Raw genomic sequence first — 72,089 nt, 5'->3', positions numbered from 1 at the left:
TAAATATTTCACCATCAGTATCAAGGGCAAAGATGTAAATGTTTCCATTCATAGACTCAAACCTGCTTATATACTAGCGGATGAAGAAACAGAACGAGATACAGTGAGGAATCCTAACCTACCTCCTATAACACCCCCTGTTTCCGAAAAATACTGTACTATGCCAACCAGAAACAGGAAAATACCTTCCAGAACAGTCAACGAGTCAAGACTACACGTAGTGGCAGAGTGATAAGATTTCCTACCATATATCGGGACAGAATTCAGTTGATGACTTCTTAGGTTAGGTTAGCTCAGATTAGACTTTATCATGTACAGTTCATAAAAGTCTTCATCTTCTGTTAACGTAACTTAGTTACTGGCAGGAGAGTGATGTAGCAGATTTTAGAAGGCAGTGAAAGACAAGAGACAAAAGAAATAACAGGAAAAAAAAAGAAAGGAGAAACCCGATATCGCGAATTCATTATGATGTGTTTTTGCTTGTAAAGTCTTATTGTTGTACATACAACAGAGTAAATAAATGCATTAAATACTGATTAGTGACCAAGAGTTATAAGCAGTAACACGCTCATCCCACCGACGCACCATGTTGAAGATCCCCGTGTCCTGCTGCACATCCTCATCCGTGATAATCGCATGGGGGAGAGATCAGGACTACAGCTCTGGTGCTCGAGTGTCTCCCACTTGTTGTTGTCCGTAATGGATGAGGCTGGACTCCAAGATCGACCGACGTCTTGTGTCGAAACGCGACCCGCACGGAACTAGGTGCACCATTCCACAGCAGTGGTTTTCGACAGACATGCTGCCCCATACACAGTCTTCATTCTTCGATTGATGCCCGCCAGTGTTTGTCCTTCGGCAGCCAAGAACAGAATAACAGCACGTTGGTCCTGTTTGGACGCATTCGGTAATAACGTCACCCTACTCCACGTGGCCGCATTTAACGCACGCACCTTGGCAAGACACAACTGCCACACTAATCCCTTTGTCTACATGTCCGTGCTTATATACCCGCATAGGGGTCGCGCGACGTTGCTTGTCCGCTGCAGCAACGCTCTCAAACGGGAAATTTTTGATCACGCCTTATAATATAATATTGCAAAATTGAAGTACAGAAAATTATAAAGCGCCGTCGACAGCCCTGAAATTGTCTGGGCATGTTCGATCACTGCCAATCACTTGTATCTTTTCACTATAAGATAAGTGATGAAAAACTTGTGTTTAATAATTGTTTTACTAAGCTTCCACTACCCATTTCAAAACTTGTATACACCTCTGACTTGATTGCATAAGCAATAATACACTCGAGCGGAACTCGAGAACAAAAATCAACACAAAGCGTTGGAAACTGAAACAACGCCTTGGTCAGGTTTAGCGAGCACGAGAAAAGAGGACTGAGAGCGCATGCGCAATTCCAGGGAGTGATGCTGCCAAGTCGTTGGTGGCGTGGCAGACGGTTCTGGTCGGCGTTGACGCACCCCGAGAAAACGCCACCAGTGCAAAAAGACAGTGGTTCGATTTTCGCGATAGGCACAAACTGCATTATGGCGCGAGAAGAAGCCTCCGAAGAGGTCTGGTGCAGGTCTTTCGAGTATAGGCGTCCTGCGCGTCTATGAGGATGGGGCCCTAACTATGAGTTCGATTGGAATTAACCAATGAAGGTTAAATTACCCGACCCGGCCGGGAATCGAACCCGGGACCCTCTGGACGAAAGGCCAGCACGCTAACCATTTAGCCATGCAGCCGGACAGTAAACCAGTGGTAATGGTTACCATCGAGAACAAGATTTAATAGCAGGACCCCGTGGTCTCCAGGGAGCCGTATTTTTTTTTGCTAGGGGCTTTACGTCGCACCGACACAGATAGGTATTATGGCGACGATGGGATAGGAAAGGCCTAGGAATTGGAAGTAAGCGGCCGTGGCCTTAATTAAGGCACAGCCCCAGCATTTGCCTGGTGTGAAAATGGGAAACCACGGAAAACCATCTTCAGGGCTGCCGATAGTGGGATTCGAACCTACTATCTCCCGGATGCAAGCTCACAGCCCCGCGCCTCTACGCGCACGGCCAACTCGCCTGGTGGAGCCGTATTTGATCAGAGTCAGTGAATGTTTCTTTATCTCACAAGCGAGCATCATTTGCCTCTCAGGCGTAGAAATATCAGTTTTACAGCCGGTCGAGTTAATTATACAATCAATGCGCGCGCAGTTTTATTGCCTGTATCTACTGCTCTTAACGTTCCAAAGGATGATTTCAATGATATTATGAAAGGATTCAGCTCCTCCGCGTTTTATAGCACAGAGATTATTAAATGCTTCTTTTACAATATCAATAAAAATGTGAAGACGGTATAATCGTTCTCCACGGTTTGATTATCAGACACCATTGCCGAGAAAAGACAGAAGTATATGGCAGCACACTTCACATTCTATCTGTTCCACAGTGCATCTGAGGTTTATTTGTTGGTGCGTTCAACAACAAAATTTTATAGTCTCTTGAAACTAATAATAATAATAATAATAATAATAATAATAATAATAATAATAATAATAATAATAATAATGACTTTGCCATACTTTCAGAAAGCCTTACAGATGCAGCAATGCAAGTCAATCTCCTTGAAAAGACAGCCAACATGACAGGCTTGAGAATCTCTGCCGAGAAAACAAAATTTTTGACGAATATAAAAAGAGCCCCAAAGTTTTTAGTAACGGATATTGGTCAAATAGAAAAGGTAAAGAAATTCAAATATTTGGGTGAGACAATTCAAGAAAATAGTTTAGAAAAATCTGCTATACAGGAGAGGATACAAAAGATGGAAATAGCGTACGGTATAACTAAGAATACTTAAAACAAAAAGTGCTTATCAAGAAAACTTAAAATAAACCACTACAACACAGTAGTGAAACCAGAATGCCTTTATGCTAGCGAATGTCTGGCACTGAACTACAAGCTTGATAAATTAGAAATATTAGAAAGAAGAATTATAAGGAAAATATTAGGTCCTCTAAGAATTGCAGAGTTTTGGAAATTAAGAAGTAACAATGAAATTTACCAGAACGTAGAAAACATATCAGAAACAATAAGAAAAACGAGACTGCTGTTTCTTGGACACATTTACAGAATGGATGACAATAGACTCACTAAACGAATCTTCAAGTACCTTTGGGAAAAGAAATCAACCACCACCTGGATTCAAGAAGTCAAGAAAGAGGTGGAAAGGAACAACATACGAGAAGAAGAATTATTGGAAAGAAAGATTTTTAGAAAGAAAGTCTTACATACAAATGGAAGGATTCCAAGGGAGGAAGGAAAAGAAAACAGGCACAAAGTGGACTGAAGACAGGAAAAAGAAACACAGTGAAACAATGAAAGAATACTGGAAGAAAAGGAAAGAACAACTAAGGAGGAACAATTGAAATTGTAACGTGGTCCTTAGAAGGGCGGAACGCAAGAATAATAATAATAATAATAATAATAAAGTAATAATAATAATAGTAATAATTCACCAACTAAGGGTGGGTATACTCCAAGGATATAGGCCCTACCACAATAAAATAAACTGAATCAAGGTTGAGCAAAGCTAATGCAGTGAACTCGTAGTTGTGATCAACAATATTCTGTAAATAAGAAAGTGAGTTTCCTGTATAGAAAGACGTTAAGCAAGTTGCAAGAAAATATTATTGAATTGTTATTTTAGTACCGAGTTAGTTGGTCGTGCGGTTAGGGGCGCGCAGCTGTGAGTTTGAATTCGGGAGATAATAAGTTCGAACTCCACTCTCGGCAGACGTGAATATGGTTTTCCGTGGTTTCCCATTTTCACACCAGGACATGCTGGTGCTGTACTTTAATTAAGGCCACGGCCGCTTCCTTCCCATTCCCAAGCCCTTCGTATCCCATCGTCACTATAAGACCTACGTGTGTCGGTGAGACGTAAAGCCAACTGTAATAAAACTGCTGTGCAAAACTTAAGGACGAGATTCAGTAGATAAAGCAACATATCAACTATGTTGCCAGAGGTCTCCCACACGAGCATAGAAACCTGGCGTGAAGTCAGCGCGACTGTAGCGCCAGATGGGTCTGGGGTCACGAAACGAAATGACGTATGGCTTTTAGTGCCGTGAGTGTCCGAGGACGTGTTCGGCTCGCCAGGTGCAGAGCTCTTGGTTTGACGCCCGTAGGCGACGTACGGGTCGTGATGACGATGAAATGATGAAGAGGACAACAAGTACATCCAGCCCCAGTCCCAGCGAAATTAACCAATGATGGTTAAGATTCCCGACCCTGTCGGGAATCGATCCCGGGACCCCTGCCACCAAAGACCAACCATGGTGGTCCAAGTGTTATGGTGTGGGGAGGCATAATGTTGCATGGGCGTACCGACCTCCAAATCTTTGAACGGGGTACACTCACCGGTCAACGTTATTGTAACAGTGTACTCCTTCCCTATGTGCGTCTTTTCAGGGATGCAAACCCTACCACAAGAATTTCTTACCAATTTTGTGATCGGCAAGGGAACACGTTGCAGAGCATGCATCGCTGTCCGTCGTGATCACACACCCTTTTAAGAACCATGCCCCTTCTTTTGTAACGTCCAGGGGACGATCATGAGTCGTAGTGACTTACGTGTAATGTATTGTCTCTTTGTGAAAGTGTCATAGCACATACCATACTGTAGCACTTCTTCGTGTGTATGGTTCACGTTTCATCGAGCTATGTTACTTGGTAGTGATACAACATGCGAAAGTTACTTTCGTCCTTAAGTTTTGCACAGCAGTGTATATAGGTGTATATTTGAATTTGGCCAGCAAAGTTCCTTAGGTTGTGTACCAAAAATCTGCTGCTTGATGATGATGATGATGATGATGCTTGTTGTTTTAAGGGGCCTAACAGCAAAGGTCATCGCCCCCTAATGGTACGAAATGAAAGAACAAAAACTGCAAAGGCATCCACTGACCAAAATAAAAATAAAATATGGCATGAAGAATGAATGGATGGACAGGAACTCAACAAAACACAAAACAAACAAACAAAAACCAGTGGATCGGACTCAATACAGATCGAAAATAACATTATTACCGACCAAGGAACCACTTATAAAGCACAATGATGCTTGGTGTCTAAAGGGGGTGCAAAATCCACGTCTAAGGCCCCACAGAATGGTACATGTCGCGAGTAAAATAGAACCATGGTATGTGTCATGTTGGGGTATTAATAAGAAGTAGCGAAGACTCGCGGTGTTCCACAAAAGATGGCACTACTCACAAGTATTGCAATACGTACAAGTAACGCAGACCTATGGTGTGTCTCACACAATGGCCCAACTCAGAGTCAACGCAAACAGAGAAGATTCCCCACCTAGCTGTACTAATCACAGGCAACGCGGACCCACGGTGCTGCTCATGTAGTGGTACAACTCACAGGCTACACCCAGACCCGCGGTGTTGCACACATGGGTACGACGCACAGGTACTGGAATCCACCAGGCCAGGCTTTTACTGCTACTAATCACAAACCTATTTCGTACCGAATTTAGTTGTACTACTCGCAAGTACAGGCAACCTATGGTGTTCCCAGCGTGATGGTACGATTCAAAATTAGTTTCATGGTTCTAATTCAGTCAGCCCTTGGTCGCTCCTTTTAGTCGCCTCTTATGACAGGCAGGGGATACCGCGGGTGTATTCTACATGTGCGTCCCCCACCCGCAGGGGGTCCAAAAATCTGCATTCAGTCTCAAATCTCCATGGAGTGTTCATATGGAGTGATGGTGATTCGTCTGTCGAAAGGGAACATTAAGCCTGGTGCAGGCTATTTGGGTGTTATTGGACAAAAATAGGCTATGTGCTACCTCATTACCATCATCATAATCATCTCAACGTAGACGCAGCACCGGCGAGCCGAACATTTCCTCTTCGTGACGGCCATCCTCTACTTCTTTTGCTCTTAGTCGCTTATTCTTCAGGATAACCTATCCTCTTTCATGTGCCTGCCACCGAAACTGGTTCCTTTCCATATAAATATCATATTAACTTAAGCTTTATCTCCTCATTCCGAGTACCCTCCTGCCATTGCTCCCAGCAATCAATCTCGCTGCATTCATGACTGTTCTCTCTAAAAAGGTCCACTCAGTTGTCACTTCCGTACAGCAAGGCCATCTGAATTTCAGTACCTTTATGAAAAAATAAAGATTCTGCAGTTATTACGAAAAAACAGAATGTGGGCGAAATTAAAATTCCTCCTATCATTCGCATTTAAATTAAAAGTCTTCGTCTAGATAATAATTTGAAATTGTATCCAGAGTAACATTCTTGTCACTTGTTCGCGAACGACAGAACACAATGGACAAAAGAGCTGGACTCTTTATTCTCCTCATCTCTATGCAAATGGAGCCTCGATGGCCAACGACTGAATTAGCTTATCCACAGCCTGCTAAACCTTACCTATGAGAAGATGACAGGTCAGTGTGCTTATGTGAGTTCACTCTTCAATCGTCGTCAGTTAGCTGTCAAAGAAGGTAATGATAATAATAAGAAGAAGTAGGAGAAGAAGAAAATTCTCCGTAAAATTTATGGTCCCACGAGAGAAAATGGAATGTGGATTAAAAGGAGAACAGCGGACCTATTGTCACGCAAGACACGCCTGAAATTCTATGGCCATATCTATAGAATGGACAGCGACAGACTGACCAAAAGATTATTTAAAGTAATCAACTCAAAGAAGATTTAAATAAAATGGCTAGAAGAAACTAAGGCGACATCATAGAAGATCGTGGAGCATTTAGCACAATAGTAGCCAAGCACAAATTCGTGGAGAAAACTCAAAAAAAAAAAAAACTGGTAGGAAATGGTCCGCAAAACGCAACACAGAGCATTCATGAAAGGATTTTGGGAAGATAAGAAGGGGAAACCCATCAGGCCAACGAACAAATTCAAACACGCTTTTTGAATGGGCATAGCAAAGACATAAATAATAATAATAATAATAATAATAATAATAATAATAATAATAATAATAATAATAATAATAATAATAATCCGCCTCTGTGGTGTAGTGGTTAGTGTGAGTAGCTGCCACCCCCGGAGGCCCGGGTTCGATTCCCGGCTTGCCACGAAATTTAAAAAGTGCTACGAGGGCTGGAACGGGGTCCACTCAGCCTCGGGAGGTCAACTGAGTAGAGGTGGGTTCAGTTCCCACCTCAGCCACCCTGGAAGTGGTTTTCCGTGGTTTCCCACTTCTCCTCCAGGCAAATGCCGGAATGGTACCTAACTTAAGGCCACGGCCGTTTCCTTTCCTCGTCCTTGTCTATCCCTTCCAATCTTCCCATCCCCCCACAAAGCCCCTGTTCAGCACAGCAGGTGAGGCCGTCTGGGCGAGGTACTGGTCATCCTTCCCAGTTGTATCCCCTGCCCAGAGTCTGAAGCTCCAGGATACTGCCCTTGAGGCGGTAGAGGTGGGATCCCTCGCTGAGTCCGAGGGAAAAACCAACCCTGGAGGGTGAACAGATTAATAATAATAATAATAATAATAATAATAATAATAATAATAATAATTCTAAAATTTTGTTTCTATAGCCTCTGGTGGCTAACTAATTGGCTGCGCGGTTTGGGTCATGTAGCTGTGTGGTTGCATTCGGGAGATAGTGGGTTCGAACCGTACTGTCGGCAGCCCTGAAGATGGTTTTCCGTGACTTTATATATTTTAATTAAGGCCTTAATTAAGGCCTCGGTCGCTTCCTTCCCACTCCTAGCCGTTTCCTATTCCATTGTCGCCGTAAGACCTATCTGTGTCGGTGCGACCTAAAGCACATTGTAAAAAGAACAGAATGTTCTTATAATTCAGGTTTTTAAAAAGAAAAATGTGACTATAAATGTTGTTCCTAGCTCTCTAACCGTTTTCGAAGAAAAAAAAATACTTCTGTCCTTTTAACACATTCATCCAATACGGGGAAAAATAGCGAGTAAATAGCTTTTACGGCTGCATTGGACCACTGTAGTGAATTTCGGTCCGGTCTTCTATGATGTTTTATGGGTTTTTATTTCTGTTCTTCCAGTATTTCTTCATTCTATCTGATGTTCGTTGTCGTTCTTCTTCTGAAAATACCCCTTTACTTGTTTCTCTTTTATCAACTAATGGTAGGAATCTAATTTTATTATTCTTCAATTTATTTACTTTGATGTATTCTTTAAATCCTCCAGTGTTATGTCTAATTCTTGTATGTCTTATTTTATTTCTTTTATCCAGACAGGTTGTTCTTTTTGTTTACAAAGCTTCTCCAAAATTCTGCGCATTAACCTGTCTTGAAGTGTTCTCAACAGAAGACCAAAGAATGATATTCTCTTCTTTCTTATGAAATCCGTTATAGCTTCTATTTCCTGATATACTGCTGCATTTGGGATGATACGCCATTCTTTTCTGGTACTTCTCATTAATGCATTACTGTATGAATATTGTTGTATATTTTTTTGAATATTACATACTTAATGACGCATTCCACCGATATTTACTACATGTTTATGTACGGTTTTCGCACTTTACATAAATATCTGGGAAGTAATTATCACCTCCTTAATCCATGTCGGTGGTCCATGTACTTCCGTAAGAACGTATTCTCGGATGACAGGCAGGTTGCATACATCAAAGTAATAGGGGCGACTGGTTCACCCTGTGTGGCAGGTTGCATACATCAAAGTAATGGGGACGACTGGTTCACCCTGTGTGGCAGGTTGCATACATCAAAGTAATGGGGGCGACTGGTTCACCCTGTGTGGCAGGTTGCATACATCGAAGTAATGGGGACGACTGGTTCACCCTGTGTGGCAGGTTGCATACATCAAAGTAATGGGGACGACTGGTTCACTCTTCTTTCTTATGAAACATGCATGCAATATTTAAAATTGAATTTGCTATAACAATGTTCATATGCACTTTCTTCGTATCTGCAACCTTTTTCGCTTTTATGTGTTAAAGGAACACGTGTCGAGCATGGTACAGCTGAGTGCATAGGGTAATAATATTTGCGTGTGACCTCCGGAGAGGTCTGGTGAAGGTCTTTCGAGTTGACGTCGTATAGGCGACTTGCGTGTCTGCGAGGATGAGCCCTATCTAAGATGAAGTCTAACGCTGATGATGTCACAAACACCCAGCCCCAGAGGCATAAGAATTAACTAATGAAGGTTTAAATCCCCGGCCCGACTGGGAATCTAACTCGGGACTTTTTAGACCATAGTCCAGCACGCTAACCATTTTGCCATGGAGCCGACAGTGCATTAGGGTGAAAATTCTCATTTGTGGTCCAAGTTTAGCAATCGTTAAACATTTTCACTCTTTTTCTTTTGAGGTGAAAGGTGATGGAGATTATTGTTTTAAGAGAAAGAACAACTGGGCAACCATTCTCTATTAGCACTGATCAAAGGGACAAAATAGAAGCAGTTTGACACTGTGAAAAATGAAAGGTATCGGCTAGAGAAATACAAGGGTTACGAATGGCGTGATAATGAAAGACTGCCTTGGCCTCGATACATGATACAGTCGGGGTCGGAAAAGAACAAAAGTTAACCAAGGGAGGTCGGATAGGGAAAATGAAAGTGAGGTGCCTTGCATAAGTAACTGGAAGCACTCAGCTAAGTGCCCCGTGATGCTGGAAGAATATAGCCTACAAATGGAACACTGTACAAATAATATTGACTAACTGACGTGGAGGCTGATCAACTTTGTTACTTCAATCCGAGTGGACTGGAGTCGACTGGCAGTTGACAAATAAAGTGGGAAGGGCGGGCTGTAATCCATGTTATAGAGGTCGTCATACTCTCCTTTATGAGCACTACCTGCCTTCTTACAGTCAGAAACAGACATCTGTCTCACGTCTCGAGGAAACAGCGAAAGACAATCTCATGTTGAGTGCTTCTGATTCTTAAAGGGAAACGATAGCCGCATTGATTCGCTATAAGGAGTGTGTAAGGACGTCTGGAGTTCTTCGTACACATTAAGAGCTTGCAGCTGAATAGACTCTCGTGTTTAAATAAATGCGGTTAACATCCAGTGACTTGACAGGCCACTACAAAGAATGGTAATTATTATCACATTTCTTAGACTACAGCGCAGTGAACAGTCTTGTTACGATACACAAGCTTCGTTCTCAAGGACCCGTCTGTGAAGAAAATATGATATTGACATAAACAGTGATGGGATCTAATAAAAATATCAGGAGAAATATTGACTTGTGTATCACACGAGGGGATTCTAGAAGCAAAGTTACTACATTCTTACGTCAAAATACAGAAGAGCAACTAAACCTTCTGTTTAAGGTAACCCATGAGTGAATTTTCCTGAAAATCGATGAAAAAATTGAAATTTTGATTTTGACGTTATAAGATACCCGAGGCCTTCTTCTATCGAAATATTGCATCGCCGAACCGCAACCGCCATTTTTAAAGTCCCTGCAGCGATTTAAATGTCTCGCGGAGCCCACTTCTTCACTCCATGCATCACTTAGTTTTCATTTACATTTTCGTTGCATTGTATTTGAATGCAAGAAGCGAGGTTCTACCAGTGGAAAGGACCAGAGAAAGAAGAAGAAGATTGCTAAAGCATCAGGAGAGCAGGAGAAAAAGAAATTTGAGGGCCCCACATATGTACCAGGAGGATTTTAGGGTGAGTAGTGCATGCAGATCTTTAATTGCTGTTTTCTCATACTTCAAATTTTCAGTACCTTCCTGCATATAAAATGTTCCTTGCGTTACAGTTTTTGAGATAGGCAGTTCAAACTTGCTACATTAGTTCAAAGATGAATTAAAATTGCGGACAGTTTTCTTCTGGGAAAAAATTACTATTATTCTTTTTCAAATTACTATTTTTTGGCTGATATTTAAGAACAAATTTATGAATGCTAAATTTAAAAAAAATTCTAGTGGATTATCTATCATTAGCACATTAAAACCAAAAGCAATTTTAAAAAGTGCATGTTTGATGAACATGTTGACAAAATATGGAGTTGAAAAAATCAAATTTGCAATACGAGGAACTTTTTCTATGGCATCCCATAAAAATGAAGTAATTTGACCATATCTTCTGAACCATTAAAGCTACAGAATTGAAAACTTATAAACAGTCCTCTGATATCATATTACATCTTTGGTATAAATTTGAAAAATATAGCTTTGATAGTTTAGGACTTTTGAAATTCACTCATGGGTTACCTTAATCATTCTTATCCTAGTATATTCCACTGAAATACTGAAATTATTCCTAACAATGAAATTAAATACAGCCGTAGGCTCAGTATCCGGCCGGCCCACACATTTCCACTGCTACTGCCCGGAGACTGAGTGTGTATGTCCCAACACATTTCTATTCATACTGACACAGAGACATGCAGTAATGAAAACATTCCTCCACAATGAGTTGACATCAGGAAGGGTATCCAGCCATAAAACTTAGCCAGATTCGTCAGCGTCCTGGCCTTTGGTCCTCGGGCCCGCGAGTTCGATTCCTAGCGCATCGAGGGATTTTAATTTCCTTACCTCGGGGACTGGGTAACAAGACTGTTCACAGCGTTGTAGTCTAAGAAATGTGATACTAATTATCATTCTCTGTAGTGGCCTCTCAAGTCGCCGGATATTACCGTCTTAAGTTAATAACGAGAGTCTAGCGCAACCCACAAAACAACATCCTTCAGCACAATAGCATGGCATATGACGGCTACCCTTGTCGGAGGGTCTGCCTTAGAAGGCTAACAAGCACACGAAATTATTATTGTTAATTTCCTTGTAGATATCGCTCTTGAACCTCTTTTAAGTATTACAACTTAGGCTATTAGGATACTCCTTACTTCTAGCCACATGCGTCCTGTCTGTGTTCTCCTTTAGATTTCTTTTCTCACATTCCTGTGGAAATAGTACATATTATCCCATGTTTACTAACTTTTTCAACTTTCTCTTTTCCATGTACTATTCTGATTTTATTGTTTCTAGCAGTATTTTGGTGTGTTACTTTATTACGTAAAACGTCTTGATTGTCCTTATTTCCTTAGCTTATTACTAACCACGAAACTATCCCTCTCAGTTCCCTTTTAATTAACATTTCGGTCTTTATTGGCATAGTCTACAGAATTCTTCGTATCTTCCTCCACCTTCTAACAAAATCTCCTGTCTTTCCTTATTTGTATCCTGACACGCTCGCAACACAACAGCAGCATTCTCATACACAACCACCTGTTACTAGTGACCTCAAGGGCTTGTTTGTTATTCAGTGTACGAAGGGTACTTTTAACCGAGGCTAATACTATCGTAGAGTCCTACATGGCACAGTGTAATGCTGCAATCTACCACAGGATTGAAAAGCTAATCCCTCTGAGAGCTCAAGCACACAGGATACGTGAACAAGTAACGCGTTATAAATAGAGAAGTAAGGAATACAAATTGGAAACAGGAACTACTATTTGCAGATAAAGTGTGCGGTTGTCATCTGCTGGAAACATTGGGAGACCAACGACATCATTGGATTAGCTCAAGTCACGCACATATTTTAATACATAACTCATGAGTTGATTAATATTTGACAAATGGAAAAACATTTATGATAGCCCCTCTGGTGGCCGTGATCGTTAAGGCGTTGAAGTCTAAACAGTCTGACACCGAGGTTAACCGGTTCGAGTCCCGTTCGTTGAAAACAATCAGAATGTTGGCCGGTAGGATAGGACAGGTGGTGGTATACAATTTCTAATCCTAGACTGCGTGCCAAAAGCTTCGATAAAATTCCAAACCTATCCGCAGTGCTCTTATGGAGTGATGGTGATTCGTCCGTCGGATGGGGACGTTAAGTCTTGAGCAGATCCCCTTGGTGCCATTCGATAGGAGTAGGCTTCGAGCCGACACCGGGTTTCAGCCTCTCCGTACCTCAACATCATCATCATCCCATATCAAGACGTGCAGGTCGCCTATGGGAGTCAAATAGAAAAACCTGCACTAGGCGAGCCGAACATGTCCTCGGACACTCCCGCCACTGAAATCCGTAAGTTAAAAAGATAAATATGAATAAATAAAACTTATAAACTAACTGAAAAAGAAAATAACTATTAAGTGAAAACGGAACGTGTTCATTAAAATAGAATGACATGAAAGAACATCACCAGGTTCTATCAAATCACACACACATTGTTAATGCATAACTCATGAATTGATTGATATTATTGGTAAATATAAAACCACTTATGTTAAAAGCTGTGTCCACTCTTGCAATAATTGTTGTCTCTTGGGTGAACCAGTGAGGAGAGAATACTTCATTAAGAGAAGTTAATACATTTCAGCAATTTCTGGAAGAGAGGACTCAAGTTTTAAGATGAATGGTTTTCCATTTCTCAATAATATTAAATCACTTCATAACTTTTATAGTCAACAAAGTGTGTGAAATTTCGTGGAATCTGATGACCGAGCGAGTTGCCCCTGCGGTTAGGGTCGCGCAGCTGTGAGCTTGGATTCGAGAGATACTGTGTTTGAATCTCACCTTGGGCAGCCCTGAAGACGGTTTCTCGTGGTTTCCCATTTTCATAGCAGGAAAATGCCGGGGCTTTACCTTAATCAAGCTCACTGCCCCTACCTTCCCAATCCTCGCCCTTTCCCATCCTTCGATTGCGCAAAACCTTCGGTGTGTCAGTGGGACGGGAAACAAGATGAAGAACAAAACAAAAAAGTATCTGACGATGTCGTTTCAAGAACGAAACCGATCATCCTGTTTAATGAAGTTGTTTCCTTTTAACTATAATCTGTTATTATTAGAGTCCGGATTATTAGGTGCTGATAGGTTAGAATGCAAACTTACTTAAGCCTGTAACAAGTATACCCTACACTGTACAACGGTTATGCTATCAAATTTGCATAGATATTAGGGGTACAGCTTATAGAACTCCTTGAATTTATGCTACTCTTCCTACATTATGGTACAACGGGTTGCATGACAGTTCATACAAACCAAATTACTTTGCAATCTAACCTGTTACCTCCTAAAATCCGAGGTATAGTTATTATACAGGCTGATCGGAACCGGGTAGGCCTATATGAGTATTATAGCGTTGGTCATACTGATAAATAGTTGAAAACATCGGTATATCACACCCTTGTCATTTAATCAGCTGCTGAAGTTAGCCAATCAGATCTCTTCGCGGGCGAATTCAAATGGGCTTCGCGCGGAACTGTTGCTAAATCTGCACGTGACTTAAGAACGGCTTGAGAGAACACAACACACCGTGGGTGTCAGCCCGTGTCACCTGTCGGCTCTCCCCTGGAGAAGTTTTATTCTTTGGCTGGTGCTCTCAAGCCGGTACACTGCCGCGCAAAGCCCATTTAAATTCGTCCGCGATGCGATCTGATTGGCTAACTTCAGCAGCTGATTAAACGACAACGGTGCGGGACATCAAATTATTTACCAGCATGACCAAACCTCTAACGCTCATACATACGGTTCACGTTGTTTGCAAACACCCTGTATTGTCTCCTTTTCCAGTTAGTTTATAAATTAGTTCGACAGACTGAAGTAGCAAACAGTTATGTACTGACAGAGTTGAAACAAAAAAGAAATGGTTTCCACTATAACAAACGATCAGAATTACCAACATACGCAACTGAGCCCATATTAAAATGAAAAGTTTGACGGTGTAATTGCGGGGCTAGTTCCAAATGTTGGCAGCACTGTAACCAGTGTAACAGTGTTCAGGAATGACGTTTCAGTAGGTTGATGCAGCAAGATCTCTCTTCAACATCCACCATATTCACCGGACGTCGCCACACTGGGGTGAAGTGGCTCCGCATGCACTTTGTAAGCTCTCGAGCACTTATATTGCGAGCCTACGTAGAAAACTGATACACCTGTGAATCATTTTCGCTCAAAAAATGAAATAAAAGTTACTTAAGGTTCTCATTTTACTCGTCCTCGTCGTAAATATACATATTATCCAGATGCGCCGACTTTGGGTAATTATTGGGGAGGGGGGCCATGCTTAACATGAGCCTAGGCATGTGCAATGAGGAACAACATTCCTATATATCAATAATACTAACAAACAAACAGAAAAAAACAGGATAATAATAATAGAGCTTGTTTCTCAAAGACATTTTTGAAAGAGTCTTATGTACAGAGTTGTCAATTATATTCACAAGTAAACAGAAAAAATAGATCTTGATTCATAAATAAATAATTTAAAGGAATGTCTTATGTACGAAGCTATAAAAAATAATCGCAAGTAAAAACAAAGTAGAATTTGCTTCATAAATACATTTTCTGAATACATGTCCTATAACTGTATATTGTTCATTTCATGATAATAGCTCTGCTACCAGGTGTACCGCCTGAACAGTCTCCGTTGGAAAATGTTGTTCTCTGAAGGAATGTCCGCTTTCTAAACTCAATTCTTTGATATCAAATCTTCTACCAAATACATTGGGGGAGAGCTCAGCGTACTCTCTGGGTATAACCTCATCAGCACAGCTCAACCCATCCCACCTGAGAGCACCAATCTTGGGACCACCTTCTTAAAACTTGTTACGTTATAGTTCTGGACTCGGGGCTCCTAAGACTACCGAACTACACATTTTAAGGGGACTTAGGGGGGCAGAAAAGGCCTAGCCCGCCCCGCTCCCAAAGTCGGCGCCATTAATATTATCCTCATGGAAACTTTGAAGTTTGTGCGCCGAGCAATAGCAAGTCTTTATATGGATTAAAAACAAAAAGCGTGAGAATTGAAAGAAGAAAGAATTGTGCGTAATTTATTGCAATTGTGGAAAGTAAAATATGTGAACCGTCACAAAGAATTCCCGTCTAACCGCTCAGAAAGAACATTCTGTTGGAGACGCGAATAAATTTGAAGCATTAGCAATGAATCTCTAAGTTCTCACTCGCGAACGAGATGAGGGGTGATAAATACGTGTCAGGTTCATGAGAGGAAAGTTTGGTGGGTGACATCTCTGATAGATGTGTGTGTGTGTGTGTGATGGCACTTTGATGCAAGGACTACGCTGAATCTCTATGGCAGGGCTGTCCAACATGTTCATGTACTGTGGCGCACCTGACTCTTGGCTAAGGAGGCGCGAGCGCCGTTTGATGATAATAATAATAATAATAATAATAATAATAATAATAATAATAATAATAATATAGAAACATGTATGCTAATATTGGATGAATATTTTTAAACTTATCGTACTTATGTATTTAGTGCAATCCTGACCAGGGGGGACGGCACGACCGATCAGTAAGGTAGTTATAAGGGTGGCGCTCACATGTGGATAGGTTTCCCGCCCATGTGAGCATCCACATTGCAAATTTAGTTCATAATTTTATTTTTTCCCCCTTTGTAACGGGATCATGTATTTGGGCCGAAAGCCTGTAATGTTCTTCAATAAATATCAGTATTTAGTGTAAAATCGGGCATCTCCTCACATATTAAAAGAATGTACTAAAAAACAACTTTGGCAAATTCGTCTATCCGTTCTACTGGACCGATTTGCTTAATTTCTATTGTATTCTCTCTGGAAATACCTGCCGGTGAATCACGAGACACTGATAGATCTATAATAAGCCAACTTTGAATACCGGTAATCATAAAATCAAGTAATTAAATGACCACTCCATTTGTTGCAGGCGAAGGCTTACCCTAGCCCGCAATACATGCTGTACTTAGCGGGTTGCTGTCCGCCCCCATAGCGTAACGGTTAGTGTTATTAGCTGCCGTCCTCGGGGGCCCGGGTTCGATTCCCGGTACTGCCAGAAATTTAAGAATGGCGGGAGGGCTGGTATGTGGTTGAAATGGTACATGCAGCTCACCTCCATTGGGGGTGTGCCTGAAAAGAGCTGCACCCCCTCGGGATGAGGACACGAGTTTACATTAATTAAGCGGGTTGCTAAGCGACGAACAGTTCCATTAATATTCTGATATATGTGTTTGAATGCAGCCATGTTTGATTACTACCTGTCAAACCAGAGAGTATACATTTCCTCTGATGATGGAAGAATACTATTCTCTGTTAGATACTCTTTGAATCTCTGACCTTCTGAATATACGCAACACTAATAACTTAAATGAGGTTAAGAGAAAAGAGTCGGCGTACGCACAAACAGGAAGGTATCCAGTCGACTAGCCTTCTTATGACCACTAATAAAGCGCAGGGATAAACACTTACCGGAAACAGTATTCAGTCACGGTAAATTGTATGTTGGACTATCTCGGGCAAGTCCGTTTGAAAATGTTAAGATCGAAATACGGTCGAATGGTCGAAGCACAGACAATATTATATGGCAAGAAATATTATACGAGGGTCGAGTCATAAGTCATGGCAACTATTTTTTCTCGCGAACAGGAGACAACACGGAAAATCTAAGATATGCATTTGTAAATATAGGGCATGTACTTATGCACAGTGCTTGAAGACAAATTCTGACTTCGCGAGATTCTCGTAGGAAAGTGACAGAACACAGGTCATTGGTAAACATTGTTTTATTGTGGTATAGACAGCAAATACACGAGACTACGTACAAAGGACAGGTCTCCACTGGTTACAGACCTTCGAAATGATCACCCAAGGTTTCCACTGTGCGTTGCCAGCGGTGGGGCAGGCGCTGAATACCATTCGCTGCATGTGTATCGCTAACGTGTGACACCTCTCTCCGAAATGCTGTTACGATGTCCTCTTTGTTAGCAAACCGTTGTTCTACGTAATGGCTTCTTGACTTTGGGAATTCAGTCACATGGGCTCAGATCAGGTGAATAAGGCGGGTGTGGAAGAACCTCCCATCCTCACCGTTAAAAGTGACGCTGAACGATGGTTGCTGTGTGAACTGTCGCGTTATCGTGTAGGATTATGGCGTTGTCCAAAAGATCTGGACGTTTGGTTCGCATTGCACGGCGCAGTTAGTACAACAAAAAGGAATTGACAGTGTACCTCTCACGCTCTGGGTGACACACAAGAACACCTTGAGCAGCTCGCCACTGTTCTATAGGGCATGGCATGCACACCTAATGCTTCCCGCAGCTCTGTATGGCATTGGCGTGCAGTTCTGTCGCGGAGAACTGCTATACGATCGTTGCTCCTGCTTCTTGACTTCCATTTTGTGACGCTCTCACTCACACACTGAACTTGGGGGCATGCTTAGACCCACACTGTTGTTTACATACACCATCTAGTGGCATCATACGCAAGTACATACCGTACGTTTACAAATGCATACCTTAGATTTTCCGTGTTTTCTCCTGTTCGCGAGAAAAAAAATAGTTGCTATGACTTATGACTCGACCTATGTAAACTATATTACCGGTATTAAATGTAAACAATATGACTACGATAGGGATATCAAGACGAGTTATCTGACCTATTTATAACGAATGTTGCGGAGGAACATGGGTCCACTAGTTAACTATTAAAACCCTTTGTCCGTAGCCATTTAGTCTTGACCAGAATCACTGTATAAAATAATAATGTGAATTAATAATTGATCTATCATTTTCGCAGTCAATATAAATGAAAATTCAGCTCGTTAAAATGCAATTCTTCACTGAATATAAATAAATATTAAATCTAAGTTAGAGGCTAGCAAATAAAATGCACTTATAAATAAATTGCACACTGCTTCTGGTCACGATACAATCCAACTTCAACTTATGATTCCGTGAAACTGTTCCACGGCTGTGAATAGCAGATTCTGTGTAGGAATGTTGAGAAGGAAAGGTTGGCGAAACATTCACAAAGTGATCGTTTCCCGAAAGGTGTTCACCTCATCCCCCAGCCTTTCTCTACACCGCCTAGCACATAACAGAAAGCAGAGTTGTCACATTTTACGGTGTACTTCAAAAGCACACTGAATCTGGGAGAATATTCTGAAACATCTGTAGAATGAGTACATGTAAAACATGTGAATCACAATTGTGGGAATGCCCGGGTAAAATTTAACCATTACAGAACTAGTACGTTAAAAAATATTCCTAAACCTTCAGCTACGGTTAATGCTGGTGCAATTAAATCTGCGTTTGGAGGGCGCTATGAAAGTATACCAGGGGCGTCATGGCGCCCGCGGTCGCTGAGTTGAACAGGCCTGCTCTATGGTCTAACAGTAGCTATACTTCCTGTTTCGCAATACTGTAACAAGATTTGTATAAACGATAGGGACACAGTCCTTTAAGACGCCTAGCATTGATGCAAATATATTTATAGAATGGTTATAAGGACAAGAGGATCTTCCCAAATATTTAATATATCGATGGTCTAGAACCATGCTGTTCCAAATCCCATTTATCTCATATTACGGTAGAAGCAATTTCATTTGAAGCCAGTCAGTTTATTTATTTATTTACTTATTTATTTATTTATTTATTTATTTATTTGTTTGTTTGTTTGTTTGTTTGTTTGTTTGTTTGTTTGTTTGTTTGTTTGTTTGTTTGTTTGTTTGTTTGTTTGTTTGTTTGTTCACAAGACACAAGATACAGCTTCACTGAGCAAATTTCACCTGCACTGTCAACAGACTATATAACAAACGTAAACTTTCATAATTAAAAAAACATAAAAAATATAACAAGATCACACCCCTCTCGAATATGCTTTTATTAGCTAATGACACTAACCACTATTCATATGAAGTTGTTGAGGGAAACACAATATATCGAAGCAGAAGATTATCAGAACTATCTCCGAATGAGTGAGGTAGGCCTACTTTTGCGAAATTACTAGGAATGATAGAGCCTTTTCTAATAAGGCAAAATACAAGCATGCAGACCTGTTTATCAGGGGTAGAAAGATTAGCGGTGACATTGAGGAATCTTGCAACTGGTAGGAATTTTGAAGATTTAAAAGTTTTTCGCTATAATGTCACCAGTTTCCACCAGTACAGCGATTGTGGAAACATGTGGAGTATCGTGTGACGTTTATTCTGGCAGCGTTTCATATAGCTCGATAGGCCTACTTGGCGGTTCCACAAGCACCTTTACTTGGTCTTAGTGAGAAACACATTTGTGGTCCATCGCTGCTCCCTAATACTGACAGAAATAATGACGAGCGCACTCACACGGTCAGTATCCCCACCACTCTACAGTACTGACGCTCGCAGATCAGGAAATCCGGATCTGCTTCATTACTGGCCTTCATTCCATCATCCCAGTCCACACGCGATCAGTGTTACTGTCAATATTTTTCGGTACTGACAGTTTTATTGACCGTGTAGGGTCTGCTTTACATCGTGTTTTTCACTAAAGAAAAGCACGTAAAGTGTAAAAATGGTCCATAAGTCTTGCGAATTGGTTTCTTATAATAAAATAGCTCAAGTAATTTGTAAGTTAAAGAAAACACCATGTTGTTTGGGATTTCAACCCATAGCAGCCCTCAAGATGGTTGTCCGTGGTTTACCATTGTCACACCAGGCAAATGCCGTACATTAATTAAGGCCATGTTAGCTACGGACTAGTAGCAACTCGTCAAGTGATCCAGTTTATAATTATTTTTTTCGTTACGTTTTTAGATTTTGATAAAAATTTGTGTGTCAACAGGCAGACCAGAACCAAGTGTTAACTTTAAATTCGAAATTTTCACTCATCCCATTTTCAGTTTATGTACCCATAGTTTCAAATATTTAAAAATGTGCGATATTGATCATAAACAGATACACAAAAATGTCATTTTCTTCAGCTAGGATGTTGCTCAGAATTCAACTGGCTTTCGCTAAATATGTAACATGATTAGATTTGTAGGAGTTTATATTTTACATTATGGGCCCTAAAAATCAAAATTCTGCCTCGAAAAAACATACGATTGAACATTTTTAAAAACAACCATCGTTTTCTCTTGATATTTCAAGATAATTACAAATATTGGAGATGAATTTGTGGTGGGATCTTTTTCTTCAAATATTGGCTCTTCTTTTTGAGGGTTGCTGTTGTAGATAAATGTAAAATGATATCAACGCAAGCAATAAAATGGCTAGAAGAGTAAATTCTCTTGAGAAAGGAAAGGGAGTTCTGTCAATTCTTCCTGATCCAAAGAAAAAACATTGCACTGTTGAGTCACAGGAAAGGTAATTTCTTCTTATTGTAGTGATGATATAATACCGAACATAACATTTGTGGTCATGTTCAAACGAGACTGATTCTGAGTAACCTAAAAGAAACACATTATGAACCGTTCAAAGACAAGTACCTCACAGAGAAAATTAGATTCTCCAAATTTGCTGAACTACGCCCTAAAAGCTGTGTATGTGCAGCGCTCCTCAGAATCGAATGTTAAATTAATGTTAACTGGAGCAAAACTAACATGTTTGGCATTGAATGATGCGTCAAATCAGATTTATTAATAAACTATTCCTAGAAAAATAATGTGTGTAATTTAAATTAGTGCAAAAACTGTCTAACGATTATTCAGTTTAAAGGAACACACACACTGGAAGAGTTACTTATAGACAAGGGGAGTCAGATGACAGATGCATGTTTGAGACAGTTGTGAAAAATAATTGTGATTTTGTTGATATATCTGTGAACAGCTTCTGACATTGAAAGCACACATTTATTAACTGCTCAACAGCATAGTACGAGCATGTTAAAGGGAACACAAGAATTTCACTGCCCCCTTACATCGCCATGTCAAACTGAATCTGTTACAATAATGTACGGATATAGAAGTGTAGATCCTACCTAAGGCAGACACTGTACGCTAAATAACTATCTACATATTCGCCCTAACAGTGGAATATTTTTCCTTGTTCCAGGTACGGAGTGGGATGGTCAGTGTTAGTGACGGTAAGAGCCGGCCGCAGCCCATGAGACTCTACCTGTCCATGGAGGTGCTCAGGCTACAGAAGGAGGCCGCCTCACCCGTCAACCACAACTGTAACCAGAAGCCGACGTCACCACTGGACTCCAGGGTAAGTCCCAGCTTTCACTTCCGTACACATACATCAGAGCATTAGCTTTGCTGCGCCTTCTTCCTCAAGAAAGCGGCTAAAAGGAGAGATCTTATCACGGGAGTGAGCGCAAAGCTGAGCCTGGCACTGCTCCTAGTTACTTGTACTACCAAGCTCCTTCTATCCAACCCCGACGGTGAGGCCTAGGTAGTCTTTAATTTCCAGGGACCTTCCCTTTCTTTTTTTATACATTCGTTCTTCAAAGATCCACACGTATTCCCTACATTTATCTACTGATTAGTGTTAAGAGGGAATGTTTATCCAGTTTTACCTCTTCTCAAAACAACCCGCACCAAATAGAGAAATACGCATTGTAGGAAAAACTAATGGACTGTAGAAAATTATTATTATTATTATTATTATTATTATTATTATTATTATTATTATTATTATTATTATTATTATTATTATTATTATTATTATTATGAATGAACTGTAGGTATCCACCACCGCTACTCTTCTCCGATGTACCCTTCAGGCCGCGCCAGTTCTCTTTGAAATATGTATGTATTGCCGAGAATTTCATATGTACGCTGCTTCTACTTCTTTTGTTATGCTTATCGATTCGAGCGGTTGCTAAGCAACGAGAGTCATGCGCTTTTCTTAAGAAAGGTAAAGGAGATAACATCTCAAGGCGCATATGTGGGGCAAGGCCTTCCTGTGCCTGTAAGGGTAGCGGAACCATGGCTTCTTAGAACACGGTTGTAGTATCTTAGTTACAGCATGTGGACAATGCCTGCTGTAGCTGCGAGGGTAGCGGAACCATGGTCTCCTAGAACATGGTTGTAGTATCTTAGTTACAGCATGTGGACAATGCCTGCTGTAGCTGCGGGGGTAGCGGAACCATGGCCTCCTAGACCATGGTTGTAGTATCTTAGTTACAGCATGTGGACAATGCCTGCTGTAGCTGCGGGGGTAGCGGAACCATGGTCTCCTAGAACATGGTTGTAGTATCTTAGTTACAGCATGTGGACAAGGCTTGCTGTAGCTGCGAGGTTAGCGCAACCATGGTCTCCTAGAACATAGTTGTAGTATCTTAGTTACAGCATGTGGACAAGGCCTTCCTGTGCCTGTGAAGGTAGCGGAACCATGACTTCCTAGAACATGGTTGTAGTATCTTAGTTACAGCATGTGGACAAGGCCTGCTGTAGCTGCGAGGTTAGCGCAACCATGGTCTCCTAGAACATAGTTGTAGTATCTTAGTTACAGCATGTGGACAATGCCTGCTGTAGCTGCGGGGGTAGCGGAACCATGGCCTCCTAGACCATGGTTGTAGTATCTTAGTTACAGCATGTGGACAAGGCTTGCTGTAGCTGCGAGGTTAGCGCAACCCTGGTCTCCTATAACATAGTTGTAGTATCTTAGTTACAGCATGTGGACAATGCTTGCTGTAGCTGCGAGGTTAGCGCAACCATGGTCTCCTAGAACATGGTTGTAGTATCTTAGTTACAGCATGTGGACAATGCCTGCTGTAGCTGCGGGGGTAGCGGAACCATGGCCTCCTAGACCATGGTTGTAGTATCTTAGTTACAGCATGTGGACAAGGCTTGCTGTAGCTGCGAGGTTAGCGCAACCATGGTCTCCTAGAACATAGTTGTAGTATCTTAGTTACAGCATGTGGACAAGGCTTGCTGTAGCTGCGAGGTTAGCGCAACCATGGTCTCCTAGAACATAGTTGTAGTATCTTAGTTACAGCATGTGGACAATTCCTGCTGTAGCTGCGAGGGTAGCGGAACCATGGCCTCCTAGACCATGGTTGTAGTATCTTAGTTACAGCATGTGGACAAGGCTTGCTGTAGCTGCGAGGTTAGCGCAACCCTGGTCTCCTATAACATAGTTGTAGTATCTTAGTTACAGCATGTGGACAAGGCCTTCCTGTGCCTGTGAAGGTAGCGGAACCATGACTTCCTAGAACATGGTTGTAGTATCTTAGTTACAGCATGTGGACAAGGCCTGCTGTAGCTGCGAGGTTAGCGCAACCATGGTCTCCTAGAACATAGTTGTAGTATCTTAGTTACAGCATGTGGACAATGCCTGCTGTAGCTGCGGGGGTAGCGGAACCATGGCCTCCTAGACCATGGTTGTAGTATCTTAGTTACAGCATGTGGACAAGGCTTGCTGTAGCTGCGAGGTTAGCGCAACCCTGGTCTCCTATAACATAGTTGTAGTATCTTAGTTACAGCATGTGGACAATGCTTGCTGTAGCTGCGAGGTTAGCGCAACCATGGTCTCCTAGAACATGGTTGTAGTATCTTAGTTACAGCATATGGACAATGCCTGCTGTAGCTGCGGGGGTAGCGGAACCATGGCCTCCTAGACCATGGTTGTAGTATCTTAGTTACAGCATGTGGACAAGGCTTGCTGTAGCTGCGAGGTTAGCGCAACCATGGTCTCCTAGAACATAGTTGTAGTATCTTAGTTACAGCATGTGGACAAGGCTTGCTGTAGCTGCGAGGTTAGCGCAACCATGGTCTCCTAGAACATAGTTGTAGTATCTTAGTTACAGCATGTGGACAATTCCTGCTGTAGCTGCGAGGGTAGCGGAACCATGGCCTCCTAGACCATGGTTGTAGTATCTTAGTTACAGCATGTGGACAAGGCTTGCTGTAGCTGCGAGGTTAGCGCAACCCTGGTCTCCTATAACATAGTTGTAGTATCTTAGTTACAGCATGTGGACAAGGCCTTCCTGTGCCTGTGAAGGTAGCGGAACCATGACTTCCTAGAACATGGTTGTAGTATCTCAGTTACAGCATGTGGACAATGCCTGCTGTAGCTGCGAGGTTAGCGCAACCATGGCCTCCTAGAACATGGTTGTAGTATCTTAGTTACAGCATGTGAACAAGGCCTGTCGTAGCTACGAGGTTAGCGCAACCATGGCCTCCTAGAACATGGTTGTAGTATCTTAGTTACAGCATGTGGACAATTCCTGCTGTAGCTGCGAGGGTAGCGGAACCATGGCCTCCTAGACCATGGTTGTAGTATCTTAGTTACAGCATGTGGACAAGGCTTGCTGTAGTTGCGAGGTTAGCGCAACCATGGCCTCCTAGAACATGGTTGTAGTATCTTAGTTACAGCATGTGGACAAGGCTTGCTGTAGTTGCGAGGTTAGCGCAACCATGGCCTCCTAGACCATGGTTGTAGTCTCTTAGTTACAGCATGTGAACAAGGCCTTCCTGTGGCTGTGAGGGTAGCGGAACCATGGCCTCCTAAAACATGGTTGTAGTATCTTAGTTACTGCATGTGGACAAGTCTCAGTTTACCAGCGAGTTTAGCGAAATTATTGTCTCCTGCGGAAAAGACGTCTCGAAAATATTGCACCATAATTTGTTTCTTGAAGAAGCTTATTTTGAGATAACTTAACTAGATATTCTGGTGTTAGCTTACGGAACAGTTGTGCCCCTGCATGTCACTCCACTGACTTCATCATCTAACCTTGGATGTGGCTAACGTCGACCATAGAGGATATATATATCATCCTCAGTCAGCTCTGTGTTGTTATCGTATGATGTGGCACATCAAACGGTTAGAACTTACAACATAATTGAAGACGGCACGCGTGTTTTGCGTATATGTAAATAAACCAGCTCTTCCCCACAAACAATAAGTTTTTTCACTACTGCGATAACTCAACGGAGGATCTGGTGTCGTGACACCAAAACATCAAAGACTGAATCAGTGTCCAGGAACACTTGTGACTGACAACGTCCGAGGAGAATCGAACACAGCACAAGTAGAAGAAGAAGAAGCTCCTTCTTTCCCTGATATGTAAACATCGAATGTCCTCTTTGAGCTATAAGTAGAGCATCTCCCTGTTTTGTCCTTCCAAAGATCCACTATGATAGGAACTTGCATAAATGAGGTTTTTCTGAGGTTATTGGGCTGAATTTTTGACAACAATTCATCAAAAGCTCCAAATGTGCTTTTACCAAAACAATACTTGTTGAACCTTCAGGGAGGTCCTCCAGGTAGTTCGGTAGACGTTTCCTCACTTGAAAAGAATGCCCAACACATTTTTAAAAACAGGGTGGAAAAACAGAGTGGATATATTGGAAAATAGATTGTGCCTCCGAGTTCTCTATGGACTAAAATGTGTGATAACAGGTGAAAAAGCTTCCATAAGCTTCGATATCGTGTCTGAAGCTTCAGTCCTGTGGGCCCACTTGGCTTAAGATCAAAGAAACTGAAGCACAAAGTCAAGACTTATATATTACAAGCATTGTAATATTTCACGTAATGCGCAAACTTTTGAAGAAGTATGTTGACAGTTTTCCCAAAACTACAAAACGTTCCATATTCATCAACGTTTGTCCGAATTTGATGCCATTTTCCATGAATGTTCGAACTTTGGAAAAAAAATGAAATTCCAGAGGAAAATTTCAGGTGTCATTGTGCAGAGGGAAAAATAATTGTGTAATCAACTTAAAGAATTTAACATCGATCCCGCATGCTACCCATAACATCAAAGATTACTACAAGATATTATTGGAAGTTATCTGAAATACGGTATTTCTCTGTAAAGGTGTTGAACATGTTCCGAGTTACGTAATACAATATATACTTTTGAAACTTGATTTGTAATGCAAGTAGAAAGTTTTGATTAGGGATAATTTTAATTATTAAATTAATAAAAACTAACTAGACGTCAAACACTAATTACCCAAGTGAAATGTACGTATATATCTGTTCATAAAATAATTTTCGATGTTCACTAATTAGCAACCGTTGTTGAGCTTCACGAGGTCAACTGATGCCCATTTCGCGCTGTCAATGTTATGTATTGTGAGAAAGTTGAAAAAGTGATATTGTTTGGGCAGTACAGCACCACCTCCAGTAATAATAAATATCATCAAACGACTCTCTGTCCCGTCTATGACGTGTCACCACTGAAGTAACCCTTCTGAGTAGTAAACCTCTGTGTAGCAGACGAATTAGATTCCCCTTCCTGCAGACTGTCGCACTACGAGATACAGTATATCGCAATAACGAACTATCACGGGAAGTGCTCAAAATGATGCCATTTTTCAGCTCGGTCTTTCTGACCGTCTCTCATTTTACTTTCTCGTTCAGGCTCTCCCGCATACATCGATACCAGTCTTACAATATCCACCTTTTTGACAATAAAAACGTCACGTCCCTGCTTCGGATTCTACATATAACTGGAAGTCGTGATATAAAGACAAAAAAATTGCTTAAAGTTCAGAGGTACATTTCGAGTTACCTCCATTTAAACCATTCCGTACGAAGCTTCATCCATTGCGCTCTCTATCTATATATGGTCATAATGAGTGCCCCCTTTCTCTGACCTATTTTAATCGTTCATCAGCGTGTAATTAAGGCATGTGGTGGTCATCAACCGCTGAGCTGAACTGAAAACAAAACGATGTGGGTTCCTTGAATTCCTTCCCTTTTTGCAGACTACCGTAGACATCCTTAACAACGTATTATTGACGGAAGCACAGGTATAAGATTCTGAAGCAGTTAGTCAGATTCCATCTTTCCGAAATTATGTCCCTCAGTCTTTCCACACTTTCTGCCCTTACAACCACATCATCCTCCGGACCCCAAGATTGCGGGTTCAAGTACTTGTAGAGAGTGTGGTGGTGGTGGTAGTGATTGTTTTAAGAGGAAATACAACTAGGCAACCATCCTCTATATAACACTGATGATTATGACGATTCTTGTTGTTTAGAGGGGCCTAACATCGAGGTCATCGTCCCCATATATAACACTAATCAGCGAGAAAAATATGGAAGGGATCCGACACTTCGAAAAATGAAGGTATAGGCTAAAGGAAGACAAGGGCCACGAAGGGCGTGAAAATTAAATACTCCGTAGGCCTGGAAAACCTAATGCCGTCGGCATCGGAAAAGAACAAGAGTTGCCCAAGGAAGATCGGATAGGATAGATGAAAGTGAGGAGACTGGCACAAGTAAGTCGAAGCAATGCCAGGACTCGGCTGAGGGACCCGTGTTCACCAATCCACACTCCCAAGTTTTTTTTTTTTGCTATTTGTTTTACGTCGCACCGACACAAATAGGTCTTATGGCGACGATAGGCCTAGGAATGGGAAGGAAGCGGCCGTGGCCTTAATTAATGTACAGCCCCAGCATTTGCCTGGTGTGAAAATGGGAAACCACGGAAAACCATCTTCAGGGTTGCCGACAGTGGGGTTCGAACCCACTATCTCCCGATTACTGGATACTGGCCGCACTTAAGCGACTGCAGCTATCGAGCTCGGTACTCCCAAGTTAAGAGCCCCTTTTGGTCGCCTCTTAAGACAGGCAGGGGATACCGTGGGTGTTATTCTACAGCCCCCACCCACCATGTAGAGGGACTCACCTATCTGGATCCATATTATTATTATAATCCCACTGAGTGGGCGATTAGATAGTTTGATGGCTTAAGAGTTGCTACAGTCTTCAACACTGGTAAGTGAAAAGCGAATGAAAGCTCCAGCGGTAGTGCTGAAGGAAGTACAGCCACCAAGGAAAAACTTGAAAACGACTAACCCTTCGAACATTGAAGCTAACCGCGGAAGAAATGGAAGGGTCACCTTAGACCTAGGAAACCTAATATCGTTGGGGACATAAGAAAGTAAGAGTTGACCCTAGCGTGGGACCTGGCGGAAATAGTGCAAGACTCGACCCGTGCTCCCCAGTTGAGAGCCGTTGGTCCTTGCTTGACGTGTTCCACTGTCCAGCTGTCAGTCAAGTAATGCCTGGGGACAGTTAAGCCCGATACAATGCCGGACTGTCGATGCATACTGTATGAGGCACTTAGAGCTTCGCTTTGCCCGGGAGGATGTTAGCTCAATACTCAGAGCTTATGTGATATTGACGACGCTTAGTTATGCCGAGAAACATTTCCCCGACCACATGTTGCAAACTCATCTATATAAATAAAGTTTTAGGTCAACTCAAGACCGTATCAATGGTTTTTATCTTTCATGTCTCTTTGTCTATCTGAATGTCTGTCTCGACCAAACTTCATATTTAGAGTATACTATAATCCGTAGACTATATAGAAACGTTCCTCCATTTTAAACAACTTTAGTTATGTATATAATTTCGCTTACTCTTCAAATGGCGGAGAAAATTACTATTTTTACGGTTTTCATGCTCTCCATCGAGTGACATACGCACGCTCAGACCAAAACCGAACCTACAGGTTACCATGGAAACGTCTCTGGCTGCTTGCCAACAGGGAAGTAACGTAATGCTATTTTCGTCATTATTCCTGTAAACTCGTGGTTGCTCGTTGGGTAGAAGGCGAGAGAGACGTCAGGCTGCCATTCTGCGGGATATTTGCGAAATACCGTTGGAGGTTACAATCGTCTTCGGACAGCTCTGAGGGTTACTGTTAATATTTCAACAGTATAATCTGGTATAATCTCCGCTTGAATAAGAAAAAGCACTCACCATGTCACACGAGGTAAGAAGTGTGAAGAACTTCACTGTGACGATATAATTAGGTTTTCAAGCTAGCATTTTTCGCAACTTCTGTCCACCAGAACACACGAATTTGTTCTATTGTCTTCATATATGTACTGCATGCCAAAACATCAAAATTGTGCCACATTATACGACTTTCCCTTGAAAGAACGCCGCTTGAAAGTTGTTTATGCACTAATACTATTCCAAAGATATCCACAGGTATGTTAGGTCTTATTAGGTTCTGACAAGGAAACTAACCTGCGAATTAGGTTCTTTTTGCTCTTGGTTTTACGTCGCTCCCACTTGACAGGCCTAGGACTGCAAATAACCGAGCGTGGCCTTAATAAAGTACAGCCTTTCCTTGGTGTAATAATATAATTTTGTGTGGCTATTTCTAGCCGAGTGCAGCCCTTGTACGGCAGACCCTCTGATGAGGATGGGCGGCATCTGCCATGTGTAGGTAACTGCGTGTTATTGTGGTGGAGGACAGTGTTATGTGTAGTGTGTGAGTTGCAGGGATGTTGGGAACAGCACAAAAACCCAGCCCCGACCCGTTGGAATTAACCAATGAAGGTTAAAATCCCCGACCCGGCCGGGAATCGAACCCGGGACCCCCTGAACCGAAGGCCAATACGCTGACCATTCAGCCAACGAGTCGGACTTCCTTGGTGTGAAAATGGGAGACTAGAGAAAACCATCTTCAGAACTGCCGACATGGTGTTCGAACCCACTATCTTCCGAATGCATACTCACAGCTGCGTGAACCTAACCGCACAGACAACTCCTTCGGCCTATTAAGGATAAAATGCAACATTACACATTATATTCCCTCATACCACCTGTTCATTTACAGCTTTTGAGCCGGGCTGAGGGGCTCAGACGGTTAAGGCGCTGGCCTTCTAACCCCAACTTGGCAGGTTCGATCCTGGCTCAGTCCGGTGGTATTTGAAGGTGCTCAAATACGACAGCCTCGTGTCAGTAGATTTACTGGCACGTAAAAGAACTCCTCCGGGACTAAATTCCGGCACCTCGGCGTCTCCGAAGACAGTAAAAGTAGTTAGTGGGACGTAAAACAAATAATATTATGATTATAGTTTTTGATAAGTTCATTCATAAATGTGATTTGGTGTGTAAATTGGGCAGTACTAGTGCATTAGAAAGGTGGTTTTTATGGAAATTCATTAAACATAACAGGTGCACCATTACATGTTCTAAATAATATAACGTGGAATCTGTTTTATCGGAGGACCTATTTGGTAAAAACATTATACACGATGGCGCATCTAACAGCCACATAGCGCATGCCTGTAGTCTAACGTGTTCATAGTTACGACATTCCATTCTTAATTACAACTTCACAGAATTAAAAGTAAGCTTATTTTTATTCAGTGTTGTGTTTACATATTTTTGCATTTTAAACACTGTTAGGGCAAATAAAATAGTAATAATTATAAACACATTGTTAATCAAACACCAAACACTATGGCACAACAGCCCCGAAGGGCCATGGTCTATCAAGCGACCGCTGATCATCCCGAAGGCCTGCAGATTACGAGATATCATGTGGTCAGCACGACGAATCCTCTCGGCTGTTATTTCTGATTTTCTAGACCGGGGCCGCCATCTCAGCATCAGATAGATCCTCAATTGTAATCACGTAGGCTGAGTGGACCTCGAACCAGCCGTCAGATCCAGTTCAAAATCCCTGACGTAGACGAGAATCGAACGCGGAGCGTCCGGGTAAGAGGCAAGCACGTTACCTTTACAAGAAGATTACAAGAATTCAAGAGGAAAAATTGGGGCAAATATTCGTTTATAGGGAGAGGAGTTACGGATTGGAATAAGTTACCAAGGGAGATGTTCAATAAATTTCCAATTTCTTTGCAATCATTTAAGAAACGGCTAGGAAAACAACAGATAGGGAATCTGCCACTTGGGCGACTGTCCTGACTGCACATCAGGATTGATTGATTGATTGATTGATTGATTGATTGATTGATTGATTGATTGATTGATTGATTGATTGATTGATTGATTGATTGATTGATTGATTGATTGATTGATTGATTGATTGATTGATTGATTGATACACCGCGGGACCGGCATACATTGTTGACAGTTATGCAGTATGAATAAAATAATAACACCTGAGCTTAATGCCTTGGTAGCTGATTCCTGGGACACAGGAAACTTCTCTAAACAGTCGGGTAAAAATAAATATATAAATATTTGTTTCCTTTTAAATGTTTGCATCTTTTCATTGTTATAAAAATCGTATACTGCGCATGATGTCGGCAAACCTGAAGATGGTTTTCCGTGGTTTCCCATTTTCACATGGTTTTCCGTGGTTTCCCATTTTTACACCAGGCAAATGCTGTGGCTGTACCTTAATTAAGGCCACTGCCACTTCCTTCCCACTCCTAGCCCTTTCCTTTCCCATCGTCGCCATAAGACATACCTCTGTCGGTGCGACGTAAAGCAACTTGCAAACAAACAAAACATTAACTTTATTAGTAAGGATCACAGAACGTAGGGTTAAGAACTGATCCCTGGAGTACCCCAACGTTTTATAGAATTCACCAAATGACAAGCGAACAACATTTTATTTGGGTTATAACGTTATAAGTATTTCTCATAAGTTCAGAGAATTCGAAAATACATTACATACAATACATTTTAAATAATGCAGGGTAACAATCATTACATTACATTCCATCATCTGTAGTTCTCTAGTTATCGAATGGACAGTATTTGTCCGCAAAAAAATTTGCGGTGAAAGATGGTTTTAAAGAAATTCAATATTGTGCATAACACATGCACCGTCAAATGTTCGAAAGAAGCGCAATAGATGGTGCCATTTGAGAGCACTCTCCTCAGTTCTTATCCGTAGCATAAACAAGCCCTGTACGAAATGGAGTAGACGCTTTCGTTTTGAATCAATCGGAAAACATTTGGGCACAGAAATGTGGATAATAACACAATTTACTGCTGCTACGGTTATAACTGAAAACCGATACAAACTGGCGATGCGTCACCGATACAACTTCAGTCCGTGAGGAACTGGGCTGGCTATATTGATTGATAACATCACTGGCAGCTCACATGGAGATCTATGAGCAATGCATTCGTATTCTCTACCACTGGAAGTGGCACCTTCTGCAGATCCTTTTCAGCTAAGATAGGTACAACAGAACCTCATTAATCTGGACTAACTCAGGTTCTGGGTTGTCCGAATTAATGAACGTCCGGATTAAACAAAATGACTTATGGATTGAGCCAAGGTACGTATTTAAACACTCTGTTCAGTAAAAAGAACATGTACAGTACAGTAGTTTAAATTTAAGAAATACAAAGGTTATTTAGTATACAAGATGCAATACAGTATTAGGGCCTACAAAATACAGAGTAACTAGTCTTGTAGAGAATAAGAACATGGCAATCAAGGCGCACCTTCATTGAACAGACTTGACGCGCTTACTGGTTAGAAGAACTCTGAACTCTTGTTGTCTTCCTTTGACGTTAATTTCTTTAATAATTAACTCACGCAGATGCCTCAAATGTTCGTAATATGCCGGTGTGTTTTCATCGTTGTTATCTTCAACGTGTTTAATGATCCTTAAATTCACTAGGTTTTGGCTTAGGGTTAATAATATCACCTGCTTCATCCAGGTCATATGCATCCGTTTGAGAGATTTCTATAATTGTAGGGCTATGTATGTATTTTGCATCATTATTAAACGGCTGTCCGGACTAATGGGGTCCGGAGGTTCTACTGTACTTAACAAAGGGACGGCAATCGTCGGTGGAGTTTCATTGAGATAATCAATGCAGTTTCTTGTTTCGTACGCTAGCGAACATGCATTTAAGAAATCATTTAATGTCTCTTGTACTAGTTGAAGAATTTTGTTGAAATTGTTATCGCGAAGTACAACTTACACATTTACCTGAATGACACTTACTGCTTCTCTCCACTGAACTGAACACAAAATAGCTAATGGTTACGTGAAGCAAGCCGGTAGGCTTGTAGATGTGCTCCTTGCTGGGAGTTTCATAGCCAATGTACATTATTATTAAGTGTTTCGTACGGTGTGAACAAAATCACATTTATGTGATTCAATGGTAATTAACGCTTTTCAAACATTTTCCCTACATTTTTGAACAAAACAAAATATTTCCAGACGTAATGTTAACACTGCTAGTTTTTCGCTCCTCTCGAAACCATAAGTTTTCTTTTAGTGCATGAACCAGTACGCGATTTACAGTTACATTTATGTACAGTATGTTTACGCAAATCTCTGTTTTGAATGAAATGTGACTATTTTGGTTTGTTCTCGATAATAGCTACAATTAAAGAGTTCTGCAAAATAAGTGAATCCTGCAATGCTAGTATGAAATAGAAGGTCAAAGAACGGCTTAATCATGTGTTGTTTATCCATCGAACAAGACAGACGTCATGTCTGAGGCATACATGTCTTAACTGCTGCTGTGCTTTTGCATCACCCAGAGAAAATGTGCCCAGAAGAAATAATACTCTTATTGCTGGACATGTGATGGAGCGTCCAACATGCTGAAGCTCAAGGGTGACAGAGAAGCTGTAACAAGTAATATATTTCATTCAATGAAGTAAACATCTTAAGATTCATCAAATGCCATCAATCAGAATCACACTGGAAAACTCGCTGCTTCGCTGATAAAGAAGAATTTAGTTAATTGGTGATGGTTGTAATTATCGATTTATGGCAGTGGTTCACAAACTCTGGTGGGGTTCCGGGTGAGAAATTTAGAAGGGGGACACAGGATGATAATGATAATAATATTTTCTACATCCCACTAACTAGAGTGGAACCTCGATATTTCAAATCACTTCGGCAGGTAAATTTTATTTCCAGTTATCGAAATTTTGAGATATAGAGAATACCGTTTTTGAGCATATACAGCGCATAATTGAACCATATGTATGTACGGTCATAAACTGAATACAGTATTTAAACATACAGTATACTAACAAACTCGTATTTTACGGCACCTTTTTAATTATGATCCTTATTAGAGTAACTTTTTAGAAGATAAAATACTGTACATAGCGCAGTGAAACAAGAAACATAGGATACCTCCATTAACTCCTTTGGGAAAAAATCGTTAACCTCTTCTGTCTTTTACTGTTAAACCTTCTTTTCTTCCACATACTTTTCAACAATTTTTATTTCTCTGAGAAACACTGCCATTTCCATTCGACTGACTCTGTATAGGAAGGTCTGTATCGGTGCTACATAAAACGGATTGAAAAACAAAATCTTCCACAATAAGCGATACACAAGTATTGACACCCTAATAATTTGATTTATTCATGTATTGTACATGCTAGCGTGAAATTATGTCGAAATTTCATCTTCAGTATAAGGTGATTTGTGTACATTTCTACACTTTCTAACTTTCTGCACCAAGAATTCCAAATAATTATATCCATTAAATTGAAGGAAATGTAATTGATCGTTCACCAAAGTTTAATTGAAATCTGTCTGCGTCAGTCCAAACTTAAAATACCTGCGAGCGTCTTCTTTCATATTACAACCGGGGAAAAGCCTCACGACCAGTGAATAACGTGTCGAGTGTAATTATGCAATCCGCACGCCCCGAGGTACGGTGTGTTCCTGCCAAGTTAGGGGCTCCTCTGAGCAACCGCTGATTAATTGAATCGTGCGCGAAGATTTGTCCCTTTTTTCCTTTTTTTTTTTTTGTTAGTGGCTTTACGTCGCACCGACACAGATAGCTCTTATGGCGACGATGGGAAAGGAAAAGTCTAGGAGTTGGAAGGAAGCGGACGTGGCCTTAATTAAGGTACAACCGAGCTCGATAGCTGCAGTCCCTTAATTGCGGCCAGTATCCAGTATTCGGGAGATAGTGGGTTAGAACCCCACTGTCGGCAGCCCTGAAGATGGTTTTCCGTAGTTTCCCATTTTCACACTACGCAAATGCTGGGGCTGTACCTTAAGTAAGGCCAAGGTTGCTTCCTTCCCATTCCTTCCCATTCCTAGCCCTTTCCTGTCCTGTCGTCGCCATAAGACCTACCTGTGTCGGTGCGACGTAACGCAACTTGCAAACAAACAAAACATTAACTTTATTAGTAAGGATCACAGAACGTAGGGTTAAGAACTGATCCCTGAGGTACTCCAACGTTTTATAGAATTCACCAAATGACAAGCGAACAACATTTCATTTGGGTTATAACGTTATAAGTATTTCTCATAAGTTCAGAGAATTCGAAAATACATTTTAAATATGCATTACGAGACATTACGCTGTTTATGAGGCAAGCGTCGTCTCTACATTTCTTTATTCTGCGAGATAGACAAGATCACATGTCGTACGCTAGATGCGAGGTCTCTCATTATGTAAACACGATGGCGTTCTGGTGATACAACAAAGAGACGCATTAAACGAGTCACGTATTCTCTTCGCCCTAAACTAATAACATCTCGCTGTGGTACTAAAGACTCTAGATATTTCTGTGAGCATAAACGTGACCGTATGTGTTACGAACATGGCTGTCAGGAATATCGCTTTCTTGGAGATTAACTGACAGTAGCAACTGAAGGTAGCGTACAACTGCGTTAACAATAGGGTGAGACATAAACGTGATTTATAACTAAGGCGAGGATTTCGTCATGCCAATAAATGCATATTTCGTAATTAATACAGGCTTTGAAGATATTTTCATGTTAAGTGCCTAAAACGACAAATATTAAGTTTGGAAATCATATTTTTTCACTAATCTTTACATCGTTAGTTTTCTTTGCCAGATAGCCGCTGAAAGCAGGCATTCTCTGTAGGCCGCTACCTAAGACAATCGCTTAAATGTGATTAAAGGACAACAGCATGCTTTCCGTCCTCTAATTCTGCTTGGAGCGAGCTGGACTTGAATCTGCGCCCTGTACTGACCAATCCCAAGATTTTCAGTGGTCTCACGAACATTTCTTCCAAGTCTGAACAGCTATCTTCCAAAATAAAGCAGGTGGATGAGAGAGAATTACGTCTTGTAAAGGCTGCAGGGAATGTTCGTGAGGTGGAGGCGACCATTGCTAACCTTAATGGAGCGATATGACATTAGATCGGTGCCACATATCACAGTATAATGCAGAAGAATCCCGGCTGGAAGGATGTTTTGGCGATTGCTGCTGTTGTCGAAGGGAAAGACGTCGCGCCATCACCAAGTTTCATCCCCTGCAGAGCTAGCTGCTCTTCCATACTGCCCCCTGACTTCATGGGAAGTGGAAAGGTCATTTTCTAAAATTAAAAATCTATTAGCCAACAACAGGCAGAGTTTTACTGTTCAAAATTTGGAACAATGTCTGGTTGTCCATTGTAACATGACTAAGGTTCATATGAAGTGGCCTGTAAATATAATTATGGTCTGGAAGACATAACAGTGTCTTCAATTGTATTCTTCTTCATTTCGAATCACCCATCTTTTGGGTACGTCAGATCAATCCCTTCTTAGATGCTTGTGCTCTTTTCTTCTCCCAATAGTTCTTCATTCTAACTGATGTCCTCCTCTGATACCTGAATCGGTTTTCTGGTGTTGTTCTTAACTTGGAAACTCTTAGTTTTGTCTTTGGTCACGGCTTTGGCTGTACCATTCTTTAACATGAGTTCGGTAATCTTAATATCTCTCATATCCTTTTCAACTTCCTTAAACCAATTGGGTTTAGCCTTTTTCTTGTAAAAGAAGTCAAAGATCTGTTTAGTTAATCTGTCAGGATTCGTTCGGAATTTGTGTCCATAGAAATCAATCCTCCTTTTTCTCATGGTATCCGAGAGTCTCTCCGACTTTACGTGGAGGGATTCATTTCTATAAAAAAAAACTTGTTCGTTATTTTGGAATTTTGGACCCATGATTTTTCTCAATATTTTCCTCTGCTTGATTTCCAATTTCTCCACTTGCCCTTTCCTCCCAATGACTAGTGTCTCTGCTGCACTGTATTATATTGTATTATTATTCCTTATTGTTTATATTACAGGGCGCCAGGAAATGTTCTCCCCAGCGCCTACGTGCTGTGTGCGAGGTTGCATCAGCAGTTAAGTTGGCAGCACGGCTGCTGCCCCTTGTATCAAAACAAAAAAACAACAAACAGTAAACTTTGTACGCACCACAGCAATTCATAACAGATGCTGGAAGTGTTGTTCTTGTGTTCGAAGACAGACTTCAACAGTCTACACACATTGTCGAAGACTTTCACTAAAGTTTCTTGCGTAATGGATTGAACTTTAAGTTCATCAATCGTTTTTGGATTAGTTTTGTACACCTGCCTGTTCCCGATACATCGTGGACTGAGCTGGTCACACGAAATTTACTTATCAAATCCCGAACGGTATCCCGGTTTGGACACTTTGAATTAGGAAACCGTGCCTGAAATTTTAGTTTAACATTTTCTGTAAATCGATCGCCTTCGCTAAAAATGTATTCCACTAAAGAAACTCTCTCTTCGGTAGTAAACATTACCCCCTGTATTCTGTTGCACTATTTCAATAATCTATCTGAACGTTCACTCACTGCAATACATACTGACGATTTCGACAGCTCACAGCTAACACGTATGGCTTTTCCTGCACTGCTACCCTCTTGACCTTGGCCTGTCGGCGAGCGAGCGAGGGTGACAGATGTGACACCGTGCCGCCAACTAAACTGCTCATGCTACCTTACTCAGCAGCACGCACGCACTGCAGAGAACATTTCCTGGCGCCTGTTATTTCATGTGTTATCATTAGCCTAGCACAGCCATTCGAAGATAGAGCATCTACCGTGTTATGGGAAACTGCGTCGTACTGTAGTTGCTGGGATACACCAAGTCCCGTACCAAGGGAAGAAAGCATTCAGTACTAACATCTCCGAACGGGTCGGGAATCGAATCCTGGGCCTTCTTAACATTGATCTAAGGGAAAGGTAAACAATTCCTGCATCCAATCACCCTAAAGTCTGTAAACGATGATTCCATGTATCTGAGTATGAAGTAAGGCGCCACTTACAGCGACTCTCTGCGTCCTTCTGACACTGTACAAGAAGCCATTATAAGTTACGACAGACGCGGAGGAGTTTGTGTATGACGACACCCCGGGGTCCAACTCTCGGTAACACTTGTCTTATTGTCGGAAAAAGAAAATGCCTCTTGCCTATTCTTTCCTTTTAAGATACATTACCCTATTTCTCATCTTAAAATACATTTTCTTTTCCTCTTTTGAAATATCCCAAGAGAGAGACTTCTTTCGTAAAAGTAAACGTGATAATTTCCGCAGCACGTACATTTTCATGAGCAGAAAGAAAGGAACCTCCCTTACCACAGACCAAAGCACCAATGTGACTACAGTGAACAACTGACCTAAAGCCACTTTCACACCTTAAAACAAAACCCACGGGAGTGTGGGGAATTTAATCATTTGTATAATAATTTAAAGCAATATTCACTCAGACCTTTTTGGTTACACGAAAATGGCAGTTACTGCATCCGGTTATATCCTTCAAGAATTCCTTCTTCTTCTTCTTCTTCTTCTTCTTCTCTTCATGGGGCCTCTGAATATTAGTTCCTAATTAGCGTCGACCTCTAAGATCTTTTGCTGCCATGTTTTTCCTTCATTCCCACCTAGATATAGTTGCTCCCTTCACAAAGCTGCAAGTTGTTCTTATTGAGTCTTCGTGGATTTTTTCTCTCTCTTCACCTGGTAGTCCTAGAGTGGAGAGTCTGATTCTACTCAGCGCCTCACATTCGAAAAGTACACTGACTGACAGAGCAAATGCAACACCAAGGAGGAGTGGTTCGAAAGGGATGAAAGTTGGGGAAAAAACAGAGACGGCTCGGACGAATAATTGATGTTTATTTCAAACCGATATGCAGGTTACACAATGCGCACGGCATCGACTCAGTAGGATGTAGGACCACCGCGAGCGACGATGCACGCAGAAACACGTCGAGGTACAGAGTCAATAAGAGTGCGGATGGTGTCCTGAGGGATGGTTCTCCATTCTCTGTCAACCATTTGCCACAGTTGGTCGTCCGTAAGAGGCTGGGGCAGAGTTTGCAAACGGCGTCCAATGAGATCCCACACGTGTTCGATTGGTGAGAGATCCGGAGAGTACGCTGGAGACGAAAGCATCTGTACACCTCGTAGAGCCTGTTGGGAGATGCGAGCAGTGTGTGGGCGGGCATTATCCTGCTGAAACAGAGCATTGGGCAGCCCTTGAAGGTACGGGAGTGCCACCGGCCGCAGCACATGCTGCACGTAGCGGTGGGCATTTAACGTGCCTTGAATACGCACTAGAGGTGACGTGGAATCATACGCAATAGCGCCCCAAACCATGATGCCGCGTTGTCTACCGGTAGGGCGCTCCACAGTTACTGCCGGATTTGACCTTTCTCCAGCCGACGCCACACTCGTCTGCGGTGACTATCACTGACAGAACAGAAGCGTGACTCATCGGAGAACACGACGTTCCGCCATTCCCTCATCCAAGTCGCTCTAGCCCGGCACCATGCCAGGCGTGCACGTCTATGCTGTGGAGTCAATGGTAGTCTTCTGAGCGGACGCCGGGAGTGCAGGCCTCCTTCAACCAATCGACGGGAAATTGTTCTGGTCGATATTGGAACAGCCAGGGTGTCTTGCACATGCTGAAGAATGGCGGTTGACGTGGCGTGCGGGGCTGCCACTGCTTGGCGGCGGATGCGCCGATCCTCGCGTGCTGACGTCACTTGGGCTGCGCCTGGACCCCTCGCACGTGCCACATGTCCCTGCGCCAACCATCTTCGCCACAGGCGCTGCACCGTGGACACATCCCTATGGGTATCGGCTGCGATTTGACGAAGCGACCAACCTGCCCTTCTCAGCCCGATCACCATACCCCTCGTAAAGTCGTCTGTCTGCTGGAAATGCCTCCGTTGACGGCGGCCTGGCATTTTTAGCTATACACGTGTCCTGTGGCACACGACAACACGTTCTACAATGACTGTCGGCTGATAAATCACGGTACGAAGTGGGCCATTCGCCAACGCCGTATCCCATTTATCGTTCGCTACGTGCGCAGCACAGCGGCGCATTTCACATCATGAGCATACCTCAGTGACGTCAGTCTACCCTGCAATTGGCATAAAGTTCTGACCACTCCTTCTTGGTGTTGCATTTGCTCTGTCAGTCAGTGTATGTGTTCAGCTGATTCCTCTGCTTCATTGCATTTCCTATATATATTGTCTCTTATTACTCCAATTCCGTGTAGGTGCTTTTTCAGATGGCAGTGTCCTGTCAACAGTCCTATTACCCATCTTATATTTTCTCTGCTGAGTTTCAGCAGTTCTTTAGTATGCTTCTTGTTTGGTCCTTTTATCAGTTCCTTTGCAAGCCTGCATCCTGGAGTATTTTTCCAGTTCTCCATTTGTTCCTTTTGTACCCATTTTCCTATGTAGTGTCGGGATTGTCCATAGGAAATCCCGCATACAGGTTCTGGGCCTACAAAATGTGTTTCTGCTCTTTCCTGGCCTGTTTATCTGCCTTTTCATTTCCTTCTATACCTGCATGCCCTGGTACTCATATTATTTTGGCAATGCTGTACTTTGAGAGCTTCAGGAGAAGTGAGTGGCAATAGCAGACAATTCTGGATATTATCCAGACTGCTTTTAGTGCCTTAATGGCCGCTTGGCTGGCCATAAAAATGAAAATGTTCTTATTCTTATAGTTCATTTTCAGATTTTCTTCAAGACTTGTTGTGATAGCTATCACTTCCGCTTGAAAGACTGTAGTGTTTTTGTCCAGGCTCATCTGGATTGATCTCTAGGTCTTCCCCTGTTGATCCCTCCTCCTGTGCCATCCCCAGTCTTTGAGCCATCGGTCCACCGCACTATATCTTCTTTATCAGTATTCCATTATTTTGTTGATATCCCAGTCTTCGTTTTTTATTATCTGCGTCTCAAACGGTTTTTCAAAGTTGCACTTTGGTATCATATGATCTTCAAGAAATTAAATAATCAATGTTTATTTATTGCCTTGTAACACTAGAACAAGACTGTTAAAAAGATCCCCCCCCCCCATCCCCAACCCCCACCCCCCACACAAAGTTTTGCTTTACGTCACACCGACACAGATAGGTCTTTGGCGACGATGAGCTAGGAGTGGGAAGGAAGCGGCCGTGGCCTTAACTAAGGCACATCCCCGTAATTTTCCTGGTATGAAAATGGGAAACCACGGAAAACCATCTTCAGGGCTGCCGAGAGTGGAGTTCACCCGAATGCAAGCTCACAGCCACTTGCCTCTAACCGGACGGCGAACTCGCTCTGTTTCAACAGAATTAAGTTTGTTCCGTACCTTAGTACCGAGGTCGGAGTTCTATTACGTGATAAGACTTCTGAGTGCGGGATGTTATCCTGGGTAACAGGTAAAGAAACCACGGATATGCCACGAATTCCAAACGATAACATTATTACCGTGACAAGCAATGTTAGCCATTGTTTCTTTATTAATATGAGTCAGCAAAGTTTTAAGTGATACACGCACATCTGAGCTATCGGGAAAGCTCAACATCCAGACGTTGTGCGCACTTTTGCACTAATGCAATATTTGCATTATAGTGGGTTGATATTATGCATTTATTTGGTGCGGTATATATGTCAAGCGCAGTTTGCACAGGTTAATTTTCTCCATGTATTAAGTGCGGCCAGTATCCAGTATTCGGGAGATAGTAGGTTCGAACCCCACTGTCGGCAGCCCTGAAAATGGTTTTCCGTGGTTTCCCATTTTCACACCAGGCAAATGCTGGGGCTGTACCTTAATTAAGGCCACGGCCGCTTCCTTCCCACTCCTAGCCCTTTCCTGTCCCATCGTCGCCGTAAGACCTATCTGTGTCGGTGCGACGTAAAACAACTAGGGGTGAGGTTGGGGATGGGGGGGGGGATCTGTTTAACAGTCTTGTTCTAGTGTTACAAGGCAATGAATAAACATTGATTATTTAATTTCTTGAAGATCATATGATACCAAAGTGCAACTATGAAAAACCGTAAAATCTGTAAAAATTATAACCATGTTTTCATTCAAACAAAAACATCGAACGATGGGCGTAATATCATATGGAGAGAAACGCTATAGTCGCGGCTAGCTGATGCAGCTAGCAGCCATGTTTACAGAGAAATGTCAGAATAATAATAATAATCGTATGGCCTCAGCTACCGTGTGCAGACATTTCAATTTGACACCATCTGGCTGTCTGCTCGTCAATTTCGACGTTCCGTTTTACTCTAGGCCCCCACTAGATGGCAGACCGAGTAAACCGAAACTCTCTTGGGCGTCTATGGCTGAGATTTAATGAATTTTGTCGGGTAAACACCAAATGTGTCACCAGAGGTCTTTTACATGCCGACATCGTACGACATGGAGTGTTGAATGGACTTATTTCCGCCCTTCAAAAATCCGACTACCTCTGCCGGGTTTGAACCCGCTATCTTGGGATCCGGAGGCCGACACTCTACCGCTGATCCACAGAGGCAGCTAGAGAAATGTCAGAGATAATCTAAGATAGAAGGTGCCGGGAAGTATCGCGCATCATTGAAAGGGCACTAGCGACACATAACCCTAACTAAACCTCTGTGGTATCATATACAATAGTCTAATGGTGTGAATAATTCGTTGCTTATCAGAGCCCACTGCGGGCTGTACTCGCATTTAAATTGGAATCTGATCGTTCAAATACATGTTCTAGTACAACAAACCATCCCGACACAGGTCAAAATATTTAGCATCCTAACTGTACAGAGCTGACCGAGCGGGTTGGCCGTGCGGTTAGGGGAGCGCGGCTGTGAGCTTGAATCCGGGAGATAGTGGATTCCAATCCCACTGTCGGCAGCCCTGAAGATGGTTTTCTGTGGTTTTCCATTTTCACACCAGGCAAACGCTGGGGCTGTACCTTAATTAAGCCCACAACCGCTTCCTTCCAGCTCCTAGGCCTTTCCTATCCCATCGTCGTCGAATATGTGGTGGTACGACGTTAAGCTAATAGCAGAACTGCACATCTCTGGTCGTGTTCTTCTCACTAGCACCGCTAGGACGTCAATCTCTGCCCCTCCAGCTAAAGAGATAGTTCAGTCGGCACTAAGACAATTTTTTTCTGCATATGTTCCTATTCTGTGTGAGCGTTACTCACCGTCATAATACTGTCCTAGAATGTGTATCCAATTGCTTTTATTTTTATTTTTTAATTTGTACTTCCTACAATGATAGGTTGCCTAAATCTGGCAAAGTATACCATAACACTTAAATATTGAGGGAGTATTTCTGCCCGAAGGCAGGTCCGAACCTCCTCAGAGGTGTGCCTGAGCCGGAGTTTACGTACGGTAGGGTGGCCAGTTCCTTTCCGCTCCTCCATTCCCTTACCACCCACCAACAGCGCGTGGCAACCCATCCAAATCTTGACTACGCCCAATGTTGCTTAACTTCGGAGATCTCACGGGATGCGGTGTTTCAACACGGCTATGGCCGTTGGCCTTAAATATTGAATGGACATGAAGAGTGTTCTGCAGTTAATTCCTCTCGTATGCAGTACTATACAGGTAATTTAAAACCATTTGAATGGAGCATTTAATGGCCAAGACGGCTAAATCCCAATACAGATTATTCGGAATGCCCACACTTTTGAAGAACTCAACTAAGAATTTTGATATGACTCCTCTTGCTCCGATGAAAAGTCCTACAACTCTTATGCAGGAGATGATGTATGATTCTTTGAAGTAGCTGATGGTTCGTTCATAGATGGCTCGCTTCTCCGCGTCTACCTATGCTGGCTGACTTGAGTCGACCTCACATCTAATGATGGGGTCCAAAATATATGCAAAGTCCTTTTCTCGGTCAATTGAGGTTATATCTATTCTCCGGTTGCTTCCACCATCAGCAACACGTGGCACCTCTTCATGTACCTCATAATGCTGCTGCAATTCTAGATCTTATTCTGTTGCACCTAACATTCCTAAGCAAGTGCCCCCCTGGATGTGAACCAAGAACATGAACTAGGGTTTCAGGCTCACTGCAGTGTCTGCAGTGGATTCCATCCCGGCTTCTCAAAATTGATAGAAAATAGAAATATTACTAAATTACTACCTTTTAAAACTGAGTTGTAAACAATAATGTTCCTTTTAATGACACATGAGGACGATAATACATATTACTGTCATGTCAACAGGAGCGCATAGTGAGTGTACATCGACAGAAGGTGGGCGGACTGGGGTTGAGTATCAAAGGAGGCGCAGAACACAAACTGCCCATCCTCATCTCACGTATCTTCAAGGACCAAGCCGCAGACCAGACGGGGGAACTCTTCGTGGGGGACGCAATAATAAAGGGTAAGTCTCAACCTCCTCTAACAGTGTCATGTTCATATGTTGACCTCCTCTAAAGTTGTCATATTCATGTTCCAGTTAACGGCGAATATATCACCTCTTGCACACACGACGATGCCGTCAACATCCTGAGGAACGCCGGAGATCTCGTCATGCTGACGGTGAAGCATTATCGGGCAGCGACGCCCTTTCTCCAGAAAGGCTGTGAGTATTACATTATTTCTCCTTATATGTGTACGGATATGTACCGATGTAAAGCCTGAAAAGAAAATTGGAAAGCACATGCCAATGGTGGTATTCAGAAATCAAGCTTAGAGCTTGTAGGTGTAGATACGTATTCTCCATTAGCGTCCTGTCTTGTGATTTGCTGAAACATCTAGTCCCACGGTCTGATATGCGACCAAAATTCCCGACCCACCAAGCGAGTTGGGCGCGCAGTTTTGAGCTTGAATTACGGGAGATAGTGGGTTCGAACTTTACTGTCGGCAGCCCTGAAGATGGTTTTCGTGGTTTCCCATTTTCGCACCAGGAAAATGCTGTGGCTGTGCCTTTATTAAGGCCACGGTCGTTTCCTTCCCACTCCTAGCCATTTCCTACCCCATCGCCGTCAAATGACCTATCCATGTCGTTGCGACATAAGACAAATTTAAAAAAACAAATCTCGACCTGACTCGGAACCCAGAACCCTCTGAAACGAAGGCCGCGACGCTTACCGCTCAGCCAAGGACCGGAGTTCACACATTAGGAATTACTTGAGAAAGCATATCAATTCGTCTGCTGCAGTTGTCTACGTGAGGACGGCGTGTAGCGATGGAGAAGAATGACTCCACTATGTATATTATTATTTTCTTTCTTTCTTTCTTTCTTTCTTTCTTTTTTCTTTCTTTCTTTCTTTCTTTATTTATTTCTTAATCTGTTTACCCTCCAGGGTTGGTTTTCCCTCGGACTCAGCGAGGGATCCCACCTCTACCGCCTCTTGGGCAGTGTCCTGGAGCGTGAGACTTTCGGTCGGGGATACAACTGGGTAGGATGACCATTACCTCGCCCAGGCTGCCTCACCGGGTATGCTGAACAGGGGCGTTGTGGAGGGATGGAAATACAGGAAGGGACAGACAAGGAAGAGGGAAGGAAGCGGCCGTGGCCTTAAGTTAGGTACCGTCCCGGTATTTGCTTGGAGAAGAAGTGGGAAACTACGGAACACCACTCCAAGAATGGCTAAGGTGGGAGTCGAACTCAGTTGACCTCTCGAGACTGAGTGGACGCCGTTCCATCTCTCGTACCACTTTTCAAATTTCATGGCAGAACCGGGAATCAGACCCGGGCCTCCAGGGGTGGCAGCTAATCGCACTAACCACTACGCCACAGAGGCGGACATTATTATTATTATTATTATTATTATTATTATTATTATTATTATTATTATTATTATTTGCGGTGGTCTCACGGTTTAAGGATTGTGAGCCTACCTTTCACTCCCAAGCTCCACGTTCGATTCCCGGTCATATATTGATCTGAGGTCTGATTGAAAGATGAGAGAGTTCGGTTTCATGGCTAAATGTTTAGCGTTTTGATCTTTGGTCCAAAAGGCTCCGGGTTCGATTCCCGGCCGGGTCAGCGATTTGAACTTTCATTAGTTAATTCGTATGGCTCGGGGACTGAGTATTTGTGCCGAATTCAGCATTAGAATTCATTCTCACAGACGCGCAACTCCCCTGTAGTGCTTCAGCTCAAAAGATCTGCAACATTGACGGAGTCTTGTAAAGTACTTATCTGGCCGTTTCTGAATTTCAGCGGCATGTATCTCTGGTTTCTCCAATATGAACATTGATTTTAACCAGGTAAGTACGACGGCTTCTAATATTGCGTACCTTTAGCCCTTTTCTTGTTTATTTGTTCTTACTTATTCATTCTGACACCAATACATTTTGCCATAAGATACAGAATAGCTCACAAGTTATTTGAAAAAAATAGTTGATTTGTTAGTTTCGTAAAATAAATATGAATGTACTCAAGAATATGCACTTTTTTAACGCTGCTGTGTTTTCCATACAAATGGTTCTGAATTATTGCCACTGAGAATTTTGTCCTGAATATTTCTGTCCAGTCTGTAAGATTGCCGCCATTCGACAAAATTTCAGAGGATATTCCCTGTAGTACCCAGAAGCAGTCCTTCGCTGTAGGCTCTCTGGAAGTAGGGTATTTTTGGTGAATATATATCCTGTTTACCTTTATCTATGTCATCTGGCTGGGAAAGAGAGTCTTCAAACCTTGGCGTAGAATCAATGATTTCTGCTTTGTTTTGTCTCCGATTTATGGCAGTTATATGAATACGGCGGTTACTGCTACACAGTGGACTTCTTCATGAAACTCAAGGTCCTTTTTCTTTGCGACTACTCGCTAATAAAGATCTCAAGGTGTTATGACGCTTAATGCGCCCTGAGGGCATCTCCCGAGCACAAGGGATGGATGGAAAATCAAACCCACGTCCCTCAGAACACGATTAAAAAGCCGGTACCAAAGATTTAAAAGCATTATCATCATCACCATCATGACTGTTATCACAAGCTGTTTGACAATCTCCGAAGTGCGTCGTGCTGTTTCAGTGCAGCGAGAGGAGCACCAGCTGGACAACGACAGTGCCAGTCAGCTGCGCTCTGAAGACGGCTGGCGGTCTCCATGTAACAGCAGACCCGGGTCCGGATCGTACTCTCCAGTCACAACCCACAAACGGTGGGTCGACATCATCACAGGTGAGTGGCAGCACGTTTCTTTATTTCACACCTACACTAACTACACCACTTGCGGCATCACTAGAAATATCAACATTTGTGTTACACAGGCTTCTAATATTGTGTACCTTTAGCCCATTTCTAGTGTATTCATTCTGTGTTATTATCGAATAAATACTGACGTTTAACTGTCAGAAGTCCGTCAAGTGTAAAACTCCGAATTTACCGTAGAAGTACCGGATACAAGTCATTTCAAGCCCCTCACTGCGAGAAACAATACTCCGTAAGACCAGGAGGGTCGCCGAAAGCAACATTTTAAGGCCCAAAAATTTACCATTTCCAAAACATTCTCCAATGTTGGAAACTGATCAAGAAATGGGCAGCCGTAACCACGGTATCAGCTCAAAATATCCTATTCAACTTTACCTGTAACTCCGTAGAGACAGCGCCCAAAATATGGCGGTTCTAACTTCAACAACCGCGTATTTTATGGTGCCATCTCTTGACATCCTTAAAAAAACCGCTCATTTTTCTTCAAGGCCTGCTGTGATAGCCTTCGAGCATATAATTCTCTGACTGCAACTGTAAGCAGAACACAATATGACCATTTTTGCTATATTCCTTCAGACTGATGTACTTCACTTATCAAATCAACGAAAATACGTGTTTTTTAATGTTTGTAATATATTAAAATTGTATAGAAAAAGCCTGGTTTGTCGACAATGAATCCTCGATATGTCCCTGCTTACGCCGATGGTCCGCGAAAATTACGCCCAACTTCAGCTGATTCGTATCGTGGCGCCGTGTTCTGCTGGCAGCGCCCTCTCTATCTATTTGTATGCTCGAAATAGATAGCACACTTTACTGCCCGATTTTGCTCTATGATACAATCTAGCAATTTATTCTCTGGAAAATTAATATCATTTCCATGAATGAGTATGGAATGCTTGCTTTCATTTGCGGATTACGTGTTTCAATCGTATGTAACGTAGTTTTGCATTCCTTTTCGTTTTTACTACTAAAACGATGCCTTTATCACGCATTTTCTTGACTCTGTTTATTCCAAGATGTAGAGACTTCGTTTCCGTCGTAGGCTGCAGCAACTAGGAAGTCTGCTATAAATCTTCCACCTCACCTTTATCATTAATTGAAATCATAACGAAGTCCTTAGTTATAGAAAATCTGCTCGTTCATGAGATTCTACGACGTCAGCTTAACTCTAAACAAGCCTCAAGGTAAATCGCTGAAAGTAGCAGGGATTAATCTCCAAACTCCGCGTTTCTTTCATGGTCAATTTTTTGCAGCTCATTCCAGGGTTGGAATTTAACCGGAATTTACGCACTTACGGTCCGAATAGTTTGACACGTAATATTGTTTATCCTACGGCGCTGGATTAATTAGTACGTTTACACGGGGAGTGAGATCGATTTGAGTACACTTACCGTATTGAATACGATCTCCGTTTACATGTAGTAAGTAACGTATTTGAGTATCGTATTGAATCCGCCAGGCAACATCGACATATACAGACGATGCAGAATTGTAGTAAAATCGATATCACCTCTTAGAATTTAAAAACGCCAAATGCAATAGAAGCCCAGGAGATAACTTTCAGTTTTGAAAGTATGTGTGGTATTCCAAATGTAATTGGTGCAATAGATAGAACGCACATTCCAATTTTACCCCAAAGAGAAGGATATCGTGATTTTCTTAATCGCCAGGGCTGGCCGTCTTATAATATGATTGCAGTTGCTGATCATTTCTACAGGTAAATATATTTACTGGCTTATTAAATTTGTTATTTCGACAGAACTTTAATGATAATGATTTTGTGAGAACAAACATGGAGTGTGTGCGCAGTCGCATTCAATACGATCTCAGTACGATCCGCGTTTACATGCAACTCAATTCGAACTGAGTCCCCGTTTACATGGCGTTTTCAATACGGGAAGTGTACTGATCGATCTGAATTTCAAAAGGTAACCAAACTGCAGAAAACAAATATAATTCCATTTATTTTCTTGATGTTTTTAAGTTACATTCTATTACCACAACAGTTCATGTCTATTACTTAACTGGAAACTTGTGGGGATATTAACGAAGAACATTATACATTGCGGGTGGAGTGCTGTTAGTTTTACAAGCTACATGTCAAAATATTGATTATCAATTATTTAAAATATCAAGTTGTTGACCATTGATACCATTCTGGTTTTACTTCGAATATAGTAACTAAGCTGTTTCAAATTCCCAAGATCAGCCGGTTTATTTCTAGATAAACAAATGAGATTTTGAATCCAATCAATGTCATGAAAGATGGAAAAGATGATCTTAAGGTCGGGTCTCCACTTATTAACATTTAACAACAACATGTTGAAACTGACATGTATACGAACATTTGGTTCATAGTTGACTTAACATGTTAACTTGATATGTTGACGTAAACATAAATTTAACATGCTGGCGTGTTTTCCGGTAGGATTGGAAAATATCTTAAATCAATTCATTGTTCGTGTGTCATCGGCATGGCTTCGGTAAAGTTCCTATAGATAAATTACATTAAGATCATGCTCAGACATTCTAAGAAAGTTTTAAATCCAAACTTGTATTCTATTTTAAGCTCATTCAGAATGTCATTCACATTGTGACTTCTATTCAAATATTGTTGTAACCACATTCTCCTTTCCTTCCTTCTCAAGAAGGGCCGATGACCTCGATGTTAGTCTCCTTTAAACAACAAACATCAACAAGATCCTTCTCAAAATCCTGTAAGAAGCAATAGTGGCAATAACAAAGGCCAAATATTCATCTGAGTCCACTATCCTTGTTTGCAAATGCAAGGCACCACCTAAATGTATTAATACACACTGATATGGTGAACTAGCTGTGTATAAACAAAGTTGAACGTTTTTATAAGTGTGGACACAATGTTGAATGAAACATCATTTAACATTTAACAGTTAACACGTTGGTGGTGTCACCAGTTAACATTTAAAAGTTTTAACATTTAACATGTTGTTATATCAGTAGAGACTGGCCTTGAAAGAACAGCCGTGTAAATTCTATACAACGAGCAAACAACCTTACCGCCGTATGTGGAAGTGATGTATTTTAAATAATCTGGAATTTTGCGGTTGTGACTTAAAGAAACAATTTACCAGACAGCAAGACTTCGCGCCTCTCTAGACAAATCTCAACATGTAACTCTGCTTCTCAAATGCTTATGTTATTTGTATATCATTTCCCCTGCGCCCAGTGTAGTCATTTCGCCGTATGATCTAGAGGTTGATAATACTGAAATGTTTGTTTACTTTTCCAGTTCCCCTGATGATGGCATACGTGACGCGGTATATCTTCGGCACGGACAAACTGCGGCCCAACTCGTTCGAAGTACGGGGGCTGAACGGTGTAAGCACGGGCATTATCCACTGTGATGACGCGGCCATTCTGTCCCAATGGCTCAAGTACATCACAGACAACATCGTGGGACTGACCAACCTGCAGGTTTTATTTTATCACTCATCTTATCACTTATATTTTGTCGTCCAGCGTAGGACTGTCACACATGCCGTGTTCATGTCTGGCATTAAATGTTAATTTACTCATGTTTATTGTGGTTTTTGAAGTTATAAGGTCGAAAATATTAAATACCTGGAGGGTTTTCCTGCTCGGGTATTAACCATCATCTCGACATTTTTGTTGATGATGCACATTTCAATAATACATCAGTCCTCAGTGACTTGTGTAATTTATTGTGTTCTTTCCATGCTTTGTGTTTCCTATTAGATAACAGATATCTTTACATATCTGTCTAAAACTATAAGAGTGCAGTGACAAGGAAACTTGAAAGGCAGATGTGTGCAATGCTATGTCACTCCTGAATATGTTCCCACAGGACAAGAAATTTCAGGGAACATCGACCTTTCACACAGTTCATGACTAGATATCGTATTTATATGCTCTATAAACCACCAACATAAGCCTGCAACTATGCTGAAAAAGTGGTGACATATGCATTTAAGAATGCACTTATTTTCTTGCTATTAAACACTTGTATGAAATGCAAACTTAACATTCCTGTACTGGACACACGCGATTCACCCACAGTAATATATAAAATCGTGATTATTAATAAACAACTGAAGGAAACACAAAAATCACACTATTTACAGCTGCGGCTGTTCCATTAGTACAGACAATCCGTGCATAGATTGTTGGACATCAATCTATCCGTGTTCACTGTTAAAACAATATGAACATTTCTCCTATATAAGACACGGTGTGTTAATACACATGATACATAAATCATTAAGGAAGGCTTTTAAGAAATCCGTGTAAAAAAAAACACGTAATTTGCTCTGCAGTACACAACAACAGACTTGTCCATTTTTTAATCTGTGGCGTTTATCTGTTAAAATTAGCTTCAACGCTCAGACCGATCTCTCTACATCGGCGAATGTAACAGGACAGTACTTGTATTCGGGAGCGAGTGTAGATGTTAAACGTTCTGGTAGATCCACGTTCTCAGTACAGCTATCATGATGTCGTAACCTGAATTACGTCTAAGGGCATCACGATATTTTGTTTGCAGACGGAGTCCGAGGTTTTCTGGGATACCTTCCAATTCACGCTTCACGTTCTCCATAATGTCGAGCGAATCACCAAGGTGCAATCCATGTGTTTCTAGCTTACCGATAGATTCTGGTACGATTTGGAAGTGTGTCTTGATAAATGCCAGTTCCCTTTGAGCCGTTTCATTGCCGAAAGTGTTCACGCCATTAATTACTTTACATGTTATTGAAGACTGCTCGTAAAACAGGTTAAAATATACATAGTAAATGTCGAAAACATGCACAATAAATCAGAAATTTAAGTGCGGCGATATCCAGTATTGGGGAGATAGTGGGTTCGAACCCCACTGCGGCAGCCCTGAAGATGATTTTCCGTGGTTTCCCATTTTCACACCAGGCAAATGCTGGGGCTTACCTTAATTAAGGCCACGGCCGCATCCTAACCACTCCTAGTCGCCATAAGACCTATCTGTGTCGGTGCGACGTTAAGCAATTTGCAAAAAAACTTAATAATCCGTCCAATTTCACCTTTATACGCATTTCTTTTTCGGTTTTCTCGTCATCACCAATCCTATATTGCACACCTCAATTAAAGATAGTTCAATTTTAAATATTACCCTAAATAATGTGTGCTACTTGCGTGCTATATTGAACATTTGGGCACAGCAATACTAATCTAATCACAGTTACAGAACCCGACCAGAAAGTGAATCACTCTTGCTGACACATCGCTAACACTATAATTTCAGGCAACGTTACTAGTAATAGCTCTTGACTAATGACTGACATTGTGGTTAGTTGTAATTCAATCTATTTGATATTCTAGGAGCTTGTTTACGAGTGATAGCAGTAGCACAGCAGAAATTAGGAGGAGGACGTTGCTAACAGGCATCTAAGTTTAACATTAAGAAATACATTTGCTAAATCTTTTATATGAAGTTAAATTTTGTATAGAAGTGAGAGCTGAATGTTAACGGTTTGAATGTGAAAATTGGGTGAACGACTAAAGGAATGAGATAAGGGAATATGAAAAAAAAAAATCGATGATCAGTACGGCATGTGTAGGCCACATAATGTGACACAACGAATTCCCATTGAACATATCGGTAGGTAAAAATTGTGCTAAGTAGAGAAAGCACAGTCCTCGGGAATGTTATTTTTAACAAGTCGTGCAAAGAGAAGGGAATTTGCCCTGGACACTGCAATCAGCCTACCGAGTAACTCCAGGGAACTATACCAATTGTCAACGGCGGATGAGTGGGAAGAAATTTAGGGCACTTTGTTGTCCTTGGGATGAGGCGGATGAACCATAGGTTGGTCAACGGCATCAGAATGTGCAAGGCAACAGGAAACTACCACATTAAAGGTCCTCTGGATATCCCTTGTAAAATCATTGTGGCTGCCTCCATAGCAAAATATTCCAGAGTTTCAATTCTCCCACTAGGATCTGTGGGGAGGGGGGTGATTCACTGAACGCTGTTACAGAAAGAAAATTACTTTCAGCAGTGAATCTGCGAACGTGGAATGTAAAATCGATTTATGAGGCAGGAAAGCAGTGATTCAAGGGATGCAGCGACTCAGAGTGACTGTGTTAGGACTGAGCGAAACCAGATAGCCGGGTACAGGGGAACTCACAATTAACCAGACAAAGATGTACTTGTTAGGGAATAGTGACCCCAGTCACTGGAACGGTGCAGTTAATTTAGATGACAAGCTCACTAGTCAAGTTGTCACTGGCTTCATGCCAATATCTGACAGAGTTCTTGCCATACAGATTCAAGCCTCGAACTTATTACAGGGGTAGTTTATAAATCTCATGTTCATAATGAGATTCCGTACTGACGATTTATAATATTCAAAATTTCTTTGAAAAAGGAAAAATTAAAAATCCACCTTAGTCAATACAGTTCGATATAGCCTATATTAAAACACACTTAAAAGCAAAGTCAACTCCATACAGGCCATGAAGGCCCTTGGAGGAGTGGAAGGTAAAGGCTTCCACCATTGTTAACTTCGGCACGTGATGGGGTAGAGTGGTTAGCTCTACGCCCGGCCGCCTTTGCTCCCAGGAATTAACCTGGTACTCATTTTTGGTGTAGGCTGAGTGAACCTCAGGGCCATATGCACCTCCGGAAGTGGAAATCTCGTTTCTTAAATATTACGACTTCCTGACGGGGATTCAAACCCACGTCCTTCCGGGCGAACCGAGCCCCTATTAAAACACACTTATAAGGTACATGTTTCGGCACAAATATTGTTCAGCCACATATAAAGCAATGAGGAGAGAAACGTATGATGTAAAGTGAAAAATAATGAAAATTGCCAACAATTATCACATGATAATGTCAATTTTGATAAAAATAGATATCAGTCTTTTTCAAAAAAAAAAACATATTTCTGTGTTCTTCATGAATTACTTTTTGAATGTTAAAAAATGAGGACAACGACTACAGATTAATAAGTAAAGCAGCAGACAAGCAGGGTTTCCTTTTTGAAGTCAACACGGAACATCGACCGAAAATGTTGACGTTGCTAAAAAAAACAGGAATAGCGTTCTATTAATCTAAAAAACAAAGAATATAAAGATACGACATAGTAAAATAAAAGAAAAGAAAAGAAAAACCAAGAATGCGCAAGTGAAAATCATGCAAAGGACCAAAAAATGTGACAACTGCTTGTTGAAGATTGACTGTAGAACGTAAACAAAGTGTCCCGAGCACAACAGGGGAAGGAGGAAGAGCGGAAAAAAGAAGGAGGAGGGGGTGAGGAGTTTAGCAGGGAGAGTTTGTGAGATGCAGGAGAAGTTTTGATTGGCGATGACCAAATTTATAACGTAATTGTCACTGCCCACGCATTTGTAATAATTTTCTTCATGGTAATGCCTATTATAATTGGAGGTTTTGGAAATTGATTAGTCGCACTAATACCTGGAGCTCCCGATATAGCTTTCCCTTGAATAAACAACATAAGTTTAGTTGTAGCGTAGTTTAAGCGTAGTTGTTTGTTTGCTCTAAATGTTTGAAATTATTTTCGTAGATACTGAGCAGATAACATTTCTGTGCTCTTTGTAAGATCTGAAGATCTTTTTTAAATGGACGTGAAATGATTATTATTATTATTATTATTATTATTATTATTATTATTATTATTATTATTATCATTATTATTATTATGTGCTCGTCGATGGCTAAAAATCTATTATGTTTCTTAGCATTAGTGTGCTCCGAATAACGTATTTGGAAACTTCTGCCAGTTTAGCCAACGTAGCTGGACGGGCATTGACGACATTTGAGCTTATATATTCCAGGATTAGAAAATGTATTACCAGCGTTAATAGTATGTGTGCTGAAAAAGTATTTGAATTGGTATTGTTAGTTCTGAAGTCTATCATGAAACTGTGTTTCTTGAAAAATGAGTAATCTGAAAGATTTCATTGTTATTGTATGTAAAAGTGAGAAATTTATTTTTGTTCGTGGGCCTCTATAACGAGGATTTTGGAGGGCTTATTTTTCAATTTGTGAATTATGTTATCAACAAAAGATCTGTTATAATAATTAAGGAGAGCAATATAATAGATGTTGACAATGTCCTTTTTGAAATTAGTAGTAGAAAGAGGGATGTTTTGGAGCTCTTTCATTAAGCTTCTGATTGTCTGAGTGTTGAGGGTCTTGTATTATGATGCTGCAAGTTCTCGTAGGTTTTTCATATATATTGCAGGTGAAAGAACTAATGTTTCTGGTGATTGTAAGATCCAATAACGGATTAGCTTCATCGACCATTTATACACTCATGACGATTACACTCCTCCCATATTTTACAAGTGATTTTAACGTGAATTATTCTCACTGCCTTCATGTCTATTATTTCAAACTTATGAACGCAGCTTTCACTCCCATACAGTAAATTCAATCTCACAATGGATTGAGTAATGATAAACCATTATTATTATAGAGATTGGGTGGTCTTAGTAACATCGTGGAAGCTTTTTTGAGCTTCAATACTAAATTATTGTTTGTGTCCACAGATGAAGCTGTACAATAGGAACTTCACAGCGACGGAGCGTATCGAGTACATGGGGTGGGTCAACGAAGGGATCCTCAACAACAACCAGCCCTGGCAGAGCTACAAGCCGCGCTTCCTAACGCTCAAAGGGACAGACGTTCTCCTCTTTGATTCACCACCAGTAAGCATTTCTGTGAAATATTACTGACAATTTGAGAAATATTTCATAATACCATACAAGTCTGCACTTAGTCTCGACCGACGGTATGAGATCCAGTTTGATGGTCTCCAGAGCTAGGATCCTGATGACATGTCATCTTTTAATTGTTTCACAACAGACATTGCTAACTTATACAGAAATCTTGATCATAGTTCCCACATTGTAGAAATGCTAATTTTTTTATGTTTTTTATTATCATTTTTTACCATTTTGTATTTTCATGTCATTTCCTTAAATTATACGTCATTATTTGGTCATGGAATTTATTAGACCATTTTATAATGTATATACTTCTTGAGTCATTTTCTTACTTGTTTGAGGATTTTGAAGCATTTACGCATGTGATGTTGAATATTATCGCAACTTTAAATGAGGATGAATACAAAAGTACCCGTGCCTTTACGATACAAAGGTCCAAGAATTCAAAACCGGAGACATGAAGAGAGATGTGTGGTTATCAATATACCTCGGATTTGTAGGTGGTAATAGGTTAGAATGCAAAGTAATTTGGTTTGTAGGAAGTGTTATGCAATCCGTTGTACCAAAGTGTAGGAAGAGTAGCATAAATTCAAGGAGTTCTATAGGCTGTATCCCTAATATCTATGCTAATCTCATAGCATAACCGTTGTACAGTGTAGGGTACGCTTGTTACTGGCTTAAGTAAGTTTGCATTCTAACCTATCAGCACCTAATAATCCGGACTCTACTTTCCAGTAACGGGCGCTGTGCTGGGGGAGATTTTGTGTTTATTTTTTCTGACAGTATTTTTCAACTAACAGAAAAGCATTTCAGATGAGTTCACGGATATTCTGTAATACTCAGTAATATCTATTGGTTGTCTTTTAGTTTATTGTGTAAGAGCACAAAGTTACTTATTATAGGGTAGATCCAATGTTTCCTTTGACAACGACGACGAACAACCAACGCGGCACATAACGCAACAACGGTGTTGTTATTTACTGGAATTCCTTCCATATGCAGGGCAATGGCGATGCTTTGTTACTTCACAATATACAACACACTAATAAAATCGCGCCGTGCAAACACGTAGAAATCCGACGTGACAAAACGCGAGTGTGGCTACGTACCTCGCAGGTCGTCCAGCTGCGTAAAAAACGCAGGAACACAGCTTGAAATCAAGTAAATTACGTAATAGGTGTTAATTAATTTTATATACAGTGGAACTTCGATATGTCGAATCACCTCGTGAGCTAAATGTTATTTCGAGTTATCGAAATTTGTAGATATAGAGAATACCGTTTTTGAGCATATACAGCGCATATATATAGCCTTATACTAAATACAGTATTTAAAAATATACTAACAAATTCGTATCTTACGGCATCGTTTAAATTACGACCCTTATTAAAGTAACTTTTTAGAGCCTCCACTGCTCAGGCGGCAGCGCGCCGGCCTCTCACCGCGCTGGGTTTCGTGGTTCAGATCCCGATCACTCCATGTGAGATTTGTGCTGGACAAATCGGAGACGGGACAGGTTTTTTCTCCGGGCACTCCGGATTTCCATGTCATATTTCATTCCAGCAACACTCTCCAATATAATTTCATGTCGCCTATCATTCTTTAACCATTACCCCAGAGGAGTGCGACAGGCTTCGGCAGCCGGCACAACTCCTATCCTCGCCGTAAGATGCGGGCTTCATTCATTCCATCCCTGACCCGATCGCTGACTGGAAAAGAGGTTGCAATAAAGAAACGTTTTAGAAGATGGAATACTGTACATACAGTAGGGAAACAAGAAGCATACCTCCGTTAACACTTTTGGAGAAAAAAAATCGTTAGTCTCTTCTGTTATTTTCTGCTAACCTTCTTTTCTTTTCATCTACTTTTCAACAACATTTTATTGCTGTCATCCACGACTTCCGGGGTTGATTTCGTATGTGACCGGTAATGAAAAACAACGAGGCTTCGCCGATTTTCCGATCACTACAAGTTCGTTTTTAGGTTTCCGTCATATTAGCTCCCAGCATCTCTGCAACCCTTTCTTTTACTTGTTAACTGTTCCTCACAAACTACAAATGCTGCATTGCACAGACAGTGTCGTACAAAATTCGAAGTTACAGTGTAATGTTTGCTTCGAGAAATCGAGAAATTCGTGTAACCAAATTTCGAATAATAGAGAAATAAATACACGTAAAGAATAGGACGAACGGTCGGGAAATAGAAGTTACGTCGAGATATTGAAAAAGTTCGAGATATCGAGGTTCGACTGTAGTTGATCTGACTTACTATCAAATAAGTAGCACACTCATTTTTCCATACCAACCGAGTGGCTGTGCGGTTTGGGTCAACGTAGGCATGAGCTTGTATTTGGGAGATAGTGGGTTCGAACCCCACTGTCGGTAGCCCTGAAGATGGTTTTCCTTGGTTTCGCATTTTCAAACCAGGCAAATTTTGCCATAAGACCTATGTGTGTCAGTAAAGCAAATGGTGAAAATGGAAAGCCTTTGAACGGAACCGTGCACCATCGAGCTAATTTTCAAACACCCTGTACTAAACATACAGTGTGATTACAAAGTAATGCTCACTCGTGTTTTCTGTTTGCAGCTGAACATCATGGACTGGCTGAAGTGTAACCTGGTGTTCAAGGTCTATCAGACCATGTTCCGTGTCATCAAGGACTCGGAGAATGTCGACGAGCGGCAGCACTGTTTCCTCATCCAAACGTCCGGCCACGAGTCCAGGTACCTGTCCGTGGAGACGAGGCAGGAGCTGCTCAGGATAGAGAACGCGTGGCACTGCTCGGTGTGCGCGGCGGTCATGAAGTTGGGGGTGAGTAAACACGCTGTCCGCGCAGGCCCGGTACTGACAAAAATATTAACATTTACATGCAGCTCACCTCCATTGGACGTGTGCACCACCTGGGGCAGACGACAAGAGTTGCAATCAACATCAACAATCAATCATCAATGATGTGAATTTATGGCTCTTGCCTAGGTATATCTATCAATTGTACAGCTAGCTTTTTCTTAAACATTCTTAAAGGACTTGGGATATTTATGGAATATTTCCCTCGACACTATGATCTTTCCTACTTTTAAAAACTCCACCCAAGCTTATACGTATACCAATGTCATTCCACGCCAACTCACCACTGATAGCCCGGAATATACCACATAGTCGAGCAGCTCTTCTCCTTACTCCCAAGTCTTCCCAGCCCAATGTTTGTAATATTTTCCTAACACTACTCCTTTGTCGGAAATCACTCAGAACAAATCGTGTTGCTTTCTTTTCAATGTTTTAGTTCTCGTGGTGAGGGTCCCATACACTGGAGCGGTCTTACCAGAGACTTATACGCCCTCTCCTTTACATCCTAACTTCTTCTTAATCTGTTTTCCCTCGGACTCAGCGAGGGATCCCACCTCTACCGCCTCAAGGGCAGTGTCCTGGAGCTTCAGACTCTGGGCCGGGGATACAACTGGGGAGGATGACCAGTACCTCGCCCAGGCGGTCTCACCTGCTATGTTGAACAGGGGCCTTGTGGAGGGATGGGAAGATTGGATGGGACAGGCAAGGAAGCGGCCGTGGCCTTAAGTTAGGTACCATCCCGGCATTTGCCTGGAGGAGAAGTGGGAAACCACGGAAAACCACTTCCAGGATGGCTGAGGTGGGAATCGAACCCACCTCTACACAGTTGACCTCCAGAGGCTGAGTGGACCCCGTTCCAGCCCTCGTACCACTTTTCAAATTTCGTAGCAGAGCCGGGAATCGAACCCGGACCTCCGAGGGTGGCAGCTAATCACGCTAACCACTACACCGCAGAGGCGGACTACACCCTAACTACAACCTGTAAACACTCTCATAACGATAGAAGAGATTTGTAACATTTCTTAACAACCTTGTTAATATGAATACCCAGTGAAGATCATTCCTTACGTTGGCACCTCGGTACCTACAGTGTTCCCCATGAGGTACTATCACTACTCTATACAGCAGGGCCTCTCAGGGTGCATGCACGGTGCACGGTGCAAAAGACGACTTCGCTTGATTGACCCGAGTGCAGACCCCCCTACTCCTCGATTTGGAGCAATAGCGCTGTCTCCCTCTTCCTCACTTGCTCCGTAGCGATCCAAATCCGAGCCGAGCTTAGCCGAGTAGCCTAGAGACGAAGCGTTGGTCCGAGCCGAGCCGAGCGGGACCGATGCACTGTGCGCCGCTGTTTGCACGCGTGAGATTTTGGGCGTTTGAGAGGCCCTGATATACAGTGTAACGCCATCCTTAAATAGCCTTATCTCTGATTCCAGTTCTTTACTCATATCATTTATTATATATAAGAAAACAGAAAGGTCGAATAATACTGCCCCGGCAGTATTAACTGTAATATAACATCCCTAAGTAGCACATGTTTTCGATAAGTGAAAAAAACAAAAACCAGGACTGAATGAAGTTGGCTAACATATTCGTCTTGTTTAATTGTTGTATTTTCATCAAAACTATTTACATTGTTTTGTCACCAAGGGTGTGAATTGTTTACAGTCCACATGAAAGTCTGGACACTACTCTCGGCCACAACATCTGCTAATATAAATTTCTTTTCTTCCCACAGAGTAAAACGTTTACGGTGACCACAAACTCGGGCAAGACCGCCGGACTAACGCTCGACTGGAACATGGGATTTGCCCTCTACGACACTGAGGCCAAGACCTACTCGTGGAAGTACAAGTTCTCGCAGCTGAAAGGTTCCTCGGATGACGGCAAGTGCAAGCTCAAGTTGCACTTTCAAGACAACGAGACGCGGATAATAGAAACGAAAGTAAGTATACTAAAACTCGCGCTCTGATTTACTTTTGTCTTACAGGTTATAAACTTGTTTCCGTATTGACAGTTAGACTTTTACAATAATATACCTCTCACCCTATCACAGTCTTAACACTAGATCTACTAATAATTCCATTCCTGCTATATACGATAATTCATTCACAGTAATTGCCTTCTGAGTGGAACTTTCTTCCCGAAAGTATCAGAGGGATAAGCGCTATTCGCACTTGGATACATTTTATGCACCAATAAGCTGCCTCTGTGGATCCGTGGTAGAGTGTCGGTCTCCTGATCCCAAGATAGCGGGTTCAAACCCGGCAGAGGTAGTCGGATTTTTGAAGGGCGGAAAAAAGTCCATTCGACACTCCATGTCGTACGATGTCGGCATGTAAAAGATCTCTGGTGATACATTTGGTATTTACCCGACAAAATTAATTAAATCTCAGCCATAGACGCCCAAGAGAGATCCGGTTTACTCTAGGTCCGCTAGATGGCAGACAGAGTAAACCGGAACGTCGAAATTGACGAGCAGACAGCCAGATGGCGTCAATTCGAAATGTCTGCAAACGGTAGCTGAGGCCATACGATTATTATTATTATTATTATTATTATTATTATTATTATTATTATTATTATTATTATTATTATTATGCACCGATAACGAACATATGTTAACTTGATGTTGCTACTCACAACCATTCTATTGTAATGGATGCCGTGGTAGAGGATTAGTTTAAAACTCTTAACCGTTTTGTTTTCAAATGTTATTAAATTTTATGTACTACCTCCTCTTTTTTACATGTAGGATATTAGTTTTAAGAATTTTTCTTTTTCTTTACATAGTTTACGCCCCAATTAGAGCACTTTAATTATTCGCATACATTAAAGTCTAATAGTATTAAATAGAATCAGCTTTTCGGCTACTTCTTCTTCTTCTTCCGCTCCCGAAACTCCTTCATCCTGTCGGACCTGGCTGCCGTTTGGTTGTCAACCATGCTGTACTTCCTTCGTTCAAATGTTATGAGTTTGACTCGCAAGTATTTATTCCTTAGAATTATCTTCTCTTCTCTGCATTCAGTTTGGAGCATTGATACATTTAATTCTTCCTTTTATCTATATATTAAAAAAATTGATGAAAACTAAAGTCAGTCAGTCTAGCCATTCTATCCGGTCGATTTCCTTCATTCTTTTTTTAACTGAAAGGTATTCATGCACAGATTTGTCATCAGGTACTATAAATCACTTAACTTCCGCCTTCCTCAAATTATTTGATTTTTCAATGTTTTGTCTCTTTGAAGCAATCATACATTTTGCTCTAATTGAGGTACGGAGTTCGTTTTGGCCTAAAAACACTCAGTGGATCAAACTCTTTCATTTCAGCTCTTAACTATTCAAATTGGTTTATTCTGAGGAAAGTTATGAGTGCGCATTCAATTTGACGTCTCATTTCTTCAACATTTTTTCTCACTGAAGCAATCATATCTTTCATTCTAATTGAGGTACTCAGTTCGTTTTGGTCTAAAAACATTGTGTGGATCAAGCGCTTTCTTTTTAGGTAACAACTACTTAAATTGGTAGATTCTGAGAAAATTTATGAGTACATTTGCCTCCATGACGATGATCTTTGAAGGACTTTTTAACAGTTCGGCGCGTAGTGTTGTTCCAAGGAACGTTTAATTCGATTTCTTTGTGTGATGTATTTTCAAGTGTTTTGTTGACATAATATTACATTCTGTTACCACAGCAGATCATGCGCTTTACTTCATTAACTCGAAACTTTGCAAATACATACTCTGTACATTGCGGGCGGAGCCAGCGGGAAACTGCTAGTTATATTTAATTTATTAAAACTTAATTTCATCACTCATCCGTTTTGTATTATTAATTTAATTTGTACTTAATCTAATTAGTGCAAAGTAACACAATGTAATATATTTCAATGCCTGGTTAGAAGGAACAGAAGGCATGAAAACCTTAATCTTGCCAGATAAAACAAAACATTACGAACTAACTAACTATTCAATACAGTTTCCATCTGCTCAGATGAAATTTTATTCTACCCAAACATGTTTCAAGTCCATTTGAGTCATGCACAGTGGTTATTTTCGATTAAAACATTCTGAAATATTACTATGTTTACAGAGTACAAGACTTCTAAACCACAAGATGGTAGACAGTTTCCAAGTGGACAACGAAAATATCACACGGAATGCATTTGACAGTTGCACTTCCCAGAATTAATACTATAAAATGGCAACTAAGTACAAAATAATAAAAACCTACCTTTGCAAAGAATCAACATAACTAGCAGGTCATAATCTTGATCATAGAAGGAACTGAAGATGGGCATTACAACTTACATTAGGATGTAATTTTACATATAGACAAGAGGCTATAACTCAAAACACTGTTTTATTCTTATACATGTATTAGTATGCCATAGTGAGCTCACACAATGATATAATTTTTTAGATAATTATATGAATTTTTTTGCAATGTACACTGTAAACATATAATCTTTAGTAATGTTTTACTCTAAAATAATCACTGAGGATGACTAAAATTGAGTCGAAACATGATTGGGTAGAATAAAATTCCATCTGAGCAGATGAAAACTGTATTGGATAGGAGGATGTAATAAATGTTTATTTTACTGTAAAAGATACTTCTGTCTGTCATGTTACGAAATTGGCAAGCACGTAAACTCTACAATACAACCTGATTTGCAACTCTGTGACGAATTACTTCCATAATGTTATAGAATTCATTACACTGCCTCTTTGTCAATAATCCAAATGCAAATTTAATATTGTCTAAAAATTTCGAGATATTATTTTTGGACTGTTTATCATGCACTTGACCTGTTCGCATATGTGTGTGCCTGCACATAAAGTTTTAGTTCTTCCTACTTATGTAATCAGGAGCCAGTAATTGCAGCACTATCTAATCCTGATCTGTATATAACCTATTGTTGTTTTGTCATTTTTCCTTCTAAATTTATCATAATTTTTCAAAATCTGTCGTTAATTTTTCGTGATCCTTTTATGTTTTGCATGTGGGAAACTGCACATTACAACAGGTCAATGAGTTTGTCTATCTTGGGCAGATTGTAAACATGAAAGGGGACTTAAGACCGGAAATCTTCCGACGTATCAAACGAGGATGGCAAGCTTACGGAAGAAATTCTTCAATCTTCAAATCCAACATGCCAACCCACCTGAAGAAGATAGTCTTTGACCAGAGTGTTCTCCCTGTACTGACTTACGGTCGTGAAACCTGGACATTCAGCGAGTTTGTCATGCAAAAACACAGAACAACCCAAAGAGCTATGGAACGGTTCCTGCTAGGCTTCACGAAGAAAGACAGGAAGAGAGCAGATTACATCAGGTCAGTCACAAAGGTCAGTGACATTTTAGAAAGGGTGTTTACCCTAAAATGGCAGTGAGCAGGACATGTTGCTCGGAGAACTGATGGTAGGTGGACAAAGCTTGTGCTTGACTGGAGTCCGAAAGATCATCTGAGACCTAGGGGAAGACCACCGGACAGATGGGATAAAGACATCCGTAAGATTACTGGGATCAATTGGCAGAACATCGCTCAAGACCGTCCCAGATGGAGAGACCTCATGAAATCCTACCTTGCTTCCGACTTAAAGAGGCCACATCGTAAAAACGATTGAATATGGCTGATAGTGATAGTGACTATATTTCGTAATGTCTGTTATAATTGGAGTGCGTCTCTGTTACAGACATGTGTCATAAATAAATAAATAAATAAATAAATAAATAAATAAATAAATAAATAAATAAATAAATAAATACGTTATAGGCAAGAATATTGACGAGCCCCAAAATGCCATTTAAGAATGTGATGTGACTCACTGTAGCCCATCTAGTTTCAGAACATTAATTGGCACGGTACGACAGCTCGTAATATATGTTTTCTAATGACTTGATTGCATGGGAAAAGCCTGGATTCAATTCCAAACCTCTCCACAGCATTGAGGCTGACTTTGGATGGGACGGGGGAGGCAAGGCGTTATCTGCCTCACTCAGCGAGGGATCCCACCTCTACCGCCTCAAGGACAGTGACCTGGAGCTTTAGACTCTGGGTCGGGGATACAACTCGGGAGGATGACAGTACCTCGCGCATGCGGCCTCACCTGCTATGCTGAACAGGGGCCTGGCGTGGGGATGGGAAGACTGGAGGGGATAGGCAAGGAAGAGGGAAGGAAGCGGCCGTGGCCTTAGGTACCATCCCGGCATTTGCCTGGAGGAGAATTGGGAAACCACGGAAAACCACTTCCAGGATGACTGACGTGAGAATCGAACCCGCCTCTACTCAGTTGACCTCTCGAGGCTGAGCGAACCCCGTTCCAGCCCTCGTACCACTTTTCAAATTTAGTGGCAGAGCCAGGAATCGAACCCGGGCCTCCGGGTGTGGCAGCTAATCACACTAACCACTACACCACAGAGGCGAATTTAAATTGCTTAAGGATTTAAATTAACATACATGTTTAAACATTTCTAAATATTTTGGAATTTTATTTGATAGAATATGATGATGTCACTCTACTTTTAATTAATTCGTAAGTTTTCTTTCCCAGGTAGTTAATAAATGTATGTATTCATATATTAGGCTCCATAGACTGAAGAACCTAACAGTTATTCATGTCAAGGTATACTTTTGCGTTGGGCCTTACTTCATATAGCCATTTCGTCTCTGCTTGACATCTTTCTGTTTACAAAATAATTTCTTGTGTCACACGGATAGACTTTTACTACGAACTGAATCATACGTGTTTTTAGTGAGAATTGTAAACTCGTCTTGAATTTGAAGAAGTGGTCGCCATTAACCGAGTGAACTTGGTGCTGCTATTCTTTAACTTTATGTGTATGTTCCGTGTGTTCATTTTTGCTGATCCTCTTACGTCGTCATTAAGACGGTGCACTCATGGTCGAGAGGGGTTGTGGTTATATAAAGCCAGCAGTCTTCTATGTTGATTGGAATATTACTACGATTCTCAATAACCAAATATATATTACTTGATCTGAGAAAGTAAAATTAAAGTAGAGTAAAATGTGACCGTTGAGGTGAGGTGACCTATATATTATATTTACATATGTCACTTCTGACAAGTTGAAATGACACCAGAAGTTCAGGCGTGAACCTTCAGGACAGAAAGAGCAGGTTCAGCAAGTAGCAATCAGTGGCTGCCAATAAAGCAAGATGGTGCGATTTATCAGCCGCTGCAGTGCTGAAAACATAATAACTCAAACACACCTAAACGAAGCCTAATCCTTTATACCCCTCTTCGCTCGGCTTACATTCTGTAAGTATACCAATGGTCTGTACTGACCAGAACTTACCAAAGCATACCATTGGTCTGTACTCACCAGAACTTAACCAAAGCATACCATTGGTCTGTACTCACCAGAACTTAACCAAAGCATACCAGTGGTCTGTCACTCACCAGAACTTAACCAAAGCATACCAGTGGTCTGTCACTCACCAGAACTTATCCAAAGCATACCAGTGGTCTGTCACTCACCAGAATTTATCCAAAGCATACCAGTGGTCTGTCACTCACCAGAACTTATCCAAAGCATACCAGTGGTCTGTCACTCACCAGAACCTAACCAAGACAGACCTGTTGCTAAAAGTTAACATACACAGCTAGATAAGTTATAAATAGATGAATAATCTGTCGAAAGCGCTCCCTCAGAGAAGGGATACGAACGTTTGAAAAAGAATGGTGGTGATGGTAATTATTTTAAGAAGATCCTCTATGAACACTAATCAGAAGGCATTAGCAACAGCAAGGGAAGGGCCACGACAAGACCGTTGGGGTAGGAAAATGGAGACAGTGAAGACTGAAGTAGAGGAACTGCGGTCACCAAATTTGAGATCCCTTTCTTACAGGGATGTGTTCTACCTACCTCACCCACAGGGAGGTTGGAAAGGACCCTGCTATCCACAAAATCTGTCGCCACGTATCAGCCAGTGTGCAGCGTAAAATGTCAGTTAATTTTTGTTGTTACTTATCGTATACGATCTATGATTGCTGAAGCCCTGAGAGAAAAGCATTATACTGTCTACGAGGAGGTACATGGATTTTCTCAGACAGGGTCAAGCCGGCGGACTGACATGATAGCTATACCGCCGCGCTCAAGTAAAAGGTTCATAATAGACCCCACAATTAGAACCGAAGCATCATCCACTCAACCACATGATGTACACAAGAAAAAAATTGATATAGGTGAACCTACAATTCCATACTACGCCGAGAATCATCTGGACTCATAGATGTTTTAGGATTGATGGTAGGTGCACGAGGCACCATTACTCACACATTTCACAACTTTTGTAAGAAATTTAATTTCCATAATCAGTTTATTGAGGACATTGGGTTAGCAGCTCTGAAAGGATCGTTAGCATTAGTAAAAAAACATCTATACTAGCTATATCTTTGTCCTATGAGGAATTCCTAATGGATTTCAATATTATTGACTGATACACATTTTTTAAATTATTAAGTAGGCTTTACTATAGTATACCTATCATTTATGGACACATTTTAAACGACCCTTTTAATTATTATTCAAATTTTCATGCAAGCTTTGTCTTTTTGGCAACTCCCAAAAGTGGGGAAGCAGAAATAAATGCATATTGGCAGCCATTTTGTCAGTAACAAGATGGATTGTAAACCAAATTGGCCACACTTACCTTTTTTTACATGCGAATCACTCCATAATTTGTACCCACCGTTCGAGAGTTTGGGTAGAGACAAAGCATAGCAGTGCATTAGGTAGGGTTCATGTTGACAATCACATGGTTACTTTATTTCAAATGTTTTTATTCAAGAAATGCAGTCATAGGATAGCCAAATAAAAGTGATGGCTCCTGTAAATAATATAGTTACAAGCACAAAGAGGCAGATCTTTCGATTGTGTAGTAGAGTCTTAGGAAGTGAGCATTAATTCTAAACTAATGACTGTCTTTTCTGTTTCAGGAGTTAGAAACGTCAAATCTTCAAAGCTTGCTGTTTTGTATGCATGCATTCTTAACCGCCAAAGTAGCATCTGTGGACCCTGCATTCCTGAGTTCAAAGACACCATAAGAAGAGTCGTACAACCTACGTAGCCAACATTCCAGATGCGTCCTCATTACAGTATTACGTTCTTCAGGCACAAACGCAATGAGCCAACCAGAGACTTTTCCCTTCGTTAACGTGCTGAAACCATACTTTGTGATCAAACTTTTATTTGACTTTGGTAACTTTTGCTGAAAATAACAAGTTTTATACATTTTAAAAAATTCTATGCTTCTGCTCTGAAATTCTACATACAAAAGTAATCTCTCCGTAGAAAACGAAATGTGGTTTCACACTACAAAAGAACCTGATTTGTACTTTTATATTAGATAGAAGATCTTCCCATTATTCATTACGTTAGATGAATTGCTCCGCAAGATCTGATCCAGTAAACCCTTACCTACCGTTTGTACATGAACAATATGTTTATTATCGAGGAAGATTGTCAAATATTGACTAAAGTTTGTGGATCTCTTTTGTTTGTTGTTTAGGCCATCTGTACATAGCCTAACCTCTTCATTCTTGCGACACTACTGAGCCCTGTACCTACTCTACTCTGTTTGTCATATTCATTATCCTGGACTCCCCCATCATTCTCACCCTCTAAACCTCACTGAAGAAGTCCTGGATGTCTCTTTAATCTCTCTCTCCTTCCGGTCAAAGTTTGCCAAATTGTTCTCCTATGATCAACTCGCTATGAATCATGTGACCTTGGTGTGGATGGAGGCTTGTGCCGAGCCGTAGGTGAAACCATATTGGATGGGTATCTGTCAAATGAGGTAGCTGCCATTCGGAAACTGCAAGGGCAGCTGCCTGGATGATACATTGAAATGAGCTCTTAATAAGTTACTGATACTTATATGAAAACAAAGGGAAACTACAGCTCTCTCTGGATGACCTACATACAGGGAGTATAATTTAAGACTTCGCTCTTATGCTCACAGGCCGCGGGAATCCCCAAGCGAGCGCTTTATGGGTTGTGTCAAGCTTAGCGTGGTAAGAAGTGTTGACAGCTGTTCACTACTAACTATTGGACTTTTAATGTGTGTTGTGCGGTTAGTATCGCGATGGCTAACTACACTACAGCGCAAAGAATATCTTAGGTCGAGTGTTATTTGCACAAGAAGAAGATACCAGATAAAAGGTGCTATCAAAAATTCGTAGACAGTTTCTCGGTTCTACATTACCATCAAAACGTTACGTGTAACAACTCGTTCTCAAGTGGCGTAGTACTGGTTCCGTAACTTAAGAAAAAACAACGAAGGAGAACAGCTCTCACACAAGAGAGGTTAAAAGATATACAGGCAAGATTGCAAGTCAGTCCACATAAGTCGCTTAGGAGAACAGCTCAGGAAACTGGTATTTCACATAAGTCAGCAGATAGTGCAAGAAAATTATTACATTTGCGATCTCATCGGGCTCATCCAGTGGTGAGTTCAGTTTCGTTTACTTGTTTATTTATTTATTTATTTATTTATTTATTTATTTATTTATTTATTTATTTATTTATTTATTTATTTATTTATTTATTTATTTATTTATTTATTTATTTGTCCTGAGCACGTATATAGCTAATCAGTTCAGGTTCGTTTAGTTACTACAGGCGTAATTATGCCGCTTCTTTGAGACGACTACGTTCGCTCGCCATTGCGGGCACTGTGCTCGCTGTCACCGCTTCTCAGCACTCCTATGTCTCGGTACTCCGCTACGAAGTCTTAAATTATACTTCCTGCAAAATAATGAGCTGATGTACCTCATAGAACATCAGTTCAATCGCATGTTCAATACCCACTCACTTTGCACCGCTACACATACACAGGAATAATGACAATAATAACAAACTAAATGAGATCATGGACCTTAGTTATTTCTTTACATGGTATGAAAGACAAACAATTCCTTGACCATGACATATAGTTAGTAACAGGATCAAATATTGCGGAGTATTTCTGTAGGACCTAGTTTGGATGGCTCACTTCCAATGCTATTTCCAGGTAAGGAGTTCATCTCACAACACTTAAGGAACAGCTCTGACTCGCCCCAGAACACAACAGCTCTTCCTTATTCTGACAAATTAGTAATGCTGTTAGTTCTCTATTCATTTCAATATGTAATTTGCAGATGTAAAAATCAATGTAAGAGGTACCGTATCTGCAACAATGGATTTGAATGTAATGTTCGCTCTATAAAGAGCAATAAATTCTGACAAATCCCACACAGCTATGCTCACCTCTTGCTTTTGCATCAACTGTATGAAGTCCTAAAAGAAGGTTGATGAATATATTAAAAGGAGTTCGAATGCTCCCTCTTTCTAATATTAATACTGCTAAATTTATGTCAATGTAATTTTGGAACGTGTGGAGGAAATAATTTGACATATTGGCAGTTGTATGTAGCATCTATTATATTGTAAGTTCACTGACCCATAATCAAAGACTATTACGGGCTGAATACGATTTACAATTTCCTCCTACATACAGCATTTTATGAGAAGGATATATTTTACATATAGTAGTCTTAGTAAAAAATATTTTGTTTGGATTTGTGTTCAGGATCTTAACTTAATTGTCATAAAAACTGTACTGTAATATTATCCGTTATGTAGTTCGTGAGATACTGAAAATGGCAGATGCAACAGGCCGTGTTCAAAGCAATCCTTTATTAACATTCACAAGTACTTCATTATAAACTAAATACCTCACTGGTTAGCAAAAGTTACCGTGACTTCGTAGGAAATCGAGCTTATTGCATAAATCTGTGGTGATCACAACCTTCTGTATTAGTTAATTGTGAATATTCGGTGGTTTGGCAAGGAGTATGTGAAGTGTATATTGGAAGTACAGTGGAACCTCATTAATCCGGGATTAATTGAGGCTCTAGGTTGCCCGAATTAATGAAAGTCCGGATTAAACAAATTAACTTATGATATGAACCAAGGTACATAAACACTCTGTTCAGTAAGAGGAACGCGTACAGGTCAGTATTTTAAATTTAAGAAATACAAAAGTTATTTAGTAAACAAGATATAATGCAATACAGCATTAGGCCCTTAAAAATACAGATAAATAGTGCTATAGAGAATTAGAACATGGCAATCAAGGCGCACCTTCATTGAACACACTTGACGCGCTTACTGGTTTGAGAAATGCTGATCTTTTATTGTCTTCCTTTGACATTGATTTCTTCAATAATTAACTCACGCAAATGTCTCAAATGTTTGTAATAAGGTTTGATCGTTGTTATCTTCAACGTATTTAATAACAATGTTTAGGTGTTTGGCTTAGGGTTAATAATATCATCTGCTTCATCCTGGTCATATTCATCCGCTTCAGAGCTTTCTGTAATTGCATGTATGTGTTGTGTATTATTATCAAACGGCTGTCCGTATTAATGAGGTTTTACTGTATACTTCATTGACACATTTCGAACCAACAGTGATTAGGCATGTTCTGATTCTTCTGCAGTGCGTGGTGTCATTTAGTAATTTTAAGTTGATACGTCAAATTCTGCACATATTTACTTATTTATTGCACACTACAGGACTTAGTGTCCCAATTACAGTGGCAACTACGTCAGATAAGCTGCAATTAACATGGTGATACTTACTGTATATCTACACTGTATTCTCCAATTTTATCTTATCCCCTATAATATTGATATAAAATATCAAAGTATTTTTCTAAAAAACTAAAGAACCTTCTATAAATATGGTGGAACAACACACGACTAAGTAAAATGACAAAATAAAAGAAGCAATATATGTACAAGCATAATATTATAGAACTTCATCTTACAATTTCCCCTACTTTTAGGACTTCATACAATTGCGCGATGAAGTTTAGTTACAAACTCACGCAATGGCAGACTGAAGTCAAGGCATTATTTTTCTGTATGGTACTGTTGAAGATACCACAGAGCCTGTTTACCAGTGAGATATCATGGGCACGCGTCCTGTTTTTTTTTTAATTTAAAAATGTTATGTTA

At 41.1% G+C, this 72,089-nt stretch overlaps 1 protein-coding gene across 1 annotated transcript; it reads left to right on the top strand.

Annotated features, from left to right (window-relative positions):
* The first annotated feature begins 21,733 nt into the window (after positions 1 to 21,733).
* On the top strand, positions 21,734 to 68,132 carry Syn2 (Syntrophin-like 2). The gene is made up of 9 exons (XM_067154589.2): positions 21,734 to 21,883; positions 44,558 to 44,717; positions 44,793 to 44,918; positions 47,318 to 47,464; positions 50,763 to 50,947; positions 56,039 to 56,197; positions 58,802 to 59,026; positions 60,801 to 61,007; positions 68,025 to 68,132. The coding sequence occupies exons 1-9, from the start codon at positions 21,740 to 21,742 to the stop codon at positions 68,130 to 68,132; spliced, it is 1,461 nt and encodes a 486-aa protein (XP_067010690.1). The 5' UTR covers positions 21,734 to 21,739.
* The last annotated feature ends 3,957 nt before the right edge of the window (positions 68,133 to 72,089 follow it).

This window comes from Anabrus simplex, chromosome 10, assembly GCF_040414725.1.
Source record: "Anabrus simplex isolate iqAnaSimp1 chromosome 10, ASM4041472v1, whole genome shotgun sequence".
NCBI lineage: Eukaryota > Metazoa > Arthropoda > Insecta > Orthoptera > Tettigoniidae > Anabrus > Anabrus simplex.
Note: the sequence above shows the minus strand (reverse complement) of the source record. Positions and strands in the feature narration are given on the sequence as shown.

Bases quoted from the DNA above. Each gene is read 5' to 3' on its own strand.
- Syn2 (XM_067154589.2), top strand. From the start codon at position 21,740: ATGGTCAGTGTTAGTGACGGTAAGAGCCGGCCGCAGCCCATGAGACTC. The intron at 21,884-44,557 runs GTAAGTCCCAGC...TCATGTCAACAG, and splicing joins CGTCACCACTGGACTCCAGG to GAGCGCATAGTGAGTGTACA. The intron at 61,008-68,024 runs GTAAGTATACTA...TTTCTGTTTCAG, and splicing joins CGCGGATAATAGAAACGAAA to GAGTTAGAAACGTCAAATCT.